General features: G+C 43.9%; 1 protein-coding gene across 2 annotated transcripts; it reads left to right on the forward strand.

The window, feature by feature from the left end:
- The first annotated feature begins 21,814 nt into the window (after positions 1 to 21,814).
- On the forward strand, positions 21,815 to 57,484 carry LOC142761635 (uncharacterized). 2 transcript variants are annotated; one of them, XM_075872334.1, is made up of 6 exons: positions 21,815 to 21,943; positions 30,114 to 30,170; positions 39,520 to 39,665; positions 50,205 to 50,278; positions 53,537 to 53,620; positions 57,224 to 57,484. In XM_075872334.1, exons 1-6 carry the CDS (start codon positions 21,854 to 21,856, stop codon positions 57,394 to 57,396), a joined length of 624 nt encoding a protein of 207 aa, XP_075728449.1. In that variant the 5' UTR covers positions 21,815 to 21,853; the 3' UTR covers positions 57,397 to 57,484. The 2 variants fall into 2 exon arrangements, with proteins under 2 accessions (XP_075728449.1, XP_075728450.1); XM_075872335.1 differs by lacking the exon at positions 30,114 to 30,170.
- Positions 57,485 to 72,089: the final 14,605 nt, after the last annotated feature.

Raw genomic sequence — 72,089 nt, forward strand, 5'->3', positions numbered from 1 at the left:
ACGTTCATCGTCTTCACACTGAACCACAGGTAGCTTGCGTCTCTGGGAGAGCTCGATGACCTCAAATGACTTAGTACTTCTTGTACGCTTTCAGCCCTGATTTTATTTTCAGCAGATATTGTTGTTTATCGTTGATTCAGAGTTACCACAACCACAAGAACATGAAAATAATTTTTGAGCATCTCATCAGCATGCAAGAAAAATGGCTCCATTTTCTAAATATAGGACACCAGGGCTCACTGGTTTTAGGGTGAAATATGGGGAATTTCGATACATCTACTTTTTAATCCTGTTATTGCAAGTTATTGTTGTGAAACTAACATACAGAAACCACGTATTAGTTACAGCGCCTAAACTGTCCAATAGCAAGTCTTTGCGCTCGCGATACACAGCTCCTCTTTGCATTTGAATGGCCACCGTCTACCTATTGAACACTTTGAAAGATCCAGCATAATGAAAAAAAATGCCCGATCCTGCTTTGTAGCGCCAGAATTATTTCCGTCCGAATTTGCTAAGGCAAGCTGATGGAACTACACTTCATCATCATCTCCTTTTAGGTTCATCAAGCACCATTATTATATTTTATAACGCAAATGACAAATAATTACGTACTATATCGCTGACAGACAGTCAATACATATTATTTAAGTAGGGCCGGCAGCTTTCTCGACTGGAATAACAAGAAACCAGGAGCTTTTACAAGAGCTAGACATCTGGATTAGCCTGATTGCATTCAGAGGTCTCACAGCTACCGAGCATTCGTGTCCTATAGTAAGGACATTGAGATTGTGCACTGCTGTTGGCAGTACGTAAGTGTTAGGGAATACCCAATTTCTAAATAACAAGTTATACGTCTTAGAAACAACATGAAAAATACTATAGCTACTGACCTAATACTTGACCAGTAAGGTGTCATTTTTATTTGGTTGTGGCGAGTGTCATAGTTATCGAATTCTTTCATTTTGTTTTCGACTTTGCAGAGCTGCAAAAAAGACGACGACAAAAGTTACTACCCATGGTTGCGCAGGTGTATTGACAATTGTTCGGACATCATGCTGAACTGGTACATTCATTTGGCCCATTTGGCAGCAGAATTCTTTCCTATCTTTTTTACAGGACACCAGTGCCCAGACAGTCAAGTGGTAAGTTCAGAAACAACTCCGATCGCTTCTGGTGAGATCATTGAAAAAGTGTATATTACTTTCGACTTCTGTTTTAATTCGCTCTCTCTCATTCATATCCGTGCTTTTAGAGTACACTAAAAAAGTTCAAGCCCATCCCACGTGAAAGCCTCTCTAAAAATTCTCTGGCACGGGCGTCAACTCATGTCCGATTTGTTGCAAATTTCGCAATTGCAAAACCACGATACTTATGTTTTAACGGCGGAATTTTTCAGTATGTTTCTCGTTTTGCAACATTGTAGATTGCCATGAATGGCATTAGTCTGCAAAGCAAATTTCACCACGTTGAAAGAGGCAAGATTAGACAAAAAATTCAATACGATGCGAGGAAGTTACCTGGAATGCCTTTTTGTATGTTTAGTGAGATACTGCAGCTGATTTTGCGAGAATAAAAAAACATAGGGAATGACGTCTTTGCAGTTGTTTCGTGAATGCTTCTGCTAGCTGCATCTAACTGGTGAACTGAGTACTGTGTCGATAAACAAGCTGCCACAGATACTTAAGTATTTGCTGCCTTTTTGTGTCTTAAATGCACATGAATTTTTATTTATATGCTCAGTAGTTCACAACGCTGAGGAAATTTTATTTGTACCAATCAAGTTGAATTTCGATAAATGTGCGCATCCCTTTGCTTTACTATACTAGATGTTTCTTTCTGCGCTTTACCCTCACCACCCGGATTCCCACCTGTAACAATCATACATCATGCCTCCTTATCTTCAATTTCATTCCTCATCCCCTTGCTTACGCTGCACCGCACACGGCTATGCTACCATTTTTCCCTCCCCCTCGTTTCGCTGCTCCAAATCGGATATCACTCCGCATCTTAGTTTCCTTTTTCCCTAGATATACTACTCTCCCTAAGCATATGTTACGCCATACCCTCTCCCATCCTTCTTTTTCTGCTACCCGCCTTTGCTTCGCTTTCCCATGCTCGATTATGAACTACACGTGACTGCATGTTGGATCTAAATGTAGAGTATGCACAACATTGAATCGTGCGAGATCGAAACGCAAGGAAGACGCCCTGGAAGAAAGGGCTGGCATTTTGTGTTAACTTTCGTCTGTGCTCTTAATAATGAAGCTAAATAACAACGGGTAAACCAAAGTGAGGTGCTTGGACACGAGGAGCGACCAGGATACAAATAGAAAGTACATAAGATCTCCACAGAGGGCTTTCAAGCTTCACCTTGATGTCACAAAAATCTCTTCTTCATCGAAGATCAACTTGCATTAGAAGAGTCACACTATGTTTCCATCCACAATTCGTTCTTCCTATTTACATTGAAACTAGCTTTGTTAAGATGTTTATGGGCGGCCACTCGGTGACAATGCACGGCAGCGACATTCAAGGTGAGTATTGACTCTCTGCACGAGCGGCTCTTCTTCCAAGAGGGTGGCCCAACAGTAGGCGCTCTAGGGGATGATCGGCTGTAGAGTTTCAGGCTTCGCTACAAATACCCCGGGTATGAAGAAGGAGCCGCTCCGCGACGTAACAGCTGGTAACTATGAGCGGGTCACGGTAAACCTCGACACGCTCCACACATTCACAATTTTGCGTCTTCGATGGCGCATATCCGAAGGTGGTTCGATGCGTACCATCGGGTAGAGAAGTGCGTTCGACGATATCGTAGGGGCCGTCGTGTTTGGGCAGCAGCTTTGAAGAGAGGTCAGTTGTAGTAGCAGGAGTCGAGAGCCAGAGGAGCGCTTCAGGAAGAAACGTGAGCGCAGAAGTACTGGTATCAGCGGGAATGCTCTTCAGCCGCTCTTGATCTTATCATCTGTAGTAAGGGTCCTTGCAAGCTCTCGCCACTCTTCACAAAGCCTGGCTGTGTCAGAAGTAGGCGCATATACGAATAGACGCGGCCTGTATTGGAGCGTAGTGTCGATGGTGGGTGGCGGGTGCCTTTCATATAAAGATTAGGAAAGTAAGAAACCACAAATGCCCGGGGGGTAGCATTATAGGCGTAGGTGACGAACAGCATATAGGCGTCCCAATGAGTGTGACCGGCAGCGTCGTATATAGAGAGCCTATCACCGAGCGTATGATTCACACGTTCGGTGAGATCATTCGTGTGCGAGTGAGTGGTAAGCAGCAGCTTTGCAGTGAACAACATTGTACTCTTTCAGAATGGCTTCCAGGACTTCGGACAGGAAGACACGACCTCTATCATTGGTAGCTCCTGGGTTTATTCGAGATGCAGTATGAATTGTTTGAAGACAAAGGGGGTCTAATCGCACGCAGTTGCTGCGGGGAGGGCGGTGGTTTCGGCGCATCGCGTACGCCGATGATTCAGCGGTTATCAGCCGACGTTAGTAGAAGGGGCCTATACAAATCAATACGAAGGGCAAAGCAGAGGTTGAAGACCTGCCAGCGACTGCTTCGTTGATGTTTCGCGGCGCTGACAATCTCTGAAGTAGCGAACAAATGTCGGCACGTAGCGGTAAATCCCTCACTAAAAGTAGTGTTCGTGAATACAGTGGTATGTCTTCAATACCACAGAAAGCACACATTGTGCACCACAATAGAACATTTCGCATAACTCAGAGCGCAGAGAGAGGGGTATGACTAGTAGCCACTGGCAGCTGTCACCGTTGTATTTGCGTTGGTAGAGGACATTGTCGTCAGTGGCGAAATGGTTTTATTGGCAGCGAAACTGCTAGTAGGCGGTCTTGCCGATGAATCAGGAAGCAACTCTATCACTATGTCAATTCATTGATCCTTGTGCTCTTTGGTAGCGATGGTACGAATGTCCATGGAAGAAACGGCAAGGGGAGACGCTGGTGTGTGGGTATGGTCGCTAGGCAAGGGAGAGCGTGACATGGCGTCGGCGTCAGCATGCTGGCGCCCGTCACGGTACACCTCACGGCTGTCGTAGTCTTGAAGGGGAATGTGCACAATCGGCAAGAATGCCTGGAGGGTCCTTCAATGACGACAACCAGCAGAGTACGTGATGGTCGCCCTATTGAGAAAACGTCCACCATAGTAATGGTAATTTTCACCATCCACCCCTTTGGTGGTTTATGGCGGCGGAAATGGTGGCACATGGTGTATGGTGGCTATGGTGGAGCGGATGGCGGATGGCGCGCTCCAGCCGGCAATGCTGGAGCGCGAAGCAGCCGCTAAAGAAATAATAAAAATAATTGTATATAAATGAATGTAGCAAGGACCCGTAATAAAACGCGCGCCAGCGTGGAATCGAACGTGGCACCTCCGAATTTTGTGCTAAGTACACCAATCACTACGCCACATTGACAGATGGGGGAACGGGTGTTGAAGAAGTAGTCTACCCCCAAAGTCACTGTTTAACTTCAGTTTTGTTTGTCGTTTAGTTGGGTGGGACGGGATCTGCACCTGCTACTAAGATTTGCACATTTGATAAACACGAACAACTGCTCCCTGTAACGATTGACACTGCGATAACGGCAACAGCGCTATGTTTTTGTTACAATATACAACCGCAAGGAAAAAAACAGCTCAATGGACTTAGGAGCAGGTAGAGCTTATCGGCAGTTACTTCCAAGTTTATTATCCGTTTCTCGCTCCTTCCAAAGGACGATATCAGTTCAGGCTTTATGACGCTTCTATGCTCATTTGATAGATAAGCCCACACAATTGATTTTGATGTTTTTCACGCAACGCACACCGCAGTCGCGCCAGCGCACTGCTGTTGCTCTACATAACAGCTACATAACGGCTTGTCCAAAACGAATGCAGTGCGCCAGAAACATTACGCTATCATATTGGTTCAGTGAGCATACTAATTTACGTGTATATGTTCTCGCATAAGAGCCAGCAAAGCGCCGGCGAGTGCGACGGCGGCTTTCTCTGAGGCGAGGAGTACCTTTGGTGGAAGTGCTGCAAGCGTGTCGCATCAATGTTTGTCGCTTCTTGCGCGGACACCGTACACAGTAAAAAAAGCTTTATTTAGAGTAAATGATGCCACAGATGTGCTGTATTGACATTTTTACTTGTCAAAATTGTGTATTCTGAAACCCAGAAGCGCCAATAACACTTGTACGGGCTCGGTCGGTATGACTAACCTTTAGTGGAAATCATGGTGGTATAACACAAGGGTGAAAGTCAAATTCGCTGGGGCTCATCTAAACGCATGCCGAAAGTGAAAGTTCATATGCACATTCGCACGCACTTTGTTAACCTAAAACTACGGCTGAAACAATAGAGTGTGCAAAAATGGCCAGACCTGCGTTTCTAGCGGGGCGACATCAAGTGACCGCTGTGTTCTGCTCTAACAATGAAAGGGGCAATAGCTAGCTGGAGCCCATTTATTTGTCGACAACTGCTCGCCGATGTAAAATATTTATTGTCATGTTCACAGTGACAACTCTAGTCTTCGAAACATCACAGCAAAGAAACACATCGCGGATGTCAAACTGATGTAAGTACGTGCGCAAATTGTAAATATATTCCCGGCCGCATATTCTATGTTCCACAAAAATTGAAGCGTTGTTGATACCACAGGAATAAAAAAACGTACTAGAAAGCATAATGAGCAGCGTTGGTTTCTTTTGACTGTAAACGTATATCTCTGCGCATTAAGGAACGAAACACTACAAATAAGTGATTTCACGTGTATACTCTCATGTGCTTTTCATGATGCCATCGTCATCCACCCTGCTCACTAAGCCTTCCACCAAACAAGTTATGCCTCGTCACCATGAGCCGGCATTTTCCACCGTCACCACCATTGCCTCGCCACCACCACCACCATCTGCCACCATTTTTTCCACTCTCGCCGCCATCAGCCATTATTGATTGATTGATTGATTGATCGATTGATTGATATGTAGGGTTTCAGGCCCCAAAACCACCATATGATTATGAGAGACGTCGTAGTGGAGGGCTCCGGAAATGTCGACCACCTGTGGTTTTTTAGCGTGCACCCAAATCTGAGCCCACGGGCCTACAGCATTTCTGCCTCCATCAGAATTGCAGCCGCCGCAGCCGGGATATGAATTCGCGACCTGCGGGTCAGCAGCTGAGTACCTTAGCCACTACAGCACCGCGGCGAGGCGCCATCAGCCATTATGCCCACTACAGTTTCCGCCATATTAACTAATATTTCCACCATATCCCCTATTCTTTCCACCATATCCACCAACGGTTCAAGCATCCACCAACCCAGGATTTTCAATAGGGTGTTGATCACATCAAATGGGTGACCATACGAATGAGGTCGCAACTTCGCAAGGACCACATGACTGCCAGGCACTCTCTCTCCGTGACAGTGTAACTGGTCTCGGCTTTTGCGAACGTGCCGCTTGGATACGCCACGACATATTCTAGGAACCCTTGTTTGTGACGACGTACCCAACTATTCTCAGCTGCTGTGTTGCTAATTGGCACTTCTTCAGATTCAGTGAAATACAGGCATCTCTCAAACGCATCGAAACATGCCACAGGCGTTAAAGATGCATGGAGAGGTCAAAAGCGAAAACGAGGACGTCGTCGAGGTAGCCCAGGTACGTGTGCTAGTTTAGGTTGCGCAAAATGGTATCGATCATGCGGTCAGAGTTGGCGGGAGCATTGCACAGCCCGAACGGAATTACATTGAATTCGTACAAGCTGTCACGTGTGAAAAAAGGAGGAATTCAGTCGAGCGTCTTCAGTCAAACTTACTTGCCAGTACGCTGACCATAAATCGAGAGATGAAAGGAATTCTGCTCTTTGCAGGCCGTCTAGCGCATGTTCTTTTAGCTGCAGTTTATACACGTTATGGTAAAACATTGACCTGGTAACTGTGTGTCAGCCGATTGTCTATTTGTTATTGATGTGCTGACCAATCTTTTGTTTGTTATCGGTATGCGAAGCCGATTTGAAGTGCGCTGGAGACATCATGATGACGATCATGAACTGAAGAAGTGCGGCAATATGCGCGTGTTCAGGTTTTACAAATAAAGACGCCTAACTGTAATTATACACCCTACAGCATAGCCGTCCACCGGCACCAGCTGCATTCGCCAAAGTTAGGGCTATAAATACTCCTGGAACTACTTAGGAACAGTACCTCTTGCGTGGACTTGTGGATGTGGGCTGGTATCTTTTATGACATTCTTTGCGTAATCTTGTGGACGACGACGAAGTGTATTCCTGCCGAACGCTGCCTATTTAGTTTGGTGTTTTTTTGTGTGCATTTACGATTTATCCGACGATCATCGCTCTCCTGCGGGCAGCGATGGATCCAGACCCCACCGTACGCTATCCGGACTTGGCGTCACCTTTGACGTCAACCTCAAGGAAGCGCAACAGCCGGGAGGACGACAGCACCAGTGACAGCACTGAACTGTACACGGCGAGTAGTGAAGACAGCGACGACAATTTCATCCCTGCAGTGAAGCGTAAAGCTAAAAGGAGAATTGTCGGCGCGTCTTCGCCAGCTAGCGTCTCTGCCGTGAAGGCGGCATGCAGTTCTGAACGCTATACCATACTTTTTGTTCCTGTCGACTCTTCGATCGACCTGAAGAACATGAACAGGCAAGCGATAACAGCGCGTCTCGAAGCTATCGTGCCTAATGAGATAAAGGATATTAGACTCAACCCACGGAAAGATATCTTGGCCATAGACGTTGAGCACCCGACTGCGCTACACACCCTGCGAACTGCCACAGAGCTTGGAGGCATCTATCTCAGAACTTACATTCCGCAGAATAGTGAGACGAGGACGGGCGTCATTTATGACGTTAATGTTTCCATACCGAACGCAGACCTTCCTGTTCTGAAAAAGCCAGCTACTGAGGCACCGGACATATTGCAAGTTTGCCGGCTTGGAAAATCCCGTTGCATCAAGATGACCTTCAGAGGTGATTGCATCCCATCACATGTAAAGGTTGGTCATTTTCGTCACGTTGTCCGACCATACATCCGAAGACCACTACAGTGCCACAACTGTCTAAAACTGGGCCATGTTAGTGATGTGTGCAACAACAAGCAAGCATGCCCACGTTGTGCCGGACCCCACAAGGCAGAGGCTTGTCAAGGAACTCTCCTAAAATGCAGCAACTAGAACGGGAACCATGAGACCTCGTCCAAAGAGTGCTTAGTACTGAAGAAAGAGAGGAGCATTCTGAGACAAATGGTTAAAGATGGATCCTCACGAAAGGAAGCGGTAACGTTTGTTCAACGACGGCGTTCCCGTCGACGGTGGTGCTCGAAGAAAAGAAAAAGCAGTCCTGTGCCAAAGGTGCCTTTACTTACGCCGCCACCGCCACCACCACCGACGCCACGACCACAGAGACCTCCCCCGCTCCCGCCACCAGGTGGGGTACGTCCACAGGTGCCGGAAGACACTGTGGCGCAACAGAGAACATCCGGCTCTGACTGGCCCGCTTTACCGCGGGTACACGTGTCAACGGAACCACAATATCGACAGTCAACAACGGATATGCCCCCAGCAGGCAGTCTGTCCGCCCAAGAGGTACAAGTTTTTTCTGTATTGAGGTTGTTCATTAGTGTTATTCGCACTCTATTGGATAGTCTACAGATCCCTGCCACTAAATGCGCGCTGCAAATCTTGGACACACTAGAACCAGTTCTTGCCGGACTTCAGTAACAAGATGGCACACCATAGACCACATCGGCCTTTCCGAGAAAAAGTCAAGCGTGCTTCCATAATTCAGTGGAACGCAAGAGGTCTACAGTCAAGAATGCCTGAGTTCAGACAATTCATTTTCGAAAATAAGTTTCCCATCATCATGATTTGTGAACCGCATTTCTCAAAAATACCTCGACTGGCGGGCTATGAATCGTTCGTTTCTTCATCGTGCATTGAGCGAGGTCAAGTTGTTGTGTACAACCGTAAAGAACTCACTTACGTTCTCCAAAGAGTAGAGAATGCACGAAATCTATCTCTGACCTGAGAGAATCCAGACGCATTCAGGAAAAAATCCAGCGTCGAATGCACAAACTTCATGAACAACGGGGGAAGAATTTTTGTGACTCGCTAGAACCTCGAAAGCGCTTGTCTCCCGTCTGGAGGACTCTTCGAGGTATTCACTCGCATCCACAGCAGCTTCATCCCTTCGCCGCTCTGGCGCTACATCAACGTCACACACAGCTTGATGTTTCTGGTGAATTTTGTGCATAGACTGCCGGCGACATCTCTATACCGATCGATCTATTGCCACAGGATGTTCAAGTCACACGAGATTAGCAAATGGAGGTTACATTCACCATGGAAGAACTTCATGCGGCATTGAACTCATGCAGACGCTCATCGTCCCCAGGTCCGGATGGAGTGACCTATACTGCCCTACGTCACCTAGGCCCGAAGGCACATCGCTTTCTCCTGGACATTTTCATTAAGCCTTGGCATGATGGAATGGTGCCTGATGAGTGGAAGTGTAGTCACCTGGTGCCTTCGCTGAAGCCCGGAATGTCTCTATTCGATTTCGCATCATACCGGCCTATAGCACTAGCAAGCTGCGTTGGCAAGGTCATGGAGAGGATGCTGCTTACACGCATGGAACGGTACCTGGAACATTATCACATCTTTCCTGATGCTATGGCTGGTTTTCGACGTCGTCGGTCCTCAGTTGATAGCATTATTGACTTAGTGACCTCTGTTCTGCATCAGAAAGCTCAGAAGCGGCTGTCGGTAGCTCTGTTCTTAGACGTGAAGGGTGCCTATGACAACGTGACCCACGAGGTTGTTCTCAATGTTCTGGAAGCAGCTGAACTTGGAGGTCGTATCTTTCGATGGGTAAGAAGCTACCTCACAAAGAGATCCATGTTCGTTCTAACTGAATATGGGTCTACGACTAAGTATTTCACAAGTCGTGGGGTGATACAAGGTGCTGTTTTGAGTCCGACTCTTTTCAACCTGGTTATCGTGGTGCTCACCTAAATGCTGCCACAGACGACTTATATATCGCTCTACGCTGACGAAATCTGCATTTGGGCGTCCGGCGTGACATGGCCTCAAGTGCGCAAAAGAATACAGAAAGCGGCAACAATGACATGGACATACCTTCGCCAGCAAGGTTTGCCTATCACCGCAGAAAAATGCGCAGCAATGGCGTTTACACGCAAACCAATGTCTTTCTACTCATTGTGCATCGATGGCAGAATAATCTCATATAAGAGCACTCATAGATTCTTAGGTGTCATCGTAGATTGTGACCTAACCTGGAGCCCGCATGTCACATACCTCAAGAAAAAGCTCATTTGTATTAAGAATGAATTCAAGTTTGTCGCCGGAAAATCATGGGGCCCATCCGTGCACTCCATGTTGCAGCTTTACACAGCCCTTTTTCTCGGAACTCTCCGGTACAGCCTTCCTGTCCTGTCCAACACGTGCAAGACTAACATCCGTGCACTGCAAAGCGTACAAGCCCAAGCACTTCGGACATGCCTTGGCCTTCCAAGATGCTCATCGACAGCGTCAACTATTGTTATTGGACAAGAACAACCGGTCGCAGCGCATATCATTGTCGAGACGCTGAGAGCGCACATTCTTCATTTATCACGGCTACCGTCGCATCATTTAGCGTGTTTGACAGCTTGGAGGCCCCGTCCTTCGTACTGCGGTATTGTGACAAAACTTGAAGACATACTACCGCCTGGCTTCAAACTTGCGATGCATCCAGCAGCTGCGCTATGGAGTCTTCATCAACCTGACGTGCGCTTATCAGTTCCTGGAATCTTTAGGAAGGCACGCATGTCAACGCTAGCCCTGAATAAATTGACTTTGCGTCTGTTGGACGAAAGGCACTTCGACCGCATACATGTTTACACCGAGGGCTCCACTAGTTCCAACAGCTCTACAGGAGCAGTGGTTGTTCCATCTGAAAATGTGTTGCTTCAGTACAAGTTTTCTCATACCACGACGTCGACAGCAGCAGAGCTCGCAGCACTTCAAGGTGCAGTAAAGTACATTCTTCGGCAGCAACCTAACCAATGGGCCATCTTTTGTGACTCCAGGTCAGCCTTACAGGTACTACGGTTTGTTATGCAGCACGGGTTACACGAACAATCAGTGTATCAGATAAGACAAGACTACCACGAAGCGCTCAAGGAAGGTCACGATATTGAATTTCAGTGGTTGCCGGGTCATTGCGGAATCGTCGGCAATGACCGCGCGGATGAAGCTGCTCGATCGGCTCATGACCAAGACCAGCACACGCCCATACCACTTTTAAGAAGAGACGCTGCAAGGCTACTACAATCACTTGCTCGCCGCATATCTCTCCTACAATGGAATACGCAGGGTTTCTCCAACACGCACCTGTATTCGATCGACCCAAACTTGCAACTTCGTTTGCCATCCGGGCTCCCACAATGCGCTGAAACTTTACTCTGTCGCATGAGGTTGGGTGTGGCATTTACGAATTCGCACTTTCGTCTCCTTGGAATGGCGAGCACTTCGGCATGCAACATCTGCGCCTGCGAGGAAACGCTTGAGCACATTCTATGTCATTGCCCAGCATACCAGACCGAACGACGTATTATGGAAGCCAAGCTCTGTCAGCTGAATTCACGGCCGCTTACAGACGAGAAGATCCTGGGACCTTGGCCGACGGCTTCCCATACGCGCAAAGCCACGAAGGCCCTCTTGTACTTTTTAAGGACCACCAGACTTCACGACCGCTTTTGGAAGAACAGTGCGAGACCGTGCTGTGTAGTCTCGAGCTGACTATTCATGCTTCTCTTTCTTACTCCTCTTCTTTTCTATCTCTTTCCGTTCTATTATTCTCCTTTTCCCCCACCCAAAGTGTAGGGTAGTCAACCGAGCCAAGCCTGGTTAACCACCCTGCCTTTCCTCTCTATCTCTCTCTCTCTCTCTCTCTCTCTTTTTGCGTACTTACTCAGTGATATATCAAAATGTTGACGCTTGGTCGAATGTGAGCGTAATAAGACAGGTGATTATTTAGGCGAAATGTGTGCGTCTAGTACATTTTTTTTGTTGCTAGGAGCCGTCAATACTTACGTTAATAACCATTACTAACTGCGTTAGTAACGGTGGAGATAGTTATGATTACTAGCCCCCCCGTTACCAACTTCACCTACGAACCGGTTAGTAACGTATGTCACAAGTACTTGGTAAACTGAACTTTGTAGGTACCACAACCTTTTTTTAAGAATGTAGGCTGGGCAACGTTCCCGTATGGACTCGGGAACCGCGACGCGTGCAAACTTCCTGAAAACGAAAAAACACCGGTCGACCTCGACACTTCCGGTCCATGGGTGCGGCGTGAGTGCGCGAACTTGATATTGAATTGCCTCCCACATAAGCCCGCGAACGCGTATACATGTGTGTGTGTGTTTATAGTGTGTATTTCCGCATCCGCCTTTGTGTACATAAATGTCTCTTTTTGTCCTCGAGTGTTCTCTCGCCTGATCTCGCTAACCTGCACCCACAGTCACCCCCACACGTTCTTACGAGTGATTTGTCGAGGCGTCGGTAGTTCACACCGAACCACACAGAACCGTCTTTCGCAACGAGAATAGCAGGAGGCGCCCAGGGGCTTATAGAGGGTCGAATGAGATTCTGTCAAAACATGTCGCTGACTTGATAGATATGTATATAGGTTTTAACGTCTAAAACCACCATATGATATGGTTATGAGAGACGCCGTAGTGCCGGACTCCGAAAATTTCGACCACCTGGGGTTCTTTAACGTGCACCCTAATCTGAGCACATAGGCCTACAACATTTCCGCCTCCATCGGAAGTGCAGCCGCTGCACTCGGGATTCGATCCCGCGACCTGCGGGCAGCAGCAAAGTACCTTAGCCGCTAGACCACCATGGTGGGGCTCGCCGACTTGGTCGTTGATCACACGGTGTTCTCTTGGAGATACGTGATGTGGACGTTGCCGCAGTGGTGTTTGGGTGCCTCGGTCGATGCGATGCGTAACGGCAGATGTGGGGCTCAGGGAGGTTAAACGACACCGAAAGAAGAGCCAAATTCTTCTTACCAATGCAGAAGCTGGGAATGCTGGACCGGCGTAAAGTTGCCGAGAATGGTAAAACAAAATACATCATTGTATGATGAAGCACATTTAGAAGGAGCCATGAGCAAACTGGAACTTGAGCAGTGCGTGTCATAGAGTTCATCCATGAGTTTTGCACCATCAAAGGGTTCCATGCTGCCGAGCCATTCTCCCCACATCAAAGTAACAGTTTACGGGGATGAGGTAATAAAGTAGGTAATAAAGTACAGAGAGGCTGCCGTGAGTGAATAGCGTGGTCGGTAAAAGAACAAGCAAATATTTCCTCCTGAAAACAAAGTCAGATAGCGAGATGAGTGCAGCGGTGTCGGGAAGACTGGTGCAGTAGACCGACATTATCGTCGATGAGTTTGCAGGTACATTGGTGTCGCGTTTGGCGAGTACCTTGCTTGCAGCATACAGAATGCCGGCCAGCGTAAAATAGGAGATTGATGAGAGCTCTATTTCATCTGGTGCGCAACGAATGACGACATCGTGGCGGTAGAGCAAAGCCACCCTAAGAATACGTCGTCAGTGATGCGGGAATTATGATGAATTTGACGACTTACATTGCGTCTTGAATGATGAACTGGCCTGTGCGCACTGTTGTGGGGCGAATGAGTTGGTGGTACGGAAGGTGATATGAGCATAATCGACAAAGTTCTGCGTCCATGGCAGATACGCCGGCTCCAGTATCAACAAGTGCCAAAGCGTGAACATACACAAAAACGTCTAAAATGCTCGGTGGGCTTCTTTGAGGCCTTTCACAGTTAAACAGCGTCGCAGCACTTTCCTCGCAGTCTGCGAAGACTTTTCTGGTCGCCTGCGAGCGCATGGGCCGCATCGTGGACAATAATGGACGCCGCGGAGAAGGTGAACGGCGTTTATATGGTGGAGTAACTGAAGAGGATGACCTACTCTTTTTTTCAGGCTTTGCTCCAGCACTAATAACATCGCCAATAGTTCCCGTGGCACGTATGTTAGTTCTGATTGTTTTTGTGTCCAGGAAAGAAAAAAAAAGCATTTATTTTCCACTTCCTTTGTTCACAACAAGGGTCTCCTCTTTGCAGAAAATGCCTACAGGCAGTACACAAGAGGTCATTGCGGAGCTGCCTGGTCGTCATAAAATCACATGCGAAGTAGCGCCAACACAGAGAACAAAAGTGTTGCACATTCAGCCTCATAGCTATTAGCAGCGCTGACCAACGCTGTGATAATAAATGCACATATATGGCCCATAGGGTGGAAGGCGTGATTACAGCCACTGTTGCTCAGCCAGTAGAGCACCGAACATGCTACTCGAGGGTATAAGGCTCGATCCCTGCAGCTGAAAATTGTCTTGTTGCGCACATTTCATTTATTGCAATAACTACTAATAACCCTCCGATAGATTCGTAGGGATCAACGTCTCTTAATACTCTTTAATGATTAGTCTGCAAGGCGTTGGTATGGTTCTGTCAAAATGTTGGAAGTGTAAGCGCTTATGCTGTTAGAGCTCTGACTAACACCAAATGTTTATGAAGGTGGCGTACTACGCCGCTAACGACAGTAGACATTGCAATCATCACCCACATCGAGACACTTGCTCAGAACACTCAGTAAGGTGAGAGCACAAGCGTCAAGAATATCTCTAAAGACAGTTTTAATGAGTTGCCAACTGAGTCGCCAACTCCAACTACGTTTTCAAACTACCAATTCATTTTAAATCGTACTGTTTTGGTCCTGCTGTTGTGCCTGAGAGTACCAGCCAAATGTTTCTTAAGCAACGTATTCCTCTGTGTAGCTACTGCTTCGTTGGTTCTCTTGGTAATCCTGATGACAATGAAAGCTGTTTATGAACTAAAAAACGCTTGGCAGCACTTTATGCTGACATGTGAGCAGAAACTCATAATATATTGTTAAGCTTCGCGTGGTTTTTTTTAGCAGGAAACAGAAACAGGCAGTATTCAGCGTAATAGAAATGTTTAATTAGGGTAAGATTAGAGGCAACCAACAGAACAAAGGGAACCATTTTACAGACTTTTCCAAGACGACAAAGTTGACTAGTTAAATTCGAATAACAAATTCGTTTGCAGTCGTGAAAGTGTAACAGGTTGAGTGTTCACATGTCTGAATACGACTCTTGAAAATTTACAGGAGCCTTTTTAGGCAATCTTGGCCGAGTTAGCAGACAATATAGATTATCTAAACCTACATGACCCAAGTGTCAATGCACTCGGTCTGACGTAGACGTCAAGCACGTCTTCACTAAAGATTCTCGATGTTTATTGTGCATGAGCGTATGAGAGTTCACGCAATGTGTTCTCGTCTTTAATGGCTATATCACAGTTTGACGTAAATGCAACCATTTTGATGCTTGGTGGAACATCTTCAGCTTAAAGTCTAGTCCTAATGTTTATTATTATACCCTTGTGGTGTCCAAGAGCTCTACAAAGAGTATGGTAATATTTTGCGCATAAAGAACACAGAAAGGCACAGAACAACATGATCACCTGATATGTGCCTACACAAAGCATCGTTATTTAAAGAAAAAGAACAAGTTATGGACTTGTCAGTATTCAACCTACTACGTAATGCTAAGCGAACGATAGAAGTCGATTTCATAGCCTGAGAAGTAAAATCACGAAGCCGCTTCACTTAGCACTATAACAAACATCCCCCGGGGTACAATCACCCGTACAAAATTTAGCGTTTCTGTGACCTTGGTCCATCAAAACACTTACTCAGCGGCACTGTATTTAAAATAGTGAGTCAAATTAAAATCCTAATGCGATGGTGCGCAACAAAAAACTGCAACAATAGGATTGGAATATAATACACAGTGAAAAAATACTGTGCACGCGGAAGCTGAAATATTCTAGTGACAATGCGCCACACGTCTGAAGAACGCGAATAATTGGCAGTTGATTTATTAACTAAATGCTGATGATGAAACTAAGCTAGTTTCTGAGGGCCATGTTGTCAACATTGAAGTAACCGCCTAGTACAAAGGATGAACGGATAAAATGGACATTCGCACGGATGGATGGATGGACAAATGCATAAACGGAAACGCGGATGGATGCATGGCAGCATTAACAGAAGGACAGATGCATAGAAGGACGAACGGAGGGATTCAGGGTTTTGCTAAATCACCAAGAGACGCACGGGTAGAAGGAACGACAGATACACGTATAGATGAGCAGACGGATGCACGCATAGACAGATGTAAATATAAAAGACAGTTGAATGGGCAGATGGACGGACAGTGTATGGTCTATTTTTTAAAATATATGCGTTCTATGAACTCCCTATGTATGGTGAAAGGGAAGGCCGACGAAGACCTACGACGATGGCGACAACAACTGTGATGCGAGTATAAGAAGCTTCCCTGCGAAAATAGCAATGAACCTCACTGTGTAGTGGCTAAACCAAATCACGACCCTTGTCACGTTGGGCCATAAGCCTCCGCTTCGCGGAGCCTACCGCAATGCATCCTGTTGGCTTGCGTTAATGCGCCAACGCAGTAATTCATTTCAACAGTCTTATACGGCGACATTCGACAAACAGTCTCAAATCATGACTGCTAGACTGCCACTATCCCTCCAAAAGTAGGTATATAACAGGTGAATATTGCCGGTACCTACCTACGAAGCAGTGCCCCGGAGGCTTCCAATGAGGGTTCAGCTTGAATTGAGGATGACGCAGAAAGTGATGGAAAGAAAAATTATAGGTGTAACCTTAAAGGGGTCAAGACGTGGTCCCCCAACAATTGACGGTTTTTAGCGAAAAACGAAGGGAGAGGGTGCAGTTTGGTTGTACACGTGTAAAAACTGGACTGTAAGAGAGTATATCAGACAAAAATGAGAAGTATAAGTGATCGGCTGTAAACTGTGCCCACCGCTGGTGATCGCCATTTGTTATGACGTGCGTGACCTCACAAGCCGAATGAGCAGTGTCGTCTGCTTCCAAACAGCACCTTTCACTCGTGGTCAGTGTTGCGAGTGTTGCTTGCTGCGTGGTTCGCACGTGTCAGTAGGTTGCAAGCGTTGCCGTGTGCTACCGGTACCCTCACCAGATGCGGCGGCGACTTCGCATACGTTGCGCATTCCATCTTCGACTCCGTCCCCACGAGCTCAAGCGAGAACGAAAGCGCCGAAGACGGCGTGAGCCAAGATTCCAACGACGTCACCATGGTGTAAGACGTTGCAGGCGGCTTTCCGCAATGATAAGTAGCTTCAATTCAAGCACGTCAGGTTGAAAAGCAAGCTTGGGATATAGGACCGTCGATGCTGCATTCGTGAGCATTCTCTCATATGTTTTTTTTATTCTCCTAGCACAGATGTGATTTTTATTTAGCAACACATTTATGTTCAATTTTCCACTGAACATTGTGTTATTTTTGAGGGTTTTGGGTTTACAGGGGGCAAGCGCTTCGTCAGGCTTTTATGTATTTTCGCCCGTCCCCTATGCAGAAAGGCAATTCATACATCTCCTTCTTTTATTGTACCGCTTTTCTTTTTGCATAAAATAAAATTTTACTTCAACTTCAAGTATTTAGCGCCCTGGAATTCGCAAAGATGCAGAGTTTCGTTGGCTAGCATACGCGCATGCAAAACTTAAGGTGCTGAACATAATAAATATGTGGTTGTAGAAATGCTGCACGTCGGAACCGTTGTTTTTCCGTCGATAGTTGCGTGCGGCATACGTTAACGCTGAATCGAATGGCATGTCAGTGCAGTCACAGGGTCACTCACGGTATACACTTTGGCTGATATTTGCTTGAAATCTATCAATTGCATTCGGTTCCGGTAAAAAATAGCAAGTGTGACGCCCAACCTTGGTTTGCCTGCCAGGAGTTTCAATATTTATGTGTAGTGGCAAATGGCATATGCATTGCACAATCACAGGACACTTTTTGAGCTCAAAAATTGCTTGCTGCAAGTACCAGCGCTACATGGGTGCCACGGTGGCATTGTTGATGACCCCTAAATGATCCCTGTAAGTAATTTTAGTTCGGGTTGCAAGTTGAACAACGGAGAAAACGTTCTATTGCAAGCGGAGCTGGCCACGGCGCACGACTGTCCTCCGGAATGCCGACCGTGCTGCAGCTCGCACAGCAAGCGGTTATTGACGTCAAGGCTTGCCATCGCGCCAGTGTTGCCCAACTATCAGGCTACGTGCTTGTTTATAAAAACATTAGATTGGAAACAACGGCTCGACGAAAATCGCTGAAAGTTTGCCTGAATGTTTGTGAACGTACAAGAATCGACCCACAGAACACAGGTTAAGATTGAAAATTGGTTGTCATGACCTCTTCAAGAGACAAGAAGAGAGCAGAGTGAATCAAGGAACACACTGGAGTTCAGGCTGTCACATTTGAAATAAAGGAGAAAAAATGAACATGGGCTGGGCCTGTAGCACTTAGACAGGTTAACCACTGGTCAATAAAAGTGCGAATGCAATGCGAATGCAAAACTGAAGTATAGTCCGTTAAAATGAATTTCACGATGTTTCTGTCAATAAAATTGCGGGAGGCGTAATCTTTGTCCCTACTTTGAACCACATGAGCTAAAGCATTGCCTCCGAGATGCGGCGCACAGCAATTCATCTGTAGAGCAGACGACGACGACGACGATGACGGTGGCGGCGGCGGCGCTGGCGTTGGCGGTGGCGGTGGCGCTGCTGCTGGTGGTGGTGGTGGTATGTAAGTATCATCATTGCCAACTATGTGTCTACTGATGAGGACAAAGTGTGAGTATCACTAGGCGCGTTTGTAAGTTTCCATGCATGTTTTTGCGGATGGTAGCTGATTGCGTAAGGCACGTGGGAACCCCCATCGCAGGCCATTGAGTTATGCATGGGCTTCCAAGTCATGCGCGGGAACGCATGACTTGGAGTTGTTTCCTCCGGGTTTAAGTGTTTAGCTCGTTATGGCTTGTCATCCATTCGTAGATATAGCGTGGCATGAACATGCTCAGAATTGAACAATAAAGACCTTCAAAAGTATAATTGCTCTGAAATGTGTTAAAATAACTGGACCAGGTCAGACATAATATAAATGAGAGAAATAACCATAGCTTATTTCAAATGACTTGAAGTACCTAAAAACACTTTAAAACACACAGCTGAGACTTGCACCACTCAGAGAGGGCACCACCACCTCACCAAAGGCGTGATTGTACTTCATCCGGGGCATTGATTGCTCCATGCCACGGGTAAAATACCTGACGCAACTGCCGTCAAACGGCACGAATATTGCCTGGCGTGAAATGAAAGAAGTCGAAAAAGCGGCGCCTAAAGTGGCAGATCAAGTTTGTGAATTTCCTCAACAAGGTTGTAGTCGTGCGGAGCGAGCGTTACGTGCATACCTCTTTATCTGTCATTCAGAAATTGACGTCATTGATGGCAAACTTGGCAGTTGGACCACTACAAACTGAAATATATGGGTTTTTATAATAAGTGGTTCTTCAGGTTGGACAGAAATAGAGCTGTACTTATGCAGAATTTAGATTGATTGATATGTGCTGTTTAACGTTCCATAACCACCATATGATTATGGGAGACGCCATATTCGAGGGCTCAGGTAATTTCGGCCACCTGGGGTTCTTTGTTTTGCTCCTCACTATGAGCATACGGGCCTTCAGCATTTTCGCTTCTATTGAAAATACAGCCGCCGCAACCGGAATTTCATCCCGGGACTCACGGGTGAGTAGTCGAGTACCTTAGCTACTAAACCTCCGCGGCAACGCCGCAGTCTTTGAAACTACATGAACAGCCACATCAGAATTCTCGCTTTGTCGCCTGCATCTGTTTGTGTGCATTTCACCGACGTAGTTTCTGCGACGAAACTGTCAGATATATGTAGACCATGGCGTAAAACACTTTCAGGTTCAAATTTGGTATGTCACACAAATCTTCTTTCCGCAGTTGCTTAAGAAGTACGTAAGCACTGTACTTAAAGGAGGTAATCACAGTCTTTGGAGTGCCGTTTTGGTACCGCAACAGCACGAGATACATTGCAGCTGGTCTCCAGCACTCCGGCACGTAACATGTATACATGTAACCAAAAGCTTGCTGGAAGGCACGTCTCACACAAGAAATTCGCACACTTTAGATATTCTTTCTACAGGCAGTCCACCCTGTTGGGTTTACATCATTTCGTGCAGAGGGCTCTCTTTGCACTTCATCAAGCTTATTAAAACAAATTGGTCACATAAATTGGCATCGTGATGCACTTATTTTGTAGAGCAGGTACACACTCACGCAGGTCACAATTTTTAATGTTGTATGCCTTGGGGTTCACCGATACATCTGAAGCAATGTGTCTGCAAAAGTTTCTTTTTCACAGTCAATAGAATACTCAGACCAACAACAGACCAACACACACCAATAATGGAGAAAAATTGCTTTCCGTCGCCATGTCTTCCCATATAACCTTTACTAAGTGCCTATGGAACTTACATGAAGGTTCTAACTGTGTGACTATGTTGCTCTTTTGATAAAATCAAACAGAAGCTCATTGCTTAGACGCTCAGAAGCTCTTTCAATCATATCAATCAGCGGAGTGTGAGGTCGATTGATTTGTGCACGCGTTCACGCCCCGCACGGCCTTCTGAAACGCTGTGACGTTTTCGATCAACAAGTCACACTGGTGGAACCAGGCTTCCGTTAAGCGCCACTTTGTGGGTCGTATGGTACATATTGCGTTCTTCATTAAACCAGCATAGATTAGATCAGATTACATGGCCTTAAGTGACTTGCAGCAGTTTTTCTGTAGTTATGATAGCGAATAGAAAGCATCTTCAAGCCGCTTAAGTAATATCGTCGCTAAGACATGGCTGTGTACTCTCCTGAAGAACTTGTACGATTTAACTAGAACCATTCTCTTAAAGAAATAAAAAATCACGTCATATCCACGGAGTGAATGATGATATGTGGGGCAAAGCGTCAGTCAACCCATGCACGCTTCCGTCCGTCCACGCGACCATTCGTGCATCCATCCATGGGTTCGTGCGTCGATCCACGCGTCCATCCGTTTGTCCATGCGTCCATCCGTGGTTCCGTCCATCCTTCTGTCTGTTGGCGCGTTCATCCATTCGTACGTCCGCACGTCTATCCGCCTGTTTGTCCGTCTGATATTCTGTCTGTCCGTACGTCCGTCTGTGCGTCCATCTAGAGAACACAAGTACGGTCATCTCCAATCTCGCAACCCCTGTGGCTCATACCTGCTCTAGAGTGGGTATGTGCCACCATTTGCTTGTACTACTTCATACAAGCAAGGGATGGACAGACCCGCGCCTTAATTAGCTTCGCCCATAAAATGAGCCAATATTTTTTTTGAGCGCTCATGTGAAAGCTCATGTGAACGCTATGGTCTGTGCTCATGATATTGCAGTTTTACAAAGAGCGAGAGCATGTGCAGAGTAATATTTGTCCCCTCGAAATTCCGCTAAAATAGCTGCTAAAATCAACTATGAAGCATATCAAACTGTGACTTTCGTGCACATAAAGGGCAAAGCACGAATGAACTGGCCCTCGAAACGTGTTTCCAAATTCGCAGAAATTTCTTCGATAACTCCTGAAAAATTTGTATTTATTTTTTTACATCCTTCCTTTCATAGTGCCATTGAACTCTAACTTCCTGTCGAGAAGGTTATGATGAATAGAATATATGCAGGCTCGCTTACACCTTTTTGCACTCAAAGGCTCACGTCGAAATAGTTGTACGTGCATTATTTCTTGCATGCCACCGATGGCTTTCAACACCCTTTGGTTCTGGGTATTTTTTCTAGTTGCTGTAGCTATACCTTCACTTCTGGCAGTTGAACAAGAGGTAAGTTATGGATTTTGTGTTCTTTAAGTACATTTTCGATGCTATTTCTCAATGGTTGAATAATATAATTGAAAATATACCTTTACATTTAGTATAGCAATATCAATAATTTGTGTAAGTAAAAAGACAACGTTATGACTACGATGTTTAATCCAAAATCAATATGGGAGCCGACAGTGGGACACATGTAGTAGGATAATCAGGGCGAACAGTGTAAGTGCCTAGAACAGGCTGACCTACCTTTTTTTTTTTAGAAGGCGCCTTGTCGTCCTTGGCGTGTTAGCCTTAAGGGAATCAGTAGTGACGTCACCTCATGGTGGTCGCGTGTGGCCCTGTTGGTAATTTCCGCCTGAAATACAAAATCTACAAAGCGGAAAAGTGCAGCCCTCGCTTCGTTTCAAGTTACGCTGCAAGGTTACAAAGTGTTCTTTTCTGGATGGTAGGCGGGAAGTGGAAGAAAAAAAAGGTGAAAAAAAGAATTTGAATGCAGAGTAGGAGCTGTGTGCTACAAAACGGTGGCCGCTATAGAGACGAACTCATTGTAAGCGTAACAAGTTCGCAGTGCCAAGACTATCTTGGCGTGTACCATCGACCCGAACTGCTTCCTTATGAAAACTACGAGGCGTAAACCTTCTACCAACTGTAACCAACCAACTTGAATGTGAAGTATTGACATTAGCGACGGCAATACGATGTGTATTTGTTAGCGTACGGTTGCGAAATATAAAACTTGAAACATCCACGAACCTTTCCACTTTCAATGTGGAGCGTACAATCTCTAGTTTATTATCGTCATTGCTTTCGAAATATAGGTTTTTAACTACAAACACTGTTATTTTAAAGTTGGTAGGATGCGTATCACGAGATTGTGCAAAGAAATAGGAACAAAGAGCAGGGGAGATGTTATGGGCCTGTATACCGCATCAAAGTGAAGTGTATATTTTTACTGGTGGTCATTGGGCGGCACTCTGCAACACTCTGTGTTAGTAGCCTTTTTTTGTGACACAGTTGTTTTATCGGGACTAGGACATACAGATCAGTTCGGTGGAAGAAATTGGCAAAATTAAGAGGTATGAATCCGCGGATGTAAGTGCTCGTCTGATTCCAGTAACTATAGCAAACTGCTAGACCAATACTTGTGCATGCAGCAATTATTTTTTATAGTACGTATCCACATGCTTACACACATAACATAGGCGATTGAGTCGTTACTATACTTTAAAAAGATATTGTTCACATGCCTATATTGTGGAAAATCAGGAGTCGTCGATGCCGTCTGTTTGCTACAAGCCCTGATGAAATCAACGAGTGAAAGGCACGCATTCAGACGAAGTATAACGCATGAATACGACAAGACAAGAGGCATTCCAATTACAGAGCCCAGACAAATGCACGAAACTGCTTTATAAATGACTTTGTGTCAGCGTTATTTCAGAAGAGCAGTCGCAATAACACATTGGTGTGTGACAAAATCATACAATAGCACCAGGCGAAGCCATTCAACGATTAACGTACGAATGCTTCAACGATATCGACACCTTACCTAGACGCAACGGTCATTTCCTAATATCATCAAAAGCAGTAGCGTCAGGACCTCTTTGGTTAAGGAAACCGAACACATCAAGATATGTCTGCCAGCGTTTTCGAACTTTGAGTGCTCCTAGGAAAAAAAAAACCAAACAGTTCAGCCGAGCGTCTTTGTTTATGATCACGAACAATGACCTGCAGCCCTGTAACGTGCCCACAACTTGCAAGTAATAGCGAATGTAATCTCCCCATTAAGATAAATTCTATAAACGCACACTTACACTCTAGCTCTACTGTAAAGGTATGTAAAAGTCATGGTTGCATTTCTGTGCATACTGGGGTAATATTAGCTGATATGCAGGGGTGCTATTACGTTGCCTGGATCTCGTCATGCTGCAGCCCTGAGACGACAGCGCCATTCTAGCTTTGATTGAGAAGTGGGGTTTAACATCCCAAAACCACCATATGAATATCAGAGACGCCGTAGTGGAGGGCTCAGGAAATTTAGACCACCTGTGGCTTTATAACGTGTACCAAAATCTGAGCAGCGAGCCTACAACATTTACGCTTCCTTCGGGAATGCAGCCGCCGCAGCTGGCATTTGATCCCGCGATCTGCGGATCAGCAGCCGAGTATCTTAGACACTAGACCACCGAGGCGGAGCGCCATTTCAGCTTTGTCCGCCCATGATCTTTATTGTCTTCGTCGCTTCAACTAAAAACGTCTTTCGCGCTCGCTACTAAGTCACTCTTTTGAACTGTAAAAATAACTACGCAATGCCCATATTTTCGCAAAGCTGACACAGTAATTCCCCTTCTTGAAACATTTTGGCGTGTATTTGACTTTTTCTGATCTTCTGCTGGGGCGAAAATGAACTGAGCAGCGCCACAATACCACAAAAAATGCATCTCAGGTCTATTCGCCTCTGAGAAGAATAGAATTAAGAGAAACGTGGACAAGATGCTCATTGGATCATAACTGAACAACCGTGTAGCCCATACACGTACCCCTGTATTTGTTCTGTAAGACCAGTTGGAGATTCTGTATAAGCCGCTGGTATTTGTACAAGATCTCCAAAACCGTGTTATACGAGCTACCACGCATAGATGAGACTTTGAGTCAACTTCACGGAAATAAATAAATTTCTCAGTTCAAGCTGGCCATTGAAAAGAACTCTTTTGTGCTTCCGCACGTTTTCGACCAACTGAAGTTTATGTCCTTCTGGCTATGCAACCCTCCGGCCACCTGCGAGCGGATTATCAACACTGTTCTATGTCACTCTAACAAGTAAATCTACCCGAGTTTCCTTGATAATAATATAGAATTTTTCACCAGCCTTCCAATCCGCCCTAATAATCTTCCACTTTCTCTGTTATTCGCAATGCATCAGAGTCCCGTTCTACATAGCAGTAACTCATGATGGCTGGCCACCTTGTCAACTTGTTTTGGTGTACGCACCGACCCTGGTTAAATAGTACCTAAGCAGAATCTGATAGTGTATTTTTGCACATAGGATGCCGTCCCTTTCACGGGCTGTGCTCACACTTTAAGTGCCCTGCGAAGACATTTGTAAACACTGCACAGGCCCTCGTGCACCTAATGAAGACAAATATGCCCTTCTTCTTGGGTGCTGTGTAGGCCACAATATTTCTGCGCTCATTACTTTGACATCAACATCTACTGTTGGCGCACTTGAGGGGTTCGCGCCGAACAAACGACCTACTTGAACGGTTTCACACGGATTACGACCATCACGAAAAGGGTTCTATCTTGGTCCAGCATCAAGCAGAGGGAGCCTGCATTATAGCCAATGTCGACAGTCTCCTATCGGGTGCCAAAAGGAACTACTCATTCACCGAAAGGGAGTGCCTTGCTATCGTTTGGCTGGGAGGCACATTTTGGCCATACTTGCACGTGAAGATTTCTTGGTCACTGCAGCTCTGGATAGACTAGACGATCGGCCTTTGTCGGAACAAAGGATTCTGGGTCATTGGCCGAGCCCATCCTCAGCCCAGAAGGCTTTTAAAGCTTTGCTGCGCTTTTCGCGTACAACTGGCCTCAGAGACAGACTTTAGTGTCTTATACTCTTTGATGTTGCCTTTCCTCTGCCGCAATTTTTATTTTTTTGTAATTTCTCCCTGCCTTCGCAACATCTCTTTTTAACATCTTTCATTCCCCTCACCCCTTTCCCCAGCACAGGGTAGCCAGCCGGTAAAAAACTGGCTAACCTCCCTGTCTTTTCGCTTAAACTTTCTTCCTTCTTCTCTGGTCATAAACAGTAGATGGCGCATTCTTCCACCTCAGGTCCTGAAAGGATGCCATTAGGCGTCTTTTGTCGCTGTGCACTACGGCTTAAGAAATAGAAGTGCGTGGCGATCTCCTATCTGGCCGCTTAGAGCTTCGTACTGGTAGCTGGTCCCGTCATCAGTGAGCTCTCCCGAGGTTTTTCTTGAAGAGCCACCATGTGCGCTGTCAATCTCTGTATTGTGCAGTACTAGCAATTAACTGTGCGCAGATCCTTTTTTATATCACTATTTCTAGAAGATACAATCTACGAAGCTCAATCAGTCCACTCGTCCGTTAATAATGCTTTAGGACAGCCCAACGTACCATCACAGCGGCGACAGAAATTAACGCGGATGGCTCATGACAGCACCTTGCCACCTGGGCGTTAGTCTCATCGGCCAGTTCTTTGAGAGACACACTTCCGGTAATCACGATGTCCCTCGAATGTGCGACCATTGGAAATGTTGAGATTACTGGCCCAGTTCTTATCACTCTGTGTGCAGCTGAGTGATGTACGACCAGGTCAAACGCCGCCAAACAATAGGTTATCCCACGAAAAACCTATGCAGTCACTTGACGAACGTTTGCACCTTTTTTTTCGGTCGCCTTCAGTTACTGACATCTTTCCCTTATCTACATCTGGTAACAAGAGGGTAAATGTTTTGACAATTTACACAACCTGTCATGCGATTGCACAGAAGCTACTAACCTGTGGTGCTGCAAATATTAGGTGTTTTCTTCCTCCCGTAAGAAGTTTTCGTCAACCGTGGTGCGCCCACTAACGCCGCACAGATTGTGGGCGCTTTTGTTCGCATATTTTGAAAACCGGCTTTACTGATGCGTGATAAATATTATGCTTAAGGCAGTGTGCCATCCATCATATAATGAAGTTACTTACAATTCAATCATACTAGCTGGTATGCGCTCTATGTATGTCTCCTATGGCCATCAAAACAGAGACGTAGCATTACTTGTTTTTTATACTAGCTTGTAACTCCAGAAGACACAACACCAGTACTTTTTATCGAGTTATTTTTTTTATTTTTCCGCAACAAAAACTCACTTTTGCAGAACATTTTCACCGGAGACCTTGATTCATCGACTGAATAATGCCATGAAGCTATCACTATATAGACCACACATCCCCAAAATTTGTCTGTCAGCGTCTTATAGCATCGCAAGATTATGAGCAGCAGCGGTACGAGAAGCCCCAGGACAGCCTTTTATTTACCCTGCTTTCCGTTGAGCTGCTGTGGATACCGACGTGGCATGTTGGACTCTGAAAGACTGTTTTTTTGAGGGTGTATTCGTACTGGGTATTACTAAGCCCTGGTCAGTTGAAACGTGAGGGAAAGAACTAATTTCGCTGACTACAACTACTGTTCCAGCACCTCCCCGTCCCCTTAGTGCTATCATCTGGGGAACATCTTATCAGAATATCGCACACTGCAAGAGACGTCAAAGACGACATTATTTCCGCGTGTGGGGCGCTCTGTTCAAAATCTCGTCTGACATAGTGTAGGGCACAGTGTAAATATGCTTTCACGCTTGAGTGCCTTCAAGTAAAAACATGTTCATGGTCCTTTCGGGGTATTACGCATTATCGTTCTGCGGCTCTTAGAGACGAAAACTGCTCAAAATTTACAATAGCAGTAGTGCATTTGTCCGCCGTTAATTGTGTCCTTAACAGCAATCGTGAGAAATAAGTAGAAATAAGAAAATATATCACCGATAGGATGGAGCTTGAACCCGAAATATCTGGTGGCAGTCGAGTATTCTACCAAAGAGACACCCGAACACTTGAAGCTGCTCTGCAAAAAGCACGAACAGAGGTGCCAAGCCGGGTGAGGAATCGGCACGGAAACGAGTGAGCCAGCATGGCAGAAGTGTAAAAAAAAGTGACCAACCATCAGACAATGCTAATTTCGTGACCACTGCATGGTTTTATGCTTGTCACCCACTACGCACTGCTAAACTGTTAATTCTCGCCGTGATCTGTCGAATACAGCATCAACAAAGTGCAGATGATGTCTCGCAGATGTACCGCGAGTACATCGACTGTACACATAAAAGACTACGCAAATTACGATGGGTGCTTGCCTACTTGACATTAAGGCTGGTCATGGAATACTGGATAGAATCAATATCTGCTCTGAGGGCCACTCTTCACATGCCATTTGCACTGTGCAGCGCACTCCACGCAACTTCGGATTCGGGCGCGACAACTGTCATGACTTTACAACAGCCAATTTTGGCGCCGTAGTCGCCCGTCGCAACCAGCGTCCGTTACCGCTATTGCAATAAAAAAACTAATGAAATCAGAAGAGATAGCCGAAATCACATGGCATTCGAACTAGCCCTTTACGTTGAAGTTCGGTATTCTACCAAAGGCCCTCTTTCATGCTTGAAAATGCTTCGCAAAAGTATTGTATAATAACGTGATGTCAAGGAAATAATCGTGTAAACAGATGTATTACGTCGTGATAGATTTATATTCATATTCAAATAGGCCTCGTGCTACCTGTTGACTCGTTATTGATTCTAACTCCTTATACTTGGTCCAGCCTTAAGTATTCATCAAAACGAAACACAGCTTAAACACTAATAATAATCGTTAGAGTTTAACGTAAAAACCCATCTTATGGACGGCTCCGGAAATTTCAACCATCTGGGGTTTTTCAACGTGCACCTCAATCTAAGTATACTGGCCTGAAGCATTTTCGCCTCAATCGAAAATGGGGCTGCCACGGCCGAGAGCCGATTTCGCGATCTGTAGGTCAGCAGCCCAGTGCCTTTTCCATTAGGCCACCGTGAAGAGTTTTAGAAGCCCTTCACAAAGGTGTAGCGGGCAGCACACTTCTTCGAAAAGCAGCGCCACGGTGGTCTAGTGGCTAATGTACTGCTGGCCTGAGTGTTGCAGGATCGAATCCCGGCTGTGGCTGTTGCATTTCTGGTGCAGGCGAAAATGCTGTAGGCCCGTGGGCTCAGGTTTGGGTGCATGATAAAGAACCCCAGGAGGTAGAAATTTCCGGAGCCCTCTACTACGGCATCTCGCATAATACTACAGTGGTTTTGGGACAATATACATCACATATCATCGTCATCACTTTTCCAAAGAATAATAAAATAAGGCATAAGAGGTGCTTCCCGACATCATTGAAATCACACAGCATTATGGTGTAGTGGATACGTTTTATTTGTACTTGATTTAGTTGGCTTTAAGAGCCTCTACAACTATCCGTGGCGGAGCATAATTACCGGCTTTCTCCCACTGTTGACGTGAAGGTAGCCGGTTCGAACTTGGATTTATTAGCCCCGCCACGGTGGTCTAGTAGCTAAGGTACTCGGCTGCTGACCCGCAGGTCGCGGGATCGAATCCCGGCTACGGCAGCTGCGTCTTTGATGGAGGCAGAAATGTTGTAGACCCGTGTGCTCAAACTTGGGTGCACGCTAAAAATCCTGGTGTTCGAAATTACTGGAGCCCTCCACTACGGCGTCTCTCATAATCATGTGGTGGTTTTGGGACGTTAAACCCCACATATCAATCATGAACTTGAATGTGGTGGTTACTTCACGAAGGAGGCAAAATGGAAGATGTTCTTGCGCTGTGTGATGTCATTGCGCGATAAAGAACCCCAGGTGGTTGAAATTTCCGAAGCCTTCTACTACGACATCTCTCATAGTCATAACGTGGCTTTGGGATAAAATGCCCTAAATATTTTATTAGCATGTACACCGTGGTCTAGAAGAGGCCATTCTTCCCACTTTGGCTGTAGCTGTGCCTTGTGATCCGCGCTGGCCTAGCTGTTTCTGATAAAACTTGGCTATTTCTGATAAGGCCTGGCTATTTCTGATAAATCGCATTTATGTGCAGTAAATAATCACGAAATACTTGCATTGTTCAACATCTTCCTGAAGTGTGGCAGCTTAGGCTAGTTGGTATGACATGACGATAGCTATAGCACGAGAACAGAACGATGACACAAATGATCTGTTTCATCGTTGTGTTTTCGCGCTATTACTATTGTCATCCTCATAAAAGCTAGCATGGGCAGCCAATAAATGTGAAAGAAATCACTGTCCATAAAACCTCAAAGAGAGCCCGTATAAATGTAAGCCATTTTCACAACCAGCACTGAACACGCAAAAATGTCATGAACGTTCTTCACCATCTCGTATATTATATTGGCGTAAGCACAATATACCCTTTTTATGCCTTTGGGTCACATGGTTACAAATGTGCTGCAATATAGAGGCAAACATCCGCCAAAAAACTTACGTTGGGCTGTGGTGAATTACTATGATTTCACGATTTCACTAATCACAGCGCAACTGACTGATTTTTCTGTTGTTTTAGGATACCGGTTCAGCACAATCTACTCCACGCAACGCAGTATGGTCATGGCCGATTGTGGTAAGACAATCGAATGGGTCATCCCACATTAGCGTGAAGGACACTGCAAAACCTTCATCGGTGTTTATAATGTTACGGGCTCTGCGTAGGACTAGGTCGCTGTACTCGCAATGATATTCACAGCTATGAGCGTGTTATTATTGAATATAATTGAGCCAACTATTGGACAAGTTAGTCGAGAACGCCTGCAGAGCATTTTAAAGCTGCTCGAGCCATGTATCAACTGGGTTACAACTGTCCTTACACTCAACAGGATATTACATATATAACACTTTTTAGGCCTTACTCTGATTTACCGACAGGATAAGTTTAATTTCTGATGATGGCTTTAAAAATGTAAGAGCAAACAACGGACAATCCTGTCGCACAAAATGTGCGCTATGCTTGCGCCAATGCTCCATATAATTGTTATTACTCACTTTTCTGACGTCAAGTAGCTCTAGAGAGGTTCCGATAATCGAGTTTCTCATAAATCTACGCATTTGTATCACTAGTTCTTCATTTCAAAACATTGAGATAGTAGAAAATTACGTTAGAAACTCTGGCGTCGCTGCTGTAGCAAGCGTTACGTCTTAGTATGCTTAATGTTCACATTGCGTGAGAATATTTTCCCTGCTTGAGCGCAAAGCACCTAGCACAAATCTATTCCACAGGTGAAAGACCAGCCCGCTCAGGGAGAGCTGCATTTTTTTATTATGCTGCAGTGGAGTACACAAGACAAGAGGACGATATAAGCATCAATCATACGGCCTCGAATTCGCTACGGAGTAAACAGCTATATATGTGTACGCGTACACATATATAGCTCAGGGTGTTATATTTTGCAGGCTTACTAAAAAGACAGCTGATCTAGTGTGGCGAATCTCTCAGCATCGACATCAATAACGTTGCACGGCAAAAATGATGTGAAAATGGACGCCTTAGAATTGCGCACAAGTAGCAGTTCTTGCCTATGGAATGCAGTGACTAGTTTCCTTTCTCAGAAGGTGGTCGATGACGCTCAGGCAATGGCCATCGCAACTGAGTGAATGAGAAACGAGCACTTGATCAGCGTTGATCCGAGTCGGAGTGCCTGTGTTCAGATGCAGATGTAATGGCATGTTGCGGCGCTTAGGTAGGAGTTCCAAAGGAGGCGTACGCAGGTGTGGGACAGCCGCGGCAGACGCGTGCAATATGGCTAGCGATGCCACACGTAAGGCAGATAGGGCAGATGTCATGGGGGCACCACGCATCAAATGGACGGAAAAGCGAAGTGGGGGCCTGTAAACTGGAAGCGAGGCGGGATGATGTGTTGCAGATAAAAGGCCCATAAATGCGGCTGTGGCCGCGTGACCACAGCTGAGAGCAGAATTTGGCACAGGTGGTGTGTAGCTGGTAGTCGAGAGATGAGATGTAAGTGCACGGGTAAGGGCCCGGAACTGCTGGGAGGGAATCGCGAATTTCGTCACGTATAGCCTGTTGCAGTTTCAAAGGCAGGCTTGCGGAGGGCGCGTTGCTATCGGGTGACATCCTCTCTGATAATTTCGTAATCTGGTTGGATTGGGTTTCTCGGTGAACGTTGCCGTTTGCGACTGCGACGACCGAGATCTAACCTGGAGGTGGGACACTCTGCCGGGTGAGAGAACGCTGATGGCGCAATACATCAATGTTCTGGCTCAGGCTGACGACGACTGCCACAGTGGTCGGGCTTTTCACCAGCAAAGGTTTGAATGTGTTGTCTTAGATACCCTTGAGAATGTGTTCGACCTTCTCTTCTTCAAGCATAGATGGGTTAACACGCCTGCAGAGGTCGAGCACATCCTCAATGTTACTGGGAAGCGTCTCGCCAGGCTGCTGTGCTCGGTGGCGTAGACACCGCTCAGTGTGAAGCTTGCGGACAACTGGTCGGCCGAGCACTTCGGTCACGAGGGTCATGAAGGTGAATCATTCGGCGATAGCGGTTTCACGGTTGGTGCACCGAAGCTTAGCGACGTCAGCCAAATAGCAAATAACGTAGACGAGCTTTGAGTCGTGTTACCACTTGTTGGTGTTAGCGCCGGGGCAGGGAAACGAGGCAGCCGGTGGTGCTGGTTTTGCTGGGGCGAGCTAGGTAGTGGCTAACTCTGTCATGTCATGCGGTCGTCTCTCAGCCAACCTGCGATAGTAGAACTCTAAGTCTGCGTGGTGATTTCAGCGTCCTCCGCCAAATGCGATGAACCAGAGAAGTCACAACAGAGTCAAAACGCAAAAGGGCCGTACGGAAAGGCTGGGAAAGGTGACACAGGTTCTCACACAATCAGAGCACGAGGCTTTTAGTCCTCATCCGAAGGCACATACGAGTTGGTATATATGCTCAACTACAACAAAAATGACAGAGCGTAACTTATGTTGGCTCCAAGCAATGGCTCATTTCAGCATCCATGCAGGTGTTCGAGTTGCCACGGGTGCTGCCATGTTAATATTTATTTGCGGTTAGCGGTAATTCTTTATATGAGGATTACACAAATGAGACCTAATTGTTATGAAGCATAGACATATCACGTGCAAACGTTAATCAGTACATGATAAACAGGAGGAAATGTCTTAATCCTGCGTTATAAAATAATTATGTTTGCATATATGTCTCACGGAGCTAGCACGTACCTTGTTTACGGCCCGTGGCTTCGTGAGTGCCGAACGGCAGTGGTAGCCATCTCACCAAAACGTATGGTAACGACAGATAAAGCAGAACGCTTGGTGCCTATCGGAGGTCATTACTGCCTGGGATACTTCTCCGGCAACGGACAATGAGAACGGGGCAGTTGTTATCTACCATTGTGATGCCAGGGATCAAGGCTTGAGCGGCTGCGGGACAGTTAATAAAGACGATAGTCTTTCTTGGGGACCTTCGACGCAAACATTTTGGTCTGTCTGTCTGTCTGTACATTTGCCTGTTTATTTACTCTTTACGGTACCCTAAATGTACGACATTTGCGGTGCAACATGCAGATACGGGGCCAATGTTCTAAGTTGCCCTTTTTTGGCGGTGCCCGTAAACTGCGTGATAACTCTCGATGACAGCACCCAATCACGACTGCGGTTTCACCAGGGGTGGTTGCAACAAGCAGAAGATTCATTTCCGCAAACATTTTTGAGATATCCAATCTTCCATTGTGATTTCTCTCGCGGTTGCGCCCTGGGTATTCATTGAACTCGATATGCCCACGTTGCACGCGTACCTCAAGAAATGCTTGAATGGCTGCCTCGCATAGCGTTATTCATCATCACCAAGACTAATGATTGTTATATTTTAACGTTTTCAAACAACAATATGATTATGTGAGACGCCATTGAAAAGGGCCCCGAAAATTTCCACCCCCTTGTGTTCTTTGACGTATACCTAAATCTAAGTACACGGACCTCGAGCATTTTCGCCTCCGTCGAAAGTGTGGCCGCAACGACTGGTATACAATCCAGCGACCTGCGGGTCAGAAGCCAAGTGCCTTAGCCACATGACTGCTATAGCAAATAGTTAGGCATCACTGTTTCAATCATAGCAGTAGCGATGCTCAGTAACTTTGTTGGCAGTTGATGTAACGCGCAATGTCAGAAAAGACTGAAGTGATGTAAACTGTCAAAGGCAAAGAGCATTTCAACCGTGGTCTAAATTCTGACATAAAACTCTCTCGCAACATCGCGATGCACGACAGGCGATGCGCGTCATTTATCTTGTGAAAGAAGCTTTTTGCACGCCTGCAAACCAGCGTTGAATGTGGGGGTACGAAACTAAGAAAGAGTGCATAGCAGCTTCCAGGTTACTTAAGTCACAGGAGTCTTGCGCCGCGGGCCCATTGCGAGCAATCTGGCATTGTGATCGAAATTGCCGCTTGAATTTGCTATTGAATGAATAAAATAGGTGAATTACTTGCGTTTTCAAGACAAAATAACAATACAAATTAACGTTAATAGTTCATTGCTTTCTTCGGAGCTTTAGTTAATATGAACAGACCCACGAAATCCCCTCTAACGAATTGTTACTGTGCGAACTGCAAAATACTATATTCGCCTATATAAGCCCTAAATGAGCTGGTACACACAAAAACAGCTCGTGTCGACTCACATATGTAATTCCTGGTCCATGTATATGACAAAGTCTACAAACAATGATGTCACGAAGTCTCAGAATGTCCTTAGAATTGGCGAGATATTCTCGCACAAAGCCACAATACATTCTCACAATTTGAGAATACGAGAAATGAAAGCAATGAACAGTTAAGCTATGGAATGTATACAAAACAATGCCTTTTCCGTTTTCGGTGCAGTGACTACGACCCACACAGAAGGAAACAGAGTGGCCAAAAAAGCGCTTTTTGTTTCGATAGCGTTAAAACCTACAATCTCTTAGCTACAAATTAAGGTATGAAATCGCACGTGTACGCGTAGCGCTGTATGTTAAAATTCCACATGTAGAAATGGCGCATTTTTATTAGTATAATTGCTTTTAGTTTGCTTTATGATCTTCATGGGAGAGTGATTTAGCGAGGAACACCTTCACCTAACCTATCATTAGCTTGATTGCCTGTTCGATACACTGTTTGTGTTTGTCCGAGAAATTAAGCTTTTTTACAGTGTAAGTACAATGTAAAAATGCAATTGCAATTACAATGCAATTACAATTACAATGTGGACATACACGTTCTGGTGATAGTTACCACCTAACAAGGCTATATTGTTGAGGATATCGTTTCACGAAAATTCATGTGAGAGCATTGTAGGCAATCCTTGTGAACAAAACTGAGCGTTGTCGTAGAGCGGAAATTCAAGATAGGCGCAAGTAAATTCGAAAAATAGTCATTGGTGAGTTCAATAATGAATCCAGTACTCCTGTGTTGCTAGTGGCTGTTCCAGTGCAGCACCATGACCATTCTAGAAGTTGTTGCTTAGTGCCAGTAGTTACTCATAGATGCAGTGTTGCAAGGCAGAACCATTAAAATATACCAGGCGTCATAAAGCGGTGAGTTAGGAAGCGAGTGGGTGCTATGAAGAATTAATACTTACATAGCACACAAGCATAAATGAATAGTATTACCAAAAGCCACCTCATTTCTTGCATTTATTATTCATGTACGTTCGCATTCTTTCAATCTCTATGCATTATTACCTAAATGACACTAAATGGAAAACTATTTTCGTGTATTAGGATTTAAGGTTCGACAATCTAGAAAACACTACCCTTACCGTAAAAAGATGCTTGGCAAGCGACTAAATACGCGAAAAGGAAATGTGGGTGGAGACGGCACCTTGAGATTCCCAAACCAAACACCTTGACGTGGAAGATTTTGACCACGTCTACTGCATCCTACGCAGCAAAATTAAATACATTGTCATTTGTGCTTTCCACAGTCCTAACATACGCTGTTTCGGAAAGTTTCATTCTGAGAATGTCGTTGAATGTCGCAAAAATATGAAAATTTGAAAACAATAGCGTCATGGTTGTAGATTTCAGTTCAAATATAAAAAAACATTATCCCAGTGTTTTCTAAAATAATTACTTTTTAAAAGCATATACCAAGTAATTGCATTATTTTAGTGTTCCTTTGACATTTTTTATTGTCATTTTTTCTCTCATATTTATTCTATCCTTGTGTTGTATCTTGAAGTATGAATGTTTATTGAACGCCGTTTTGTTCGCAATTTCGTACTTATGAACACGTATTTTTTAACAGAGGTCAACTATCATTTTTGTTCTGTCAGACTTGCTTGTGCATATTCTACCCCTGATGTGTTTATATACTTAGTTAAATACAAAACTATTACGATTTTTATTCAACCGCATGTTTCACGTCGCAGGGTCAAGCGTTGTCCTGTACACACAAAAGAGAACCCTCATCAACACGCAAAAAAAGAATCCTACTTCACCGCTGAGCTTACAGTAGGCGTTTCACAGCAGTTACAACGGGCCGGTATACAGGTGCACTTTTTTTCCGTCAGAAGTGTGAGCAGCGTTTCCGGGCAGCAAGGCCACTCGCTGTCTTGGTGGTGCGAAGTTACGCCAATGGGTGCTGTTCAAGCTCCCACTGAGAGGTGACCTGTCACCGTGAATACAACCTCCACATTCCACTTCTCTAACCTTGCCGCCAGCCCCACAGACAGATTTTCGAACAGCACAGCGCAGCTGCGGCGTACCATCGCACCACTTTTTATCATGGTCAGCGCCGTAACAGCACCGAGCTGTGTGCTATTTCCTGCAATCCTGCCGGCCCTGAGCGCCAGCAACGTCATGTTAGATGCAGCGATCTCACAAGGCTTTGAGGTGTGCTCTCCCATGCAGCGCAGAAATCTCAGGTGCATCCTCATGCAGCTCTCAGACCAGCTGGGATGCTTCGCGTTGGTGACCTGTGCATTTTCACCTACCTTCTCAACATTGCTGGTCGTCTGTGAATTACCGGAATTCTACAGTTTCCAGAACAATACCGAGCGCTCGATGACAACTGTGGATGCGTTAGCAGTGCAAGAGGCCTGGACGGAGCATGAGAAACGGCTCGTGGTGCTAGACCACCTTCGGGCAGGTGCTGCGGTGAGGCACCGGAATGAAGGCGTGCAGCAGCAGTGCTGGGCGGAGCAGACCTTCAAGCTCATCCCTGTTTTTGGAAGGGCACCCCCCGATATCTTTGCCACCACCTAGTACAACGTGACCGCTACCGATAATGCCCCGCAAGAAAGGTCTCACTTCAAGGCTGCAGTTGTGCATTGCAGCTCAACATATGAGGTTTCGGACTCGTCGGTACTCGACTCAAGTACGGCACCATCACTGTCAATTACCGAATACCGAGTGAGTTTTCATATTTGTATAGACCTCTAACCATCACAACCAGACCGGCCCCCGGGTAGCAGGGAGACCCTCTCGCACCAGTCGCTGCCACAACTTCGGACGCCACAACAGTCATTGCGCGAGGGTGCTAGCTCCATCGAGGTGCCGCAGGCGGAGATAGCCGGCATCGGTAATACAATCTACATTACACGCAATTTTCCGTGTGATAACGCGCATAACATAATCACCCGGCAGCTGCGCCGACAACCCCGAAGCCGTTTTTGCCAGCATAGAAATTACCACCGAATATTAGGACAGAGACCAGCTCGGCCGAAGCAATCAGGTTCCATCAAAGAACTGTGATGACGTCGAGGTAGTATCGGAGAATCATTGCGTTCACGCATATAGGCGCAGTATGACCACAAAGGAAGAAAAAGCAATGACAGCAAGGCAAGTGAAGCCACGTCGAATCACAATCATGTCCCACAGTCGGTCCGCGCTCACAGGCATTTTGTCTGTGCAAGTATTTTCTGGCGCAACATCAGTTTCTACCAGGTTTGCGATGACCACTGTGGCACCCAGTATCGTCTACCAGGGTAAATTATGATCAAAGTACAAATCATGTTGCAGCGTCGTAAAAACTAACCACCGAGAAAAGTTTCCGCACATACGCATTGTCAGGCAACTTCGACTACCGTAAGACTGCCTATTCCGTCCATTATACGAAAATGAAACCATTTTGCCTGCAAAACCGCAGCGTGGCCGAGGTCGTAGATGACCACAGCACAATCATTGTCGTCCCCCAGAGTCATCATCGGCCGAGGTATAAGCCAAGACCCAGGTTCTACAGAGACAATGCGACCGACCACGGTGATATTTCCAGACCAAGTCACGGCGTGGCCGCGCCCTCACTTCGAAACAGCCAGTGCTGTTCCCCAGAAACACTGTCAGAGACCCCCCTACGCAAGGTCATGTCCGACTGTGATTCCGAAGAACGACAGCGAGGTTTGTGTGTGCGATAAGCGAGAGCGAAGCAGAGGAAGAAGATATAGAGATTAGAACGGCCGGCCCAGGAAAAGGTTTTGTTGATGTGTAGTGGACAGGATGCTGATATCTTGTTAACCTCCCAGCCTCAGTTCCATTCACTCTCTCTCTCTATTTCTTTGTTCCTTACAGCACTGTTTCGGTATACATTCAGCATTGAATATAGGCTAGCAATTAAGAACGCACGCGAACAGAGACCGCTTATGCTATCGCGTTCTACATCTGAAGGCTAAGGGCAAGCATACTCCAAGTTTTCCTTTTTTGGAATTACATGTTTTGGCCTTTTGTCGGTGGGCGGCATGAACAGCGTGACACACGGTACAACGAGAATGAGATTTTAAGCCATTTTTACCGAGCGCATGACAATGACAATCTGCAGCTGACGATGGTGTTCTCTGAGAATAACAAACTTGAAATTTTAGACCTTGAGCTTTAGTTCAGCATGCACCTAGCTTGTTAAAAGAAGAATAGCGAAAGCCTACATGATGGCATCATCGTCAAAATCAGGTCATCACCAGGTTGACGGATGTTTTGGCAACAATGTTAACAGACTTAAGAAAGCATGCTTTCCTGAGCAGTAGCTACCACGCATAGCACAGTCACTTCTAAATGAATTGAGGCAAGGGAAGAATACACAGAACAAATTTCAGGACGAGCCAAAGCCGAAAGTTTCTGCCATTCTTTATGTGCACGAAGTTTCGCACTGCCTTAAAAGAATTGTTGTAAAAACTGTGGTAAAGGTTGTTTTCACGGCCAAAAACAAGCAAGGCTCTCTATGTAAAACAGTGAAGTGTGAACGATCTTCAAGTGTTCGCTGTGAGAAAAAGCGCGCAAAAATGTTCGTAGAAGGAATTCTAGGCACCTCATTTTTTATGACGTTGTTGATACTACATCGGTTAGAGGGGGAGCTGTCCGAACGATCGCTTTAGGAAACATGCGAATCTGATGCGCAAATCAGTGGACGATCACCTGGAAAGAAACTATGCCAATTGTGGGAACATTTTGATGTTTGATGAATGCGAAGCAATGGTCAGATACAGGGACAAGAGGGCACGTGAAAGCCATGGAGGGTTTCTGATTCGCAAAGCAGGAACGGAACTCTGTGTGTATGTGGCGCGTCTTTTATTCTGTTGGAAAATGACTCTTTTCAGGTAAATGCTACTTTAACAAGTATTTAAAATGTTCTGGCGCATCCGCCATTAGTTTTTTTCTGTTTGTCAGCTCCTCGCCCTATTGACTGTGTATATTCATGCCATGTGTGCCATGAAATTGTGCGCGCGGTCCCATCTGCCTTTTTTCTGAAACTCTGTCTGCGCACTAAGAAAGTGTATTTTCTTTTTCAAAAATGCGATAGCAACCAACCAAATAGTCACGCTACTTGTTTCCGAAGGCGGATAAGCACGTCACTAAATGCAAACGCCTGCGTAAGTTAGATACTGCACTATAGATGACAAGATACAGTACTTTAATTTCAAGTTCAGTGTTCACCCATTATAACTATATGAGTTGCTGCACTAAGTAAGTTACTTTCTCCAGTTTATGCACTCCAAGGTAATCTATTTGAACTTATCAACGATGGAGTATCCTGGCATAAAATGCATTAAAGAATATCGGGAGACATGGAATCGTAGCGCTCGACTTCTGACTAAGGTGATGGTGACAGTGTTCACTTCTGAAGAGTGGTGAGTTGCCGTAACTGAACTGACGCTGTTATACTGATATGTAATGAAATTATTTCACTGGGAATTCACAAAACGTGAATGTAATAGAAACTATTATTGCACATCTACATTACGGTGGGTTCATAAATTGGGCACTGCCATGTTTGAGCGAGCGGATAATTAATTAGCCTTGCTGCTTGAAAGTAAAACAGCAGGAATCTGACAAGAAACTAAGAATGTGAGAAAGAAGCGTAAATATTGGGGTCCGTTTTCTTTGTTAGACACAATCATAACCATAACGAACGAAAAAAGGCTTGCCGCTAAATCTTTATTAGGAAAACGGAGAAGACACAGGACAGTGGACACAACCACTCCACAAACACAACACCACTGTGTCATGCTTCTCAGAAAATAATACTGTACAAAAAAGTATGCATATATTTTTTCTAAAAAAAGGAACAAAGAAGCACTTACGCACCAGAAGTCGTCCTTGTTAGTTACACGAGCTCCAGTTTTCTATATACTGTCGTATCACAGCCCCCTCTCCCCACAAAACTCTGTTTAGACAAAGAAATTAACCAGCGATCCCACTAGAGTGCAGAAAAGGCCAAGGCAGCACATTTGCATTGGTCGAATCTCACCCGAAAGTTGGAAAACAGTAGCAGAAATAGTGGTTCTACGGTCACTTTTGCGGTAAAGCTAACCCTAAATACGCATTCGTACAATATTGAATCGAATGGCGAATATTTGCGAAGATCGCTGCAGCCATTATTGTTGGTCCAAAATATCACCAATAATGTCAAAAATGGGTTTAGCTAGCATTATTTGGCTTACGCATCGCCAACGTTGTATTAATATTACCAGCTCTAATATGTGTCACTAGATTTTTTTTGTTGGCTGCGCCATCCATACTGTTTTGAACTTTTAGCTCTGGTTATTGCCAACATTTGCAATGGCTTTGCGAATATGTTTCCCAGGTTTTCTGCTCTATGTGCAGTTCGACACAAAATTTTTGCGCGCGTAAATGATGCATGTTTCTCACACTTTTGCATATGGGCAAGATGCAGGAATAATTCCTAAAACTTGTTGATAACAAACAGAAGTTTATGCTGAATTCATAAAGAGAACAAACGGTAAATCTACAACAGGTTTTTAAAGAATTGCACCAGTTGGGCTTGATTCTCCAGCTTTCTTGCTTGTGAATGACAGCTGCATAGTACCTACAAGAAATATAACAAATAACAATCTTGCATTATATATCGCGTTTAATGCACCGCTCATAATGACCGGTACAATGAAAGCTTAAAATTGATCGAGTATAAAGGGAAGCATCTGTGTCTACACTTGTGAAGAGGCATACAATACAGCTGTATTTTTATCTGCCTTGAACTAGCAAAATCAACACGACACATTTATTTAATAAATGGTGATTGCAACAAACAGATTCAACGATTGCGATATATTCACAGCAAGGTATTCAAAATTTGCGCGTTAGAAAGCCAGAGTGTTCTTGCCCGAAAACAGTAGTGTAGGGCAAATGAAAAATACAAGCTTAGCTGGCGCGCAGAAACGCAATAAAGGAACGCAAAAAAGTCACAGCTTTGCCGCGAAGGTGAAGCAATGAATGCAATAGCAACAAATTGAATTGTCACGCAAAAAGTGGCAAGCAGATTGAAGCGGGCGTCTTGCACACGCACAAATGACGCACAAAATGCACGTACAGGTTAAGATGAACGCGAATAGGTGTCTGAATTATTACTTCACTTTGTCCAAAAAGCGCGCCCTTTTCGTGGTAAACGGAAACATAGGAGGGAATACAGCGACATTTGTCTGTCCACTAATTACAACATAATCGTTGCGGTGGAAGCCCAAGGCGTAAAACTCTCCCTACTGTCCGATAGGCGCATGAACGCAGGAGTGTCTTGGCCCCCTCCCCCTCTCCCATTCAAGATGAACGCATCAGAGCACGACACCGCGTCGTGACTATCTGGCTACGCGCATTTATTGCACCGTCTCGCTGGCAATGGTGAAAACACGATATGTCCACCGTGGTCACCCCTGCCAGCGGTAAGTGGTAGAAATGAACAGCTTGCCGTTTCAACGTTCAAATAGATACTCCTTCGTGGCTCAGTTGCTAACACCACCCACTGACAAGCAAGAGGTCGGACGTTTAGTTCCGTGCGCTGGAGTCTTTTTCCGGATTGTTTTTCTTTCTTGCATTTTAATATATATATATATATATATATATATATATATATATATATATATATATATATATATATATATATATATATATATATAGATATATATGAAAGTAGATGCGCTTTCACATAACAACTGTTTATTGTGCCGACGTTTCGACAGGAACCCCGTCTTTTTCAAGGCATAATACTATTTACACATGTTCCGTGTCTTCTTATATCCTGTCGAGACAGGAGGGAAGGGGTCAAAAGAGAGAGAGAGAAAAAAAAGAAAAAAGAAACAGCGAAACGGGATGACAAACATTAAATAAAATATAGAAAATCCAGGAGAAGAAGCAAGACCGACACGGCGTAATTAGAAAGGAGCAGCATTTCAACAGAGTAAAGCAGAGGTAGATAAGCAATGTCATCATTGTCAACAATACCTCCCCCGCACCCACTCTTCCCCAAGCGGGCAGGGAGCCGCCGTTCTTGTATTTCACCTTTCAGTGTAGTCCGCTGGCGGCTCGTTCCTCTTTGAAGTGTATGACAAGTTAATGGGGAGGGCTTAAGCGCTTTGAGTGCGTGCTGGTGGCGTCGGGAGGAGCGAAAAAGCCGGTGAATGAGGCACCGCCATCGATATTCATTATATGCATTGGCTCCTTGTCAGTGAAGGAACAGAATGTGCGTTAAAAATTAAAGAAGGAAGAAAAAAAGAACAGGGGGGGGGGGGAGACTGTACGACATCCGAGACAGTCACCACACAGTTGCGGCTCACTGGGAAGACATGCGCGCATGTGTGAAAAAGTTAACGAAACCACCTAGCTGTCAGCTCCTTGTCAGTGAAGGAACAAAATGTGCGTTGAAACTTAAAGAAGAGAAAGAAAAAAAAGAAAAAGAAAAAAGGGGGGGACCGTACGACATCCGGGACCACTTATCTGTGCGTTCCGGCTGTGCTTGATGAGGCAAATCATTTTTCTTTTGTCAGATGCATAGGCCAAAAGCTTTGTTAGCGGGTAATATTATTGTCGTAAGGAAACCGGAGTGATTAGAGAGAAGCGTTTTCTTCTTTTAGCGGTCGTAACGCAGACAGAGTGCCTGGGTGTTCATTTATTCCGTATTTTATTGTGTTAAATTTGTAGATAAAATAAGATTGCCGTTGTTCCCGTTCTCTGATTGTTCGAAAGTTGTTTTCTAGTAGTGTAACCCTGATGTCATTGATGTCATCAAAGCTGTGGTCATTTAATGTGCAGTGTTTTGAAAGTGGAAGGCCTGGCAGAGATCGTACATGTGCCCGATGGTTGTTGAATCTAATTCTAAACGGAGTGTCTGTCTGGCCCACGTATTGCTTGTTACATACCCCACATTCCAGGAGGTATATGACGTTGTCTGAGTTACAGTCTAGTGCACCTCTTATCCTGTATTTAAAATCCGAGTGGGTGCTTTTCGCCACTGTCGTTGTCTGCATGTGTGTGCAGACAACGACAGTGGCGACAGTGTGTGTGCATGTGTGTCGTTGTCTGCATGTGTCTGCTTTTTCCGCAAGGGTGACACCCAATTTGAGGTTTCACACCTATCTTTGAATTTATGAAATGATCCTTCATATTTTTCGGCCTTCTGTATACAACACAAGGAGGAGAAGTGAAAATTTTGGATAGTCGCACGCTCTGTTCCAATATGTTAAAGTGTTTTCTTAGGACCTTGTTTATGTTCGGTGGGTTGCTCGTGAAAGTTGATAGCAAGTTTTATATATATATATATATATATATATATATATATATATATATATATATATATATATATATATATATATATTATATATATATATATACGGTGAATGATGGTGACGCGACGCCGGCGGAAAAATCCCCTGAGGAGTGTACTTATAACTGCTATCCAAATAATAACATGCGCGAATGCTGACAACTTCGCTAAGGGCGAGGTCTTAACTACGACTTCAACGCACACAACAAGGCTGTAATCCAACTAACCATTCTAAAGAAAATATGCAGAACACTTCTCAAAGCAAAAAAAAAACACATGAATTTTCTTGACACTAGCTAGTCATAATTTCACGATTATTTGTCTTTCCGAAACATGGCTCTCTTCACCTGATTGATATGTGGAGTTTAACGCACCGAAACCACCATATGATTATATCTCTTCACCTGATGACGTACTGTTTGTACCGACAGGTTATGAGGCAGAGTTTTCTCACCACAATGGCAGCCGACATGGCCGTTTTTGCTTTTTCGTCCACAATACCATGACGTACACTCGTCGCTATGACCTCACCCTTTCTAATAATAACTGTCAATCAGTATGGCAAGAATCTGAAGGTTCTTGTCTTCACGGTAAAAATATTGTCATGGGGCGCATTTATCGTAAGCTTTCTTCACCTTACTTTCACCTCTGCTCTGCCCTTGGTGAAATACTCGGTCGAATTATTGATGAGCACAAGAACAAAATCATCATGGAAGACTATAACGTAAACATTGCAGATATTGCTGACACTTCATGCTTGTGTTAGGAGAAATGCTTTCAAGGTAATCGACTTGAGGGCCAGATCAGTTCTTCAACACGTAGTGTACCAGGTGGGCCTAACACGCTCGTTGACCCCATTTTAACGAACGTCACTGCAAATCAGATTGCCGGTGTCATAGATTTCTTGTTTACTGACCATACTCCTGTGTTTTTTGTGTTGGATACTTGCGTAAAAAAACTGGATACAGTCAGCAAATATGTATTTCCGATTGACAAATTTCGTAATAGCATTTCTCAGACCGATTCGACTGATGTCTTAAGCGCCAGTTCTGCTACTACTGCTTACTATAAACTCTGTGATAAAATCAGTGACGCAATAAAAATTGTACCACCGCATCATCTTACTTGAAAGAATACTCGGTTCTTAGACAGCCATGGATGACTAATGGGCTTCTGCGCAGCACTGAGAAAAAAAAAACAACTTGCATAAAAAGGTAGAGTGCAGCCCTTTAACTTACCACTTCTTCAGTGGCTAGTACTCGAACACACGTTCTGTGTGGCTAAGATACAAAAAGCACACCTACTACCAGAGCCCAAGTCTTGAAAATGGAAATGGCATCCACAAGAACTGAAAGATAATTAACAAATTTCTCAACCAACATGCTTCGGAGCCGGAGATCTCTAAGGGTTTGCGTGGTATACGAGTAATCACAAATGCCTCTGAAATTGCCAATGCTTTTATTTGCACTTTTCCAGGGCAAATGTGTCTACTTCCTACCCTGCTTCCTCTCTTCCTCAATGCCCGCATTCCTTCTATCTAAGGCCTGTTTACCCGCACGAAGCTGGCCAAGTAATAAAGCAATTAAAATGTGCAGTCGCTGGTCTAGATAACATCCACTCGTCAAGAATAAAAATTATTGTCTCCGAGATCTCCAGTCCTCTAGCTCATGTAATTATTGAATGTTTAAGGCTGGTGATTTCTCTCATAAAATAGAGACAGACAGAGTGGTTCCCGTGTTCAAAAAGGTGACCGGAACTTGATCAATAACTACCGCCCGGTCACTATTCTTTCTTTCTTTAACAAAGTTACAGAGAAATCGCTTAATAACCACCTTATACAAACAAAGCCAGTCTTTTGACACTCTATCAGTTTGGTTTTAGACGCGTCTTCAGAACTCGCCTTAACAAATTTCACTGACTACCTCAAATATTCTATTGATATTGGCCTGTTTGCTGCGGACGTATTTGTGCATCTTTCTAAAGAGTTTGAAAGTATTAACCCTGAAATTCTTCCGACAGTTTTAGACACTAATGATATTTGGTGGAGGGGGGGGGGGGTTCTCACCAGAAAAGGATTGGCCACCCTGGTGCAGTATCTGGCCACTACCTCCTACATGCAAACGTAAATCAACTCTCGGCTCTCAGTCCCCAGCAGCTGTGGAGCAACTGACCACGGCGGCGGTCAGATGTGCAACAAAGCAGAGGGTGCTAAGAGGGTGCTGCCATTGAAACCTGAATTTGGCAACGTTTGATGCTAAAACTTTATCTAGTGAGGCAAGTCTAGCTGTACTATTCGAAGAGCTAGAGGCTGTTAAATGGGATATAATCGGCCTCAGTGAAGTTAGGAGGACAGAATAGGCCTATACGGTGCTAAAGAATGGGCACGTTCTTTGTTATCGGGGCTTGGCTGACAGAAGAGTACAGGGAGTGGGGTTCCTAATTCACAGAAACATAGCTGGCGACATAGAGGAATACTATAGAAATAATGAAAGGGTGGTAGGTATTGTAATTAAACTCAATAAGAGATACAAGATGAGGATGATACAGGCTTACGCGCCTATATCCAGCCATGATGACGCTCCAGTTCAAAGCTTCTTTGAAGACGTGGAATCGGCAATGAGTAAGGTAAAAATACGGAATACTATACTGATGACAGACTGCAATGCAAAGGTACGGAAAAAGCAGGCTGGAGACCAGGCAGTAGGAGATCGTGGCATCGGTACTACAAATGCCAGAGGAAAGCTACTAGTAGAATTTGCAGAACCCAATAATTTACAAATTTTCAATACCTTCTACCGAAAACGAGGAAACTGCAAGTGGACATTGAGGAGCCTTAATGACGAAATTAAGAACGAAATAGACTTTATAATAAGTGCACTACCAGGCATCGCGCAGGATGTGGAAGTGGATAGCAAGGTACGATGCAGTGACCACAGATTGGTACAGTCCCGAATTCGCCTAGTTTTGCAGAAGGAATGACAGAAACTGATACGCAAGAAGCCAATGAATGAGCTAGCACGGAGAGGGAAAGTACAGGAATTCCGAGTCTTGAATCAGAACACGTACTCGGCTCTTAGCGAGGAAACCAACCTTAGCGTAGATACAATGAACGATAATCTGACGAGTATCATTACGGAGTGTGCAGTGGAAGTTGGAGGCAGGGTAGTTAGACAAGACACTGGCAAGCTTTCCCAGGAAACGAAGAATCACATTATGAAGCGTCAAAGCATGAAAGTCTCAAGTACAACATACCAAATAAAACTGTCAGAGCTTTCAAAGTTCATTAATAGGCTTAAGGTATTTTATGCAAGAAGGTATAACATAGAGAGAATTGAACATGCTCTGAAAAACGGAGGAAGTATCAAAGCAGTGAGGAGGAAACTTGGGATAGGGAAAAATCGGATCTATGCACTAAGGTACAAAGAAGGCAAAATAAATAACAATATAGATAGTATAGTTAAAATAGTGGAGTAGTTTTACAGAGATCTGTACAGTAGCCGGGACAACCACGACTTTAATATTATAAAAACTAACAGTAACCTAGATGACACCCAACCAGTGATAATAGAAGAAGTCATAAAAGCCTTGGAGAGCATGCAAAGAGGCAAAGCTGCTTGTGAGGATTGAGTAACATCAGATCTGCTGAAAGATTGAGGACAGATTTTGTTAGAAAAACTAGCCACCCTGTTTACGAGGTGTCTCCTGACGGGAAGAGTACAACAGTCTTGGAAGAATGCTAACATCATCTCAATACATAAGAAAAGCGATGACAAGGACTTGAAGAATTACAGGCCGATCAGTTTGCTCTCCATGGTATATAGGCTACATACAAAAATAATTGCTAACAGAGTTAAGAAAACATTAGAATTCAATCAACCAAAAGAACAAGCGGAATTTCGAACAGGCTACTCAACTATTGACCACATTCAAACTATCAATCAGGTTATAGAGGAATGCTCAGAATATAATCAACCACTATGCATAGCCTTCATGGATTACGAGAAGGCGTTTGATTCAGTAAAAATATCAGCTGTCGCGCAGACACTGCGGAATCAGGGCGTCGATGAAGCATATATAAACATCCTGGAAAAATTCTATAGGGATCAACTGCTACCATAGTGCTTCATAAAAAAAGCTACAGAATACAAATAAAGAACGGTGTAAGGCAAGGGGATACAATCTCCCCAATGCACAAGAGTGGAAGCTTGGGCTAGTTGGTGCGTATTCATATTAGCAAGGTGTTTCAGCGCGCGAACAAAGGAAAAAGGACAGGGTAGACAGAAATGCAATTTACCACGTGCTCACAGGTGGTCTTCAGAGGCATAGAATGGGAACAGTTAGGGTTAAGAGTTCATGGAGAGTACATTAGTAACCTGCGCTTCGCTGATGACATTTCATTGCTGAGTAATTCAGGGGACGAATTGCAACTCATGATTACGGAGTCATACAAGGAGAGCAGAAATGTGGGCCTTAAAATAATCTGCAGAAAACAAAAGTAATGTGCAACAACCTCTGAAGAGAGCAGCGCTTTCAGATAGGTAATAGTCCATTTGAAGTTGTAGAAGACTATGTCTACTAAGGGCAAGTAATAACCGTGGAGCCGAGCCACGATATTGAAGTAACTAGGAGAATAAGAATGCGGTGGACACATTTGGCAAGCACTCTCAGATTATGACACGTAGATTGCCGTTATCCCTCAAGAGGAAGGCATATAACAGCTGTATCCTGCCGGTACTAAGCTACAAAGCAGAAACATGGAGACTTACAAAGAGGGTTCAGCTTAAATTGAGGTTTAGACAGCGAGCAATGTAAAGAAACATGGTAGGTGTAACCTTAAGAGACACGAAGAGAGCAGAGTGGATTAGGGAACGAATGAGGGTTAAGGATATAATAGTTGAAATTAATAAGAAGAAATGGACATAGGCCGGGCATGTAGCGCGTAGACAGGACAATCACTGGTCATCAAGGGTAACCAACTGACTGCCAGAGAAGGCAAGAGGGTTAGGCGGAGACAGAAAGTTAGGTGGGCAGATGAGATGAAGAAGTTTGCGAGTATAAATTGGCAGCAGCAAGCACAGGACCGAGTTAACTGGCGGAACATGGGAGAGGCCTTTATCCTGCAGTGGACGTAGCAAAGCTGATGATGATAATGATGATGATGATGATGATGATGATATTTTTGGTTCCAGGCCTTCATCGCATTTCTTGAATAGGTCTTAGCGCGTCATAGTTAGTGATTTCTGTTCTAACTCTAGCACGATTAATCAGGGTGTCCCCGAAGGCTCAATTCTTGGAGGTTTGCTGTTTTTGTTGTACATTATTGATTTACCCAAATGTCTTAATATATTTAAATGTAGTATATATACTGATGATACCACCATCTTTTCCCCAAAGAGAAATTTAGTAAACTTACTAAAGGAATTAAATAGGAACTCCGCTGATGTCGTACAATGGTGCCGTAACCATCAGCTACTAATTATAGCACTTAAAACTACATCCATGCTATTTTATTCCTTTCGTAAGACAATACCATTCATGCCATTTTTAACATCTGACTCGCATGTTATACATCCCTGCGATACGACGACTTTCCTTGGTGCTTCGATTGGCTCTCAATTAAAGTTTATTAAACACATCCCAGCAATTTACTCCAAAATTTATTTTGGCGTTTGTGTTTTAATTGAAACTCGCCCGTTTTTTTCCACTGCGCAATCTTCGTTAATCATACTTCACCTTCGCTTAGAGTCATTTAACATATTGTTGTTCTTCCTGGCAAAACACTTACATGATTCATCTCTCCAAGTTTGCTCACTTGCAGAAAAAAGCAATAAAAATTATCACCTTCAGTCACTGAAGGGAGTCTGCCACGCCCGTGCACCGTAATGTAGGCTTTATCTCCATCAATCATTCCATCTCATTGAAACTGGGTACCCTCATTTTTCGTGCACGTCATCTTGACATTCAACTAGAAAGCATCTCACTCCGTTTTCTAACACAAGTTTGACTAGATTCTCCTCTGATCTTAGCTTACTGTTGCTGGTAGTACACTCGAACTATGGCAAACAGAAAGCGCTTTTTTTAGGTGTTTTTCTATAAAACTCGCTTCCCTTGATCAATATAATTTGTCATAATATGCCTACATTTTAAATAAAATGAGGGAAGATTCCTTTCACCTTTCATGCTAAATGTTTTCAGCGTTTTATTTTTTGCGTTTTTTTCATTTTTCAAGTGATGTAACTCTTTGCAGTATGTATATTATTTACACGTTTTTCGATATTGTATGTTCTAGGCCTTGCAACTTTAAAATTATTTGCGCTCTTGCTTTTCTGTTTTTGCTTAGAAATTCACGCTTCGTAATATGCTTCTCATCGTCACTTATCTGCCCTGTATTTCCCTAATCTATTTTCAATAAGAGGTCCCCCTGACGGTATTTACCTTGGGACTTCCTTCTGTAGCACTTACGAACGAAGTCATTTGTATTTGATGATGACATTTCAATAAACTTTCAACCGTCAACTACTATTATCTTCATGATTCTCGCTTGCCTAATTATAACTGTGGTGGCTAAGTTGCTTGCACAATAAAGTGTTTATTTATTCTGTTTCTTCTGACACAGGACGTCGAATAAAATGGTTTACAATGCAGCAGCAGAACGTCGGCCAGCACAAGCTTTCACGGCTGTTAACGAAAGTAAGCTATAACAATTTAAAACATTTCTGATGTAACACATTCAGTTGAGGTTGCTTGCCAGTTTTGTGCCTCACTAAATAACTAGAGTTCAGGTTCAGTGGAGTAATTCGGGCGTCTGTCTGGAAAGTGTACTAACATCAGTTTTTCCAAGGTGGGTTTATTGTTCACAATAAAATTGGTAGATGTGCAGAGACCGCATTGAGCAAGGTTGCAGCTGCGAAAAGGGTGCTAATATATTTGAATGGTCAATGATTCATTATGCCGAGGTCACACCTAATCATATTGACACTAGCTTGACGTCATGCTATAGAACCACTACGGTGACACCAAGATGCTGTCTGCCTAGTTCTGATAAAATGGAGCAATACTTCTAAAACAGGCGTTAGGCATCCCCAAAGCAATTAAAATGACCACTTGAATATGAAGTGGTCATCAAAACATCACGTCACCTTGTTTGAGCACTTGGCGAGAAGCACGTTTTATGTTATGACGTCAGGATTCAGTAAGAATAGCAAGAACGGCTAAAATTATTGTAATTAGCATTTTAGTGTCTGCTCACTTTCAGAAATACATTCAGAAAAAAAAACTTTCTGAAAAAAAATACATGTTCTAGGCTTTGAGGGTTTGGCCCATTTTTCGGTGCGAAAAAAAACCGTGGTGATTAAAAATAATTCTGTCAGTAGCCACAGACGCAATGGCAAACACTTTATTGAATATAGTTTGCCCGTGTTCTTCAACCAAAAAAAAAACAAACAAACCTTATGATTGAGTGGGTTTAAAAGACAACTTAAAAGATTGTACTCAAGTTTTTATCAGCATTCATGATTGCTACCAGTCACATTGAACCGTGAACAGTAGAAGCGGGGCCTCGGATGTCAGCGCTGGCAATGATAATTAAAAAGGGCATAGGTGTTGCGTTAATAATAACATAGTATACTGCTACACCATGCTTAGTACATGAGACACGAGCCACTGGTAGTTACATAATTTTGATGTGTAAACAATTATGAAACAGGATGAACCAGAGTTCTTTTAGTGGAAACTGCACAAGACGGTAGGCGATATGAGCAGTTGCAGGACTAACAGTGGCTCATATCCTTCAGGACAAAAAGGAATAAACATTAAAACTATGTTTAAGGGGCAAATTCACTGCTTTAATTGTAGCCCTGCTCTTTGTTAATTTTATTCATGATTTTTATGGTGTCCGTGGCTTTAGGTTCAAAAGATCTTGTGGTTCCATTGATTAGGCTTAATCCACACACTTCGACAGACACACACACGCACACAGTGCTAACTTCCAACTAATGATTTATTTGCGATCACACCTGCTATTTATACAATAACAGTAGATCGATAAAACGTAGAAGCCATCATGTAAAAATACAGCACAGTTCATGCGCGTGTAATTACTCAAAGCGACAATGTGCTCTCTCCAACGTCGCAGTGAAGATTCTAGATACATTTTTTTTATCTGACAAAGCTAAGGAAGTCACACTCACGCATGTTTCGTTACACCCATATGAATGATTAACCCCAAACAACTGGCCTGGCAGCGTGCCCTAAATAAGCTTGATGAGTATTTAGCCCCACTACATCTGAATAGAAATGACTCAAGCGTCATGTTCATCTGGTGCACGGAAAAGTAGGCATGCTGCAAACGCGTCTAATACTAGGTGAGTTAGAGGTACCGTAAAACGCTATGCGTTTAGGCGTAAATGTTCACTCACGTTGAAAGTGCCCATGCGCTTGCTTCAGCGCATTTATTCGACAGCTTGTGCCTTGTACGGTCGAGTGGTCTGCATTCTTGAACCTGGTAATAATTCATCCCATTAGCCCCATTAACAACGATAGGAAGATTTAAGTACTTACAATACATGATGGTTGCCTAAATCTCAAGTGAAAAAATTGAACAATAAATGCTACAAGAAACCGAAAACCAATAATATTAACGGCAACTCAACATTTACCATAGCGTTGCGGTACGTGCGGCAAATCCTTGGCTTTTTTTTTCAATTCAATGAGTCGTTGGGCTGCCAAATTCCCAAAAAATGATGAAAACGGCTGACAACTTTCAAAAATTTGTGACACCTAGCACCCATTGCAGCGTAGCTTCAAGAAATGTTTTGAAAGATGTAGATCATACCCCTAAAAGCAAGTTCGATGGGAAATGAAGCAGTAAGGCTGAGTAGATGAACACACAAAACGTAAAAACGAGATTTCTGAAAAAGGGTTGGTGAAAGTCCTACCTAAAGTAATGATTCCTCTAGCCAAACGCAATAAAATTGAACGACGCAGAGTCACGGGACAGCTGTTGAAAGGTGCCATTAGCTCCAAGTAAAGCAGTAGGTACAGCTGCTAAAAGCATTAGCGATTGCTTTTGACAAAAATAATTGATATCAAAGACGAAGTACATTTATGAGGCTTTGAGTATTTTCGCGAAAATCTCTCTACCGCCATCAAGAACTCAGAACATATTGTTTCGTCACTGAATATAGACTGGTGCTGGCAAGTTATATGTCGAAAGCAAAGATAGTGACACCAGGTAGCAATGAATATTGAGCAAAATTGCTGCTTGCGGATGCATGCCGTCGACTTACCTTACTGGTGCGCATCGAATAGGAACAACACATTTCATATACCACGCATATATTGCAATTTAACGTCTTTATTATCATCCCGGCTGCAGCGGCTGCATTTTCGATGGAGGCGGAAATGTCGTAGGCCCGTGTGCTCAGATTTGGGTGCACGTTAAAGAACCCCAGGTGGTCAAAATTTCCGGAGTCCTCCACTACGGCGTCTCTCATAATCATGCGGTGGTTTTGGGACGTTAAACCCCACAAATCAATCAATCAACGTCTTTATTATGATTTTCTTCGTGCAAGGTAACGAACTACTACGTGCAAGACACCACATCTGGCGAAGAAGTCTCGAACAATCATATTGTAGTCGGTGCTCATTTCTTCTATATTATATTTATTCTAGTTGACACTGTCATACTGAGCTGATTGATGTGAATTTTTACCACTACAGCCACAACGTACTACAAAAGTTCACTTTCGATAGATAAGCAACTTTGTGTGGAGAGACGTGTGGTATTGTACTCAGTCGACACAATGAAGAAAAAGAACGGGGCCAATGACATATAACCACCACTATTTTTTTTCCTAACTATTGGCCAGGCATCGCAACTTTGCATTGAAACATTGTGGAACAGGCCAACAACAGAAATTTAACTTTCTATTTGCATTTCTGTAATAGGTGGATCCACAAGTTATAGAGTTGCATTTAATTATACGTCAGAGTACTGCGCAATTATAAAGAAGCAAAATGAGACAGGTGGAGGTAAGTAATCACTTTCATTCGATATTTAATAAGGAGAATTCCTTAGCAAACTGCCAGTACATCTATCTATCTATCTATCTATCTATCTATCTATCTATCTATCTATCTATCTATCTATCTATCTATCTATCTATCTATCTATCTATCTATCTATCTATCTATCTATCTATCTATTTTTCTATCTATTTATCTATCTATCTATCTATCTATTTATCTATCTATCTTTCTATCTATCTTTCCATCCTATCTATCTATCTATCTATCTATCCGCCCTACGAATTTCAGCTCTCCTGGCCGTTTAAATAACGGTATCGATACCAATATTCGCATGGCATAACATGGCTGTAAGAAGAACATATTTGACTAGTTATAACATAAAAATCGTGACATGTATGTCATGACTGTCATGATTTACATTTCATGGTCCTGCAGCTGTTGCGGTGGGTTCGTTCACATGGCAATTTGCAAAACTGGCATGGTATAGCATGATTGCATGGCAGACACAAACCACAGACCTTGACGTCCCTAACGTCCTAACTCAACCTAGAACTCCACAAAAAGAAACTACCTGCCATCCAAGACATGGCTGAAGCATCTACCCAGCACCTCCACCACTCTGAAACGTGGATATTGGCGTAAGTAGTACTTGAACAGCTGGTCTTTTGATGCGGAAAGCGTACGGCCGCAACCGACGCAGAAATCACAACGCTCGGGAAATCACAACGCTCGGGTACTTAGCATTAGGCTAAGTACATGCATTTTACGGTACTTATCATTTCAAACGGCACCAGTTGATTGAAACGGCCGATCCCATCCGCAGTACCCATCGATGTTGCTCAAGATTCAGCGTTCATACTTGCCCGATTGTCAATTAAAGAGCAATTATCACGCATATCTGAGGCACCATAACAACACGTATATATTCTGTATGTGCGTGTTTTACTAGAAAAGGTAAACCTAAGTTATTTTAAGGACCGTAGCGTTTATCACTCGGCGCTGGCCATGCAACGCTTGCACTCAAAGGGAAGTGTTTCAAACGCCTTTCTACGACGACATGGTGGTGGCACCTACTAATCGCCTTGCGTACTACACTATATCACCTCTGAGACGGCTGCACACGCCCGTCTCAGGGCCAAGCGCTCCGTTTTCCAAGAAAACTGCCAGACGGCGCTCATGTCACACGTGTGACGTGACTTGATACGCTCGTTCGCCTCCACTGCACGCTCGAGGCACTCTAAGGCAGTGCCTTCAGAATACTATTCACCAATTTTCTTGCGCAGAACATCAAATAAACGTTTTTTTTAATATCTCCAGACGCAAGAATTTCGTCTTTCGACGACATTTGCAGATTAATATGCAGATACGGGTGAATTTTTATGATGGCCGCTCTTTATAGGGCATTCAGGGGCAGAGACATGTTTGGTCATGAAAGTGTTCTGTATTTTTAGTGGCTCAATGGTGAATACAATTTCAGTAGAACATACTCGTTTATGAAACAATAGTCTTCGGATAGTGAATGTCACATGTGAGATTTCTGACAGGCTGCTACATGTGCAATTTACTGTCAGCTGAGGCACCTTTTCTACTTTATTAATATACACACCAACAGGTCTGTTTTTAATATACACACCAAGATTTTAATATACACACCAACAGGTCTGTCTTCACGAACAGGGAAACTCCAAACTATTGATAAATGTGAGACCCTTAATAAACACCAACATCGTAATGTTGGACAATCATATTATAGCAATTGATGGCTCAATAGCGTAACACTGGCATGCTTCATGCAATAAAATGAAGTTTGTCGCGTGGTGCACCGAAACCCTTTCACGAGGACAAACCGGACATTTGAACATTTTTTTAACAACTTTGGTCAAGTGCAGATCGTAAGTATCTCTTAAGAATGACCCTGAAAGAGCGAGTGTCAAGAATTTTAGCTTACGAACGCAACGTTCCGAACATTTGGAGCCTGAGACGTGGACGTTGCGATACACCGAAAACTGATGGTTCCTCTTTTAGGGGCGAAGCTCCTTATAGCGGCACCCGTTTGTCCCTCGTAGTCGTAGTAGTATTCATTGTGTAACCAGTCTTACAATTACCTCCAATGCGGTGCCAGTGAGAGATTAATTCTGTGCGTTGTTGAACAATAAAAAATTAGCACCGCGCGCGTTAACTAAAAGACGAATTCTCCTGCCTCATCCCTTTTAGCAGCCATTGGCATGTACATTGAGCACTATCTGACAAGAAAGGGTTGCTACGTCATACTCGCTGGGCATAATCTCCTTAGTTTTAGAAAGGTTTAGCGAGCGTTGGGCCGCAGTGCCATGAATACAGTGAACTAGTATATACCATGAACTCGAGGTAGTTAAAGGGGGGAAGTAGACACGAAGCGCAAGCCGTAAGAAAGTGTGCGTGTGCCTCCTCTCGTTCAGTCCTTGGAATTTCCGCTGGATGGCGGTGCTTCCATATGAGGAATATATGATGAAAAGATGCGAGATGGTGGTACTTGGAGTGCTGAATAGGGGGACGAACGAACACACAGACAGATGCATGGACGGACGCACGGATGGCTGCACGGACGGATAGACGCATGAACGGATGCAGGAGCGGATGCATGGACAAAAGCAGGGACGGGCGCACAGATGAACGTGCGGACGCACAAACAAAAACACGCACGGACGGGCGGATGGACACACGGGTGGCCACACAGACGCATGCTTGGATGTACGGAAGCAAGAACGAGTGGATGAATGGATGCTTCGCCCCACTATCAATCATTCACTCCGTGGATATGCTGCCATTTTTTTTACAGTGATTCTTATAGCAACGTGGCACCTCATGGTTGGTCTGTATTTTACGCACATTTACTGAAACCGGAAGTTGCTAAACCATAGCGAGCGAAAAAAGAATTCGTGAACGAAAGGGCTTCAAAAAAAACTTCATGGAAAGCCGTCTCAAAAATTTTCGCATATCGTAGACGTATGTTGGCTAGTGGCCCTATGAAAAGACCGTTGTAAGAAGCTAGCTTTGCATGTGTTTCGTTGCGCTGATGGCAAATTTATTGTATCTTGTCATCATTTCGAAAGATACAATAATCTATCTTGCCATCTTGCCATCAGTTTATTGTATCTGATGCGTTTATTGTAAAGAGTGGCTGTACGCGTAAGATTAAGCCGCCGAACGTGGACCTCACGTATATATCGATGCCGATTTGCAAAGAACTGCGAAGAACAGCGCCAGTGGTATCAAAATCAGGCTAGTGTGATGGATCCTGGTTGCTTCCTGTAGAGTGACACGTTACAACTACGAAGCGATAAAGGAAAGCCCTAGCATTTAATAATACAATTATTGTTTTGGAGGCATATATTTGAGCTAGAAAATAACAGCATGCACGTATTATTGAACAATAGTACGTGCACGCTTGTTCAATAATTTCAATCTTTATTACCCGAGAGCTATAGGGACACGGCAAAATAATGGAACACAATATACAGCATTCGCACCACCTCCCAAGGCATTAAAAACGTCGAGAGGCACAGAAAAATAATTTTTATCTTTTCTTTTTGAGAGCGAGACTAATCGTCAAGTACATTCCCACAGATTACTACGACGCCTGTGAACTATGGGTGAACGACAAGTACTTGAAAAGTGAACCTCAAGAACAAGAACTCTGCAAAACAAATTTTGAGACATATTGCAACCGTAACAACGCAACAGAATTCAATTATGAGGACTGTCAAGCCAGTGATGGTAAACTCACTCTTATTTTGTGAACAGCTTCCAGCGTCGTGAATTTACAATAACCGCAATAAGTAAATATTTTCATAAAGATTATCACAATAAACTTATTGTGCTTCCTGCCTTATGAACTATTATATTTACAGTGTCTATGGTGTATTTACCGACACATTTTTGCATGTTGCGTATAGCAAACCGTATAAGAACCATGAGTTGTTTCTCTTTGGAAATGACACCGCTACTTGACACTAAAAACATATGAGACTGTGTTAATGATTCACTGAATAGCTTGATTGACAATTTATTTAGGCATTATCAACCCGAACCGCGTTATTCAGGATGATCTGCTACTTTGGACATTTTTATGGTCCCGGAAGACAGCTATATCATTTAATAAGATCGCAGGCAAAATAGGCTTGAACTTTCGTTTAAAAACTACGCATCGTCTTTAAACAAGATGCCTATTTCTCAACAAGGTCTTTTTTCAAGTGTTCGTGTTTGAATGAACAGCTGCACACTATCACGAAGCAATTTTTTACAATACGAGATGACTGACGGTCACAGCAATGGTTTGAGTCACAGCTTCCTATGCATCATTAAACCTATTTCCCTGCAGTGGTTCAATATACCGCTTCCGCAGTGACATAAAAATACAAGAAAAAGGCAAAAATCACAAACAGAAATACCATCTGTTGAGTTGCTCATGAGAAAATGCCACCATGGTCGATACTGCTGCAGGGAAATAAGCAAGAGATGCTTCAAGGTGCAGCCTCCTGACCACTTCTCATTAAGGATGCCCGTTGCTCTCTTTTCACAATGTTTTCGCATCTGCAAACAGATTCTAATTCCGTATAGACTATCATGAGATTGAACAATAAATATACACTTTATTGAGGTTCCTACGTGCGCTTTTATACTCTGTAATAACGTTAACTCTTAGTAATTTATTAAACTAATTGGCTACAGATGAAAGCAATAGTAATTTTATACAATCATGGGTTTATCGCTGTTGCGTAACAGCAAAAACTGTGTTAATGAACAAAATGCCATAAAGTAGCTCAGGTCTAGTTAAATCATGACGCACTAGTTTTGCCTTCATCGAGAACTGCATCTTGGACAGGTGTCTCAATTTATGCGTGACACACAATGTACATGCGTACACTTGACATGGCACTGCCTGGACCGTTGAGCGAAAGGAACCAGAAATCAATATAAAAGGTAAAAAGGTAAACGGCCATAGTAAATGCGTACGTGTAATTTGCAAGCTTATATTAGGCTAGGTTTCAAAATTGTTTGAAATCAGGCAGAAAAGCTGATTTTAAAAACAACTGCAGTAGAGAACGTCCAACTTCTGACTACTATGGTAAAAACAAAGCTATCAAAAAGAAGTTAGAAGCTTGTTATACAAAAAATACGTAAAGAAGATGTTTCGAGAAGTGGACATATCTTCTTTAAGGCTAGATGGAATTCCCTTAGCGCTAGCGTGTACGTGCTTCGTATCCTTTCCTCCATCTTAACAAAAGACGATAAGAGGGCAACTATGAATATGTGGGTAGGATTGTGGGGAGGAGTGCCGGGAGGAGTTGTGTGAGTGAAAAGGGAAGAAGTATTCCTTTAATAAATAGAGAGGAATAAATCGGAGGAAGGTGTGGGGCGGGGGCCTTCACAAAACCATGGTTGTGAGACGTTGACACACCATTTAACTACGATACATTAGAGGTTATGGAAGGACTCAAGTCTCAATTTTTTGTGTCGATGTACTTTATCAAGTAATTTAAGAGTCCTTTTCTTTGACATTCATGCCTGCTGACTGAAGGTGACCTGAACTTATGAATAAAAAAATGAGAGTATATTTTTGGTCGCTTGTGGGCCGATATTTCCACTGAGCTATGTAATGTGTGAGATTGTTGAAGTTGTGACCCGCTACGTTAAAATGCTAAGCCGCTACTTTCACTAATTCCCTTTTCATATCCGCGTAGCGAGCACTTTATCGAACAATAATGGTCTGTCCCGTTTCGCTAGTGTACCATTTGTGACAATATGAGCATTACATTATGTAGAAAACATTTAAATGGTTCAGGTAAAACCAGATTCCATGTGTTGGACGTAGTCACTTGCAGTGTTTTCAATTATCACGTAATCTTGGAGGTTTTTGCGAGTCTTGCATCTTGGACAAAAGAAGGTGTAGCCTTGTGAATAGAATGTGCGTTTACATTTGCCTGCACTAATATTTAGGATTCCTATGGCAGGCGTCCCGCGCCTGTGCTACTCCAGGAGAGACTTTTCTAAGGCACTCTTTGCTTGTCAGTATCGGATAATATTTACGAAGGACGAAATTTATGTTTAGGACCACCTTTGAGCAGTTGCTTACAAATGCTGTTTGCTGATTGGATTGTGCTACGGGGGCTGTATAACTCGTGTTGTTTTTCTATATAGTTTACACGCTTATTGGTATATCTTGTTAAGTGTGTAGCTGAGGCTGCAATGCCTTCTTTGTAGAAAAAATAATATTTTGTGAGCGCTAAAGTAGCAACTTATCATGGCCGTACTACAGGCCGTTATAACAGTCAGCCGCCACCCGATCCAAAAGGCACAGCCGGATACATCCTCTAATCCATCCGGGCATCGGAGCGGCTGGGGCGCTGAAATTGTACGGCACGCACCGAAGCTGTGCAAAGTTATCAAATTATTCGTGAAGGTAGAATACGTCTTCATAGTGATGCAAGTTTCAAGGGAATTCGGGAAAACTGCAACACAGTGAAGTTCAGGTTCGAATTAGGACCTTAAGCAAGAAATTTGAAGGCACGCTGATTGCATTGTAAGATATTCTACCGCTATAAAAGCATGCTTACTTTTTTCTATGAAGCATCTAGTGAATATTTGTGTACAATCCCGACTTATCCAACGACTTTGGTGGTTTTTTACGCATCACGGAAGAAGTTGCAACTTTGGATGGCACATATCGAACCATTCAGGCTATATATACACATTCGGTGCTTCAATATACGAAGATACATATCTTGAAATCGCCTCTCGCCTACTTAACCAACGGCCACTTTGAATGAATCTGTGCTAGTAATTCAGCAATTCTTGAAGATCGAACAGTACTTCCAATTACGTTTACCTCGCTGTTGTGTTTTCTTTTGCGTTATTTATCACTACGCTGCTCTAGCGCGTTCTAAGTTCGGTTGGCCATGCAATGTAGTTTTTCGGTTCTTTGCTCTTATGTGTAGATTACTCATGCTGTTTTGCTATGCCTTTTTTGATTATTTTTACTGTAAAGGCTGAAGCCTCAAATGCCTCCTCAAACATGAAAATTGACCAACTACGATCCACTCTGGAGGGGTCAACAATGTGACAGAAAAAGTTATCTTGTCGTGCTCATCACGCACTGAAATCGAAATTTTCCTTTGCACGCTTTTACAGCTTGAGCAAGTTTTGTACAGCATTGTGGTACAACCACTCTTGGAAAATCCCCCTATCAAACGTCTAGTGGTAGCGCTTAAGTCTCTGTTGCATGCAACAGATGTGTACTTTCATTTTTTCAAGCTGTGAGGGGCTGCATGTTGCTCCGCCTGTTCGGGTTATCAGCTCTAATCTCTTGATAAGCTTAGTGCCTGTATCAACAAAAACGGCGAGCATTTCATTCATCGGCATTCTGTATTACCCACTGGCATAGAACGAGGAAGACGTAGGCATATGCTCAAGTTCAATAAATGCGCCTTTATCCATTACAGTTACGTCAAAAATGCTCGTGCATTGGGTCAATGCAGCCTGAACAGTGCACAGCTCGCTGACGGCTGCCGTCGACACTTGGCAGGTGCATAAGCTCTACATCTTTTTTCACTGTACAAATACGCCGTGACACTGTGCGAAATCCTCGCGACAGCGTCGGCTTGATTTTTGTAATGTCGCGCGGTGACTTTACAACACCACGTTTCATTAGCCACTAGTTCAGCAAAAGATGTCACTCGCATAAAAACTTTTTTCTGACACGCACACATTCGGGGATCAAATGTGAAACCGCGAGCCTTTTGTCGTGGTATTGCGACACACTTCCACTCTTCCCGCTGATCACTCTCTGTAGGCAGCATGGACTTGGAGAGTTTTTCATCATTTATTATGTAACTGGATCGACAACCAGGTAGGCAGCTTGTATACGGTATCCTTTCCGTTATTCAGGCGCAGCACACTAGGCACAATGGTAACCATGCGGTGAAAAAACGGCAGGACTGCGCATAAGGCACAGCACAGTCAAAGCGAAAGATAAAAAAGCGGCCTTTCAGAGCCTTTTCAAAACACTTATTGGGTAACCACTGCAAGCACACTTGCTTGATACCCACTAGGGCATTATAATAATTTTTGGGTACTAGACCGGCATTCGATGCTGTTTTATGTCATTCTTCTGTGAAGCCTGGTATCCGCTAAACACTTGCAAGGAACTTTGTGCCAATTGTTCATGCAGTGGCTGACGATAATGCGCTATGGCTGGAGTGGGTGTGCGACAGAGTAATTAGGGCAGCAAAAACAAGCTTTTGTAATGGGTTGGAGCATTGGACGGCCCACTCGTTGCGCTATTTGCATTTTACCATGACTGGTTGTTAATTCGCCGTTATCAAACGCTTTATTTATCGTAATAACGCGATAACCTGTGCATATACGAACACACAGATAGGACGCATATCTAAGGCAACGCGCACAGCTAATGGTCCTATACCGAGAGCACAATATAGGTCTGCAACTCCTTGAGGAGCAATGGCTAAGTTTTCGGACTTGCACAGATGTGCACGAGCAACTGTAGGGAATCCAACACGCCCGGGCAGCGGTGGAAAGACTACGTCTTACTGCACATAATGTACTGGTGGCTTGAGCCTGGTCTGACACCAAGCAGCTGTTCTAAATAAAGTTTTTTCCGTCGGTCCATCCATACTTTCATTCGGACTCTCACTACAGAAGCCAACGCCCGGTAATCCCACCAGTGGAAGTGAAAAAAAAATTATCTGGCACTAACTCTAACATGGAGAGCATAGGTGAACGGTAACGGTGAATAAGGTAACGTTAGAGGAACGGTCATGGTGCTTCTATGGTGACCTGATGTTCGCGGCTTTTACTACTGGCCGCCGCAGCGGCATTCAGATAGCGGCGCAGTGCTAGTGGTTGAGGTGCTTACATGTAGGTGCCTATTAAAAAACACCATTAGGTCGAAATTTTGGAAACACTCTAATGTTTCATTTCGAATAGACATATCGTGGTATTGGAACATTAAACCTCAGCACTCGAACTGCTACATGTGAGAGAGAACCTTGCGCCTGACATTTTATTCGCGCCCGTCCGGGACTGTAGTTGAGCTGGACGAGACGCTGTTCCCCGTTTCGCCATCTGCATCTTCACACACTTTAGACGTTCCTGTCGTTTTGTTTGGTGTCAGCTTGTACTTGACTGGTGGCATTAATTTAGGTTAAATGAAAGAACGAAGTATTGAGGGTTTGTTTATGACACAATCTTAGCTCCTAGCTATCACACTAAATCCTGGAAAAACGCCATGGGTTTTTACCAAACTTGTTGTATTCTGTTATCAATGCTTCACTGCATGAACTGTTACAGTTAGTTTTGCTTGTGTGAAAAGCTTTGAAGCACAGAGTCATGTGAAGGGCAATACGCATTTTTCGCACGCCTATCGGCTCTCGAATGATGATGGTTGTGTAGCAAAGAGCGGGTTGAGCCTGGCCTAAATTTCCGCTAACGATTGTGCGTGAGCACCTGCTGAAGAGTACGTACTCGTCGTGATATGTCACACAACCCAGTGTTTTCAGGAAGCCAGGAAAATTTACTGCATGTTCCTACTCATTGCCCTGGAAGATTCACAAAAATTACAGCTTGAAATGAGTCACCGGCACAGCCAGATCAAAGGCTCCATGTCGTCGATGTTACCACAAAAGAAACAAAACGGGGAGGCTTCACGTTCAGTCTTGAATAGTCGCGCTGGCGTGTATACGTAGTGAGTCTTCATCCGCCAAAAAAAGAAAGCGCCGCTTGTTCTCTAAAAAGTCCACGGATCACAAATGACTGATGCGGAAACTTGTGAATCCTCTGACGTAACTGCCTATTACATCCATGCTATGGTAAATTTTAGGAGCTCTTATTTTTTTATCATAACCTCGTGCTTCATGTACAAGAGCATTACCTATTTAATCGCCTCCAATGCCAACGTGGGATGGGATGCACTGCAACAAGACGTTCTTGCAGATCAGGTGTTCATTGAGAACCACACTGCCATGTGAAATTTCTTCAGGTAGGTCTCGATACAGTCGCTATAATGCCGACTGTTAGTCGATCAGCCCTACTACAATTTGAACATAATATGATCGCAACGTTTGCAAAGACGCGGTGATTGCGGCGCTTTCTGCTATTGTGTGCGACAAAACACGATCCAGAAGCCCGGTCATACCATACTTTATGACGACAGCGGAAATGCCGCATGTGACATGAACTCTAAGAATGGTCGGTGCGATGAATGATCATCGCTGAGAGGAAAAACATGCGCCTCAAGTACGCTCTTTCTTGAGTAAGGTTGAGCAGTATGCGATATGAGATTATCAAAAAATGCTGAAACATATCTTATGGATGCTTGCTTAGATGCTCAGATACGAACACATCCTTGTGGTGCAAAAAATGGGGCACCGTAGCGAACACCGACAAAACAGTCTCCCTTTGCAAAACTTCTAAAAATGATCCCCTCGATTACGCGAACAAATTGGTGTCTGTTTCATTAAAACAAGCTAGGAGTTATGAATACCGTGGCGTAACCTTCCCCGACAATTTTCTTGGAACCTTTACATCGAAAACTCATGCTCCGCTGCATTCCCAAACTAACGTATCTGCGATACAATCTTGAAAATTCCTCTTTAAACATTCAGTTACTCGCTTATCTAACCTATATTCGGTAAAGCTAGAATATGCCTGCGTCGTGTGGGATCCGTATACTAAACTCGATATAAACAAGCCTGAGAAAGTACAACAAAAGCAGTTTGTTTTATTTATGATAAATAAAAGAGTTCAGACTCACCGCCCCAACTTATGTTGGTTAATGATAATTCTTCTTTTCAACTAAGAGAACATAAGTGCCGCCTGCAATTTTTTATTAAACTAATTACCCACAAATTCAACCTCAGCCCTTCCCCTTTATGTAAGCCCCCTTTCCACAAGGGAAACATGGCACCATCGCTTTAATGCACTAACACCAATGTATGCCAGAACAGGCACGTTCAAGTTTTCCTTTTTACCATGGATTATTCCAGAATGAAATTCACTGCCGGTGTCTAAGAACCTCCGACGATATGGTTGACATGTACCTTTCTGCATACTTTATGAACATTCTGTTATACTTTTGTTGCATACTTTGAATATGTATATATATGAATGTTGGTGAATACAATTTTTGTATCTATATATACTTAGCAGTGTGTACAATTATGTATGCTCGTCTTGCAAGAGTGAGAATGTGGTCTGCAGTATGTGCTAAAATAAAATATAAGAAAATATTTCTTGTAAATTTCTTTGTTTTGATATAAATTTGTAAAATGCACTTGTATCTTAGTATTAAATTACTTTTAAGCTCGACGGAGTACATTGTGATACTGTGCGGCACACAGATAATCCTTAAATTTTGGTAGAAAGACAGCTGCCTACTTTGTAAGGGGGAATCGAAGGCTTTTGTGCTACGCGAAGCACATGCCACTGGTCGCCGTCATAGTAAGTCAAGTGCTTGAGTGACTGACTGTCGCTGGCGAGGCGTTGTCTTTGAGAGAATTGGGCATGACTCAAGCGATCTCGACTTTTCTAAAAATGCTCCCCAAGGCGGGATGCGCCCCACAAAGGCAGGAAAATTTTGCAAGCTCGTGGAGACGGTGGAGCGATGTCGGAGCTGGCGCCGCCTACCTAGAGAAAATTTTTGCCTTGTTTGGTGCCCGCCTGTCTTGTATATCTCAAAAAAGCAATTAGGTCATCGAAAACCATTCCCTACCCTCCTGGAGAAAGGCAGAGCCATTCGCCGGATAACTTGTCTTCTCGATGTACGTTACGTGAATGTCATTGGCAGCAGGGACTTTGTATCGCCGAGTGCAACGACTCCTCGACGACAGTGTGTTATTGGGGGGTGATGTGGTGAGTGGTGTCGTGTGTGTGATTGTTTTGAATCGCGAGGGAGCAGCCAGCCTGAGGTGTTAAAGCTACTGTACTAACTGGAATAAAAGGCTCTGAATGTTAGAATAATGGCTCATGCAGTTCGCTTGCGGCTCCGGACTTTAGAATAATAACTCATCCCGGATGCTCGTGGCTCATGGCTCTGGGTTGATGGTTGACTAAATCCACTCTACTTGGATCTCTGAGCTTTTAAACACTTAATTGGTGTACAAAGGAGGGCACGAAACCTGTTTGATTTCGTTTTTTTCTCTTCAACTCAATCGGGAGACTCAAACACGCTACCAAACTCAATCCAGCTCTGGCGCCACCTTAGTGCGAAACAACTGACTTCAAGGTTGATGTGCTCGTAAACCTTGGGCCCAAAAGCGTCCGACACTGTGATGGCAGAAAGGCGGAGGCAGTTGAATCCTATCGATGAAAGTCGATGATCCTTTTCGGGCATTGTCATTTCACAATACTTTTGTTGAGGCCGAACTTGCGTTAAATTACAACCTATATTAGAACCTGTTGTTGCTCAAATGCAGTTACCGCAAGAACCATATCATCAATGCACATGTTTTGTTGGTAATAAATTATTGTTTTTCCCCGATTCATTGGTGTTCGTCAGTGGTTTGTTTGATCTGCTCGACTAAGAAGTGTCGTTGCGCTTAAAAATTGTTCACAACACTGCCCTGCGTCTCGTAATTGTCTTTGCAGTGAATCAATACTCCCTAAATTGAACATGTATTGTACTAATTGCATTGTCTTATCTGTATTCGTATATCCGTATTCCAGAATACTTTTATTCCGTGTGCGAAAGTCTTTTGCAAATATCTCTTTGCGTAAAGATAAATGTATCTGGATGTTTGTATTTTAGGCTTCTAGCGTCTATTTTTTGTCTGCGTCTCAATAAATGTCTGAGTATTTTTTCTCGGACCTGTTTTTTAGTATAATGTCCACAGAATGTATTGTCTTTGTTTGGGTAACTTACTGACGGTACTGTTCTCAGAATGGCGGTCACTACATCTATCCCTTTCCCTTTCATGAATCAAGGACTCTCATGTACTCGCAACACTCAAGTTCGAGGGACAACCTCAACGGCTGAAATTTTCAAGCACCCTGTTCATCAGAAAAAAAACCAGCACTATCTGACATGTTCGTTATGCTTCAAATTTTGTGTTAGACTCAATGTAGGTTTACTATATCTGCATTCGCTGTCGGTGTCTTATAATAATTCATTTAGTCAAATGAATAACGTCTCATGCACCGTCTCCATGAATGCTATTAATGGAAGATGACTTGATACGCACATGCAAGCTATCACAATGGGCAGCAACCCTCCCACCTGCCGTAGCACCACACGTGTGTGAGTTCAGCGCCAGATCACGGCCGATGACTGACTATGAACGGCGGTACTCAAGACTGTCATGAATATTTTATTCCGCGAGACGAGAACTAGTCAGTCAATAGTCACTCAATAGTCAGTCAATAGTCAGTGCGTGACTTCGTGTTATTGAAATGTACACATATTGTTTCTTACAAAGAGCCTCATTTCAACTTGCATTTTGGATAGACGTTGCCTCACCTGCATATCAAACAACATAGATATAGCGAAATAAAGAAAAGTACGCGACAAACGCAAACACTGCGCAACTTGTTCTTCTGTGTAGGATGGCCACATACTACTCCAATTGTGTGTTGGTAGCTGCCGATCACAATAATACAGAGAAAGCTGGTGTCAACTCAAAACAATTGTCGATTTGGGCGGTGATGCTGTGCTCTGTGACCATCACCGGTGTTTGTCGCAGAATTAATGTAAAAAAAAACAGGCGCAGGTTCATATTTCATTAGGTATGTCACCTTGAATCCTAGGCATTGTTTTGCTGATTACAGTAATGAGGCGAAACATAAGCAGACGATTTTCCAGGCATCATATAATGTGTACTTCCGAACGAGTGGTGATATGGCGCCTTTCAATGAATTGCCTCAGTCATATATCCCCTATACAGCGTTGTTATGAGCCGCAACATTAAAAAAAATTACGGCATATTCACGGGGTGAATGATGATGAATGGGCGAAGCTGCGGAGGGATTCATCGGTAAACTGTGAATCTTCCGTGTAATTAGCCCAGTCGATCATCATGTAAAGACGTGAGAAACGCTGTGTGTGTATATACACAAATCAACTTTTATTTGTTCTTAGACGATGGATGGCTTGCGATGTCCCTTGCCTCGCGCGCTCGCACATCGGGATTCTGTCTGCGAGCGCGCGCTGCTGCCGCCTTGCGCTCTCTCCGCTGTGCAGCCTTATCCATCCGGCGACTCCGAGCGCGCGCCAACAGCGAACGGATTTTATTACAACGCTTCCCCTAGCGTACGTCGCCGCACTAAATCGAACGATTGCCTTCAACCAATGACACGCGCCATATGTGACATCATTCCTATTTTATAAGATCTCGCGTCTTTCATCAACTACAAGTACCGCTTTCTAGTTTATAACATCTTGCATCTTTTCATCATCAGCTACAAGTACCACCATCTAGTAAACACTACAAGAACTAAACGAGAGGTGGCTACATACAGGAGACGGTACCGCCATCTAGTGAACACTGCAAGAACTAAACTAGAGGTCGCTACATACAAGGGACGGTACCGCCATCTAGTGAACACTGCAAGAACTAAACTAGAGGTGGCTACATACAGGCTACAGGGGACGCACAGCCCACGCCCTAAGGAGCTTCGCCCCTAAAAAATGCCCAGCACAGTCACAGCGAAAGCTGCAAAAGTGGCTTTGTAGAGTCTTTTTTGAACACTTTTTGGGTCACTGCTACACGCACACCAGGTGAGTACCCCATACGTCATAAATCATCATGTTTTTTGTGTAGTACACCAGAATTTACCGTGCTATCTTTAGTCATTCTTCCGAGAAGCTACACACTTGAAAGAAATTTTGTGCAAATGTTTTATGCACTAGCTGACGACAACAAAAAATATGCCTGAAGTGGGTATGCGCCACGGTTAATTGATGATCAAAAACAGGCTTCTGTAATAGGTTGGGCATTGAGCGACTCACTCGTTCGCATTTCGTGATGCCTGACTGTTTTTTGCTGTTATAAAGCGCTTTATTACTAGCACAATTCCTTTCCCGACATTATGCCTGCTTAAGACAAGTGTGCAACTGCCTTTCAAGCACAGGCATGGCTCTGGAAGTACGCGGCTGGCGCGCAGGGGACCCGGGTTAGGAACCAACTGTACCTTTCGTGCTTTTATTAAGTAAAGTTTTAATTTTCCTATGTCGTGCGATAGTGAATATGGACACCGGCGGCAGTGGTGGACAACTACAGCGCCGCATGGGACCCTTGTTGCGATCTCATAATAGCTTTCGCATTGAAAAGTGCCGAGCAATGTACTCGAGCACATTGATTTGAAGCCTCATAGTGGGTACAACGGCAGATTTTTAAGTAGTGATGAGTTCTCTAGTACGGCAACTTTGCAACATTGTTCCAAGTAGACTGTCTAATAGCGGGCTCTGAGGGTGGTCATAGAGTTTTATACATTATTATCTAGAGAGGAGTCTCGCGCTGCAATTGTGTACCCCATAGGAATTATCGGAAGTACAAGCTTTGAGTTGGATTGCGTTATCTATCAGACTGTCTACAAACTTTTTCTGCAGTTTCAGTTTCATTCTTCGCGTAGACTGGTAGTGGGGTGTGGTGAAAAGCGCTAAAGCAGTGCCTTTGTTGTTCAAAGAGGCTGATTGATGTGCTGCGATGCTGGAGCTCTACAGGGTGCAGTTTACAGTTCAAGCGAAGCGTCGTCCACTCACTGCTACGCACAGATGTAGCGTCCGATGCTAGTGTAGGATATCGCATCGAAATCACGTTTTTTTTTTCATGATCACTTCCTGCCAAAACCTATTTAGAACGACTGGTATACCCGTGTTACATGGGTATAGAAAATGACAGTCGGTAGCGAAGACATTCGGTTCCCGAATCATTACACTTCTTCAGAGGCGCTGCTACACGTCCAAAGGGAAAGACATTCAACTTGATGATGTCGATTGCAGCACGTTCTACGCAAGCATTGAATGAGTAACAATAAAAATATTACTGAGCGTTTACAAAATTCATGCACATCAAATAATAAATAAATGTATAAATAGGCATAATACGCTGCCGTTACATTTTATTCATTACTTTGTTTCATGACGTGTCAACCGACCATGTAGCAACTGAAGCCGAAGCTAGTCAGATCCACAGCTTAAACATAAAATGGCACCTGTCGCATTTTTTAACAGCGTCTACCAGCTGAAGATAGGTTTTAAACCACTTGTTTAGGTAATTAGTGAAAATAAAATACACAAAAACTTTCTGCCAGTCGAATCAAATGTCGTTTTATACAATTACTTCATCAGCTGTGCCATCGAGAGTACGCATTTCTCTGTCGAATGAGCTCTGGCGATAACACTAGGTGACGAATGGCATTTGAGCGAATGCCATTTCGTTGATTCGTGTGGGACCGCGCGAATGACATTCAATCTGAAGGCATTAGGAGGTAAATGTCATTTTTTCTGCCGGTGTGGCAAGGGCAGACGCCTCATCACGCTCCCTTGACTCGACTTCACAACAAAATGAGAGGAGCGTTGGGCGCACACAACTTGGACCGATTCACCTGACATAACAGCAGACGAAACGTTAAATGTTTCTTATTTAGTACTGTACTGTTCTGTCCATAAAGTGATACACCACATTTTCGAGAAAAAACAAGTATGTTTATTTTCAAATGTTGCCAAAAGTAATTGATTATCTTGTTATGCCAAATTTGGAACGCAATGGCAGAGCAATTACACTGCTGGTTTAATTTGTTTACGTTTCACTTCTACCCCATGGCCATGAAATCCCTTTGCATTAGGGTTTACATAGAAAAAGTTGAAGCACGTTTGGTTTAAACATACCGTTATGTCACTTTGTTTTACACTCAGCAAACATGCGTCGCGAATCTCAAGAGCATGATTTATTCAAAGCAGATCCAAAGCCTGTACATGCCATATACTTTGTTTTACACTCAGCAAACATGCGTCGCGAATCTCAAGAGCATGATTTATTCAAAGCAGATCCAAAGCCTGTACATGCCATATACTTTGTTTTACACTCAGCAAACATGCGTCGCGAATCTCAAGAGCATGATTTATTCAAAGCAGATCCAAAGCCTGTACATGCCATATACTTTGTTTTACACTCAGCAAACATGCGTCGCGAATCTCAAGAGCATGATTTATTCAAAGCAGATCCAAAGCCTGTACATGCCATATACTTTGTTTTACACTCAGCAAACATGCGTCGCGAATCTCAAGAGCATGATTTATTCAAAGCAGATCCAAAGCCTGTACATGCCATATACTTTGTTTTACACTCAGCAAACATGCGTCGCGAATCTCAAGAGCATGATTTATTCAAAGCAGATCCAAAGCCTGTACATGCCATATATTTCCATGGTGGTACAATCAGCACTGAAAGTGCCCCCGTAGACACTACCACCAGATTTCCCTCTACGTATCCTTGAATGAAACTCTGTGGAGTTATTCTTCCCGCCGGAACTCTATGGCACGTCTCGCGCAGGGTGGCCAGTTTAAATGCGAAGCATTTCTTAGCCAACTTCGGCGACTTTGAGCTTATCTATCTATCTATCTATCTATCTATCTATCTATCTATCTATCTATCTATCTATCTATCTATCTATCTATCTATCTATCTATCTATCTATCTATCTATCTATCTATCTATCTATCTATCTATCTATCTATCTGTCTGTCTATCTATCTATCTATCTATCTATCTATCTATCTATCTATCTATCTATCTATCTATCTATCTATCTATCTAGCCGCCTACGACTTTCAGCTCTCCTGGCCGTTTTGATAACGGTATCGATACTAAACTTGGTATGGAATAGCATGACTGTATGAAGAACATATTTGACTAGTCGTAACATCAAAAAATTGGCAGATCCTACGTACAGTGAGAATTGATGATATGCAAAGCCCGAATGGGGAATGTTGATATGTCTCTTTAAAATCAGCATAACGTTATGAGCTGCACATATACTATATTTGGTATCACGAGATGTGAATAAGTGACGACGGTAAACGACACATCTAAACATGATAATCAGGACAAGCAGGTCATGTGCGGCATCACTTAGCTCCATCTCGTAAGGTTGTCCTGATTTTAAAATGACTTATCAACCTTTCTCACTCGTGCTTCCGATATCATGAATTTCCACTGTCTGTGGAATCTGCAAATTTTTTCACTCACTTATGGCACACACTTAACACGGAGCTACACCACTGAGAAGCTCATAAATTGAAGAAACAACAATTACATAAAATATTATCGTTTGAATATACGTACAAAATTCGACATTGCAGCAGCTATAGGTGGCTAAGCGAAAGGTCTAAATGGCATGCAGACGAGATGGTGATGTCGCGAGCGTTTACGTCAGCTTCGCAGAGCGTGAAGACGCGTTCATTGGTTTATGACCACTGAGA

The sequence above is a fragment of the Rhipicephalus microplus genome, chromosome 8, assembly GCF_043290135.1.
Source record: "Rhipicephalus microplus isolate Deutch F79 chromosome 8, USDA_Rmic, whole genome shotgun sequence".
Lineage (NCBI taxonomy): Eukaryota > Metazoa > Arthropoda > Arachnida > Ixodida > Ixodidae > Rhipicephalus > Rhipicephalus microplus.

Coding starts and splice junctions, on each gene's coding strand:
- LOC142761635 (XM_075872334.1), top strand. CDS start 21,854: ATGCCACCGATGGCTTTCAACACCCTTTGGTTCTGGGTATTTTTTCTA. Junction 39,666..50,204: donor GTGTTCACTTCTGAAGAGTG/GTGAGTTGCCGT, acceptor CTTCTGACACAG/GACGTCGAATAAAATGGTTT. Junction 53,621..57,223: donor GCAAAATGAGACAGGTGGAG/GTAAGTAATCAC, acceptor ACATTCCCACAG/ATTACTACGACGCCTGTGAA.